Source organism: Propithecus coquereli, unplaced genomic scaffold (genome assembly GCF_000956105.1).
Source record: "Propithecus coquereli isolate 6110/MARCELLA unplaced genomic scaffold, Pcoq_1.0 Scaffold111, whole genome shotgun sequence".
In the NCBI taxonomy this organism is placed as follows: Eukaryota; Metazoa; Chordata; class Mammalia; order Primates; family Indriidae; genus Propithecus; species Propithecus coquereli.
This window is the reverse complement of record NW_012135081.1, coordinates 544999-599511: the sequence shown is the minus strand read 5'-3', so window position 1 is coordinate 599511 and position 54513 is coordinate 544999. Positions and strand designations below refer to the sequence as shown.

At 48.2% G+C, this 54513-nt stretch overlaps 3 protein-coding genes across 4 annotated transcripts; 1 reads left to right on the top strand and 2 right to left on the bottom strand.

Moving 5' to 3' along the window:
- Window positions 1–21811: 21811 nt before the first annotated feature.
- DNAJC22 (DnaJ (Hsp40) homolog, subfamily C, member 22) lies at window positions 21812–25484 on the bottom strand. 2 transcript variants are annotated; one of them, XM_012654609.1, is made up of 3 exons: window positions 25343–25484; window positions 23715–24672; window positions 21812–22418 (listed from the first exon to the last, which is right to left on the bottom strand). In XM_012654609.1, exons 2-3 carry the CDS (start codon window positions 24552–24554, stop codon window positions 22239–22241), a joined length of 1020 nt encoding a protein of 339 aa, XP_012510063.1. In that variant the 5' UTR covers window positions 24555–24672; window positions 25343–25484; the 3' UTR covers window positions 21812–22238. The 2 variants fall into 2 exon arrangements, with proteins under 2 accessions (XP_012510063.1, XP_012510073.1); XM_012654619.1 differs by lacking the exon at window positions 21812–22418 and adding an exon at window positions 23072–23096.
- Window positions 25485–36593: 11109 nt separating this feature from the next.
- Window positions 36594–39405, top strand: C1QL4 (complement component 1, q subcomponent-like 4). The gene is made up of 2 exons (XM_012650608.1): window positions 36594–37130; window positions 39226–39405. The coding sequence occupies exons 1-2, from the start codon at window positions 36594–36596 to the stop codon at window positions 39403–39405; spliced, it is 717 nt and encodes a 238-aa protein (XP_012506062.1).
- Window positions 39406–40797: 1392 nt separating this feature from the next.
- On the bottom strand, window positions 40798–47207 carry TROAP (trophinin associated protein). The gene is made up of 15 exons (XM_012650080.1): window positions 47113–47207; window positions 46709–46857; window positions 46409–46601; window positions 45727–45884; window positions 45501–45638; window positions 45227–45309; window positions 44657–44709; window positions 44110–44231; window positions 43011–43151; window positions 42819–42902; window positions 42610–42669; window positions 42232–42366; window positions 41471–42071; window positions 41011–41204; window positions 40798–40845 (listed from the first exon to the last, which is right to left on the bottom strand). The coding sequence occupies exons 2-15, from the start codon at window positions 46850–46852 to the stop codon at window positions 40798–40800; spliced, it is 2154 nt and encodes a 717-aa protein (XP_012505534.1). The 5' UTR covers window positions 46853–46857; window positions 47113–47207.
- Between the last annotated feature and the right edge of the window lie 7306 nt (window positions 47208–54513).

Sequence of the window (54513 nt, the reverse complement as noted above, 5' to 3'; positions counted from 1 at the left end):
TAAATAAATGAATAAATAAATAGATTTTGTTGCATCTCCACTCCTACTTGGAAAAGCTAGGCAAAATTTCCTTCCAATTCAGGCCATATGTAGCAAAAAATAATTATAATTATAGTATAAGCTTATATTTACTAAGTGCATACTACATGCACTAAGTATTTTATAGACATCAAAATTCAATAGCTATAATTCAATAAAAGGACAACCCAATTTAAAAATGGGCAAAGGATTTAAATAGATATTTCCCCAAAGAAGATATACAAATAGCCAACAAGCACATGAAAAGATGCTCAACATCACTAGTCATTAGGGAAATGCAAATGAAAACCACAAGATACCACTTTGCACATAGTAGGATGGCTATGATTTTTTTAAAAAGAAAAAAAATAACAAATGTTGACAAGGATGTGGAGAAATCAGAACCCTCATAAATTGCTAGTGGGAAAGTAAAATGGTGCAGTCACTACGGAAAACTGTACGGTAGGTCCTCAGAAAGTTAAATGTGGAATTACTATATGACCTAGCAATTCCACTTTAGGTATAGACAGAAAAGAACTGAAAACAGGTATTCAAACAAATACCATATATGAATGTTCATAGCAGCATTATTCACAACAGCCAAATGTAGAAATGACACAACTGACCATCAATAGATAAATGGGTAAACAAAATGTGATATATCCATACAATGGAATAGCATTCAGCCATAAAAAGGAGTGACATTGATACATGCTACCACGTGGATGAACCTCAACATTATGCTATGTGAAAGAAGCCAGACATAAAAGGTCACATATCATTCCAATTATCTGAAATATACAGAATAGGTAAATCCATAGAGACAGAAAGCAAATAGGTGGTTGCAAAGATGGGGGGAGGGGAGAATGGAGAGTAAATGCTCAATGGGTATGGGGTCTCCTTTGGTGGGGTGATGAAAAAGTTCTGGAACTTTTAGATAGAGGAAATTGTTGTACAACATAAAACGGTTCATTTTATGTTATGTGAATTTCACCTCAAAAATAAAATCCAGCAGTCATGACAAGTAGCAGGGTTTACTACTCCATCCATTTCACAGATACAGAAACACACGTTCAGAGAAATAAAATGACCTCACCAAGTCCACAGAAGGAATAAGTAGAGGAGAGAGATTCAAAGCAAGATTTGTGCACTCAATGGCTTGTGCTCTTAACTAACATGTTATATAGCTTCCCTATTTTAATAAGAAATTAAAAGAAAAACACTGGAAATAGTATACTTAGAAATATAACTATACTATCAGTATTGGCTTGATCATAACTAACACCATTCAGCAGATTCACATTTCAGGTATCAAAAACTTCAAGTGCCAAGAAGGTTAATAATTTAACTTGGGCCTATTTCACAATGAAAATAATTAGCCAGTAGAGTGTGAAAGGATCATGTGTTCTCAGCTTTACTGCCCAATCAAAAATATGATCATGTAAAAATTGAATATAATCTTATTGAAGTGTTAAGATTTCAGGTAACAACAAGTAATCAGGATGAAAGTACCAAATATCTCTCCTTTTTCAGAAGCTTTTTCTACTTCACTGGCTAGATAGCCGAACACATTTAGTAATCATTGTTGTTGAATTGTTTCCTGTGCTCCCAAATTACAGTAACATCATGTAATATCCTATAGTCTAAGTTACAGGATCATCATAACATTATGGGCTGGCAAACTAATGACAAAGGTCAAATATCAACTTTTAAAATTCCTACATAAAATACAACTTTTGAGTAGTGACAGAGATGAAAAAGACTACCCACTAACACTTGTTTAAAGCATTGTCAACTTAAAAAGAAATTAGATAACCATCTCAAGAAACCTAGCTATGTCCAAAGTATTTTCTGGATATTAAAAAAAAAAAAAAAAACCCAGAAAAAAACCTAGTGTGTACTGACTAGTAAGATGTAACACAACATCAAGTTTGGGTCTAGGCTAAATGGCTGACATAGTTCTCTGGTGGTTCCGTACCACCTATCACTCAAGTACAATAGTTTAGCTTCCTGTCATCCCATATGAGTCATAGATAAGTTTCCCTGTTTTTATCAAATGTGATGGAGCCTCTTATGATGAGATCCTTATGGGGCTCATGCAGGTAGGCTATGAAGGCAATTTACTATAAAGATGTAACAAGATAACCAAACAAGGTAAGAAGAGTTATTTCTGCCACACACTAATGCACATTTTGAATCAATGTTAACAGTAGGTTAGGAAGAGCAAGCAGTGGGCTAACCACATTGACATGCTATAATCAGAGACCAAGTGGATAATTTAAGGAAAATTACTGTTCTACTACTGAGGGTAGCCTTAAAACAGCAGCAAGTCATTTAAGATAGAAAAAGATTACAGGTCTTACAAATTGGTCTTTTCAGTCCTATCCACGTCAATAGGAAATATTATCATTGGCAGCATCTTCAAGTACAAAAGATACATTCACTTATCTATCTTGACTCATCCGCAATCATAATGGCCTCATCACAAACCTTCTTCTCCTCAGTCCCAATACCTTTAGCCAACTCTAAAGAAAATACACACACACCCACACTCTACAACTAGTAATCATGTCATCTTGTCAATTAAGTGATGTAAAAATCCTCCTTACCAGCAATCTAAAGTTGTCATTTAGGGTTTGGAGCAGTAAGAATCCCTATGTAACTCTCGGAGATTCCCAAAAACCCCCAATCAACTTGGGCCTAACCACAAATTAGTCACTGGACAACGGCAGTAGAAAAGTCACCTTTAAGCTAATATCTATATCCTCAGACCCTGCAGAATGTTTTAAGGGCCTGGAGCTACTAGAGAATCTGTGTAGAAGATGATGTATATTTCAGAAACGCACTCCTGTAGGTTGTCATGGTGGATGTGAACACGGAGAGGGAATGAATCCTGGTCTCTGGCCAATCCTTAATATCCAGCAACCTAAAGTGGTTGAGCTCAGGAGTTCAAGACCAGCCTGAGTAAGAGCGAGACCCCGTCTCTACTAAAAATAGAAAGAAATTAGCTAGACAACTAAAAATATATAGGAAAAAATTAGCCAGGCATGGTGGCGCATGCCTGTAGTCCCAGCTACTCGGGAGGCTGAGGCAGGAGGATTGCTTGAGCCCAGGAGTTTGAGGTTGCTGTGAGCTAGGCTGACGCCACGGCACTCACTCTAGCCAGGGTAAAAGAGTGAGACTCTGTCTCAAAAAAAAAAAAAAAAAGTGGAAGCAACCCAAATGTCCACTGAAGATGCATGGATAAACAAAGTATGGTGTATACATACAATGGAATAGTATTCAGCCTTAAAAAGGAAATTCTGACACAGGCTACAACATTGGAGAATCTTGAAGACATGCTAAGTGACATAGGCCAGATACAAAATAGTAAATATTATATGATTCCACTTATATACGAGGTGACTAGGGTAGTCAAATTCGTGGAGACAGAATATAGAATGGTAGTTGCCAGTGGCTGGGCAGGGAAGGAGAAATGAAGAGTTATTGTTGATTAGGTACAGAATTTCAGTCCAGGAAGATAAAAAAGTTCTCCGGATGGATGGTTGTGTTGGTTGCACAGCAATGTGAATGTACTTAATGCCACTGATCTGTATACTTAAAAATAGTTAAAATGGTTAATTTTCTGTTATATGCATTTTACAATAATAATAATAATAAAAAAAGTAACCAAGTTAGCCAGGTGCTGTAGCAAGCGCCTGTAGTCCCAGCTACTAGGGAGGCTGAGGTGTGGGGATACTTGAGCCCAGGAGTTTGAGGCCAGCCTGGGCAACCAGGTAAGACCCCATCCCTTAAAAAAACATAAAAAAAAAAAAAAAATCAAAAAAAGCAACCAAGCAAGAACAATGGTCCAACATTTGTGGCAAAAACGTAACAAGAAAAGTGGAAGAGTTTGTCACACACAGGCAGGCTTCACTGTCATGCTCCAGAGTCTAGATGATGTACCTTGAAAGTCAAGACCTCAGATTAGAAGTGACGGATGCGCTATTTTCATGTTGTTGTAGATATACACTAAGCAACCAACGAAGGTGAATTACGGTCTACAGGAGACCATTTGCTAATGTAATGAATGGACTCTCCTTCCTAACAATTAAATCAGAGAAATACAAGCATTCCTTCCAGTTTCCAATAAAAGTAACGAGACTGAAATAATCAGTTTTACTTCTAACAGAGAGGCAAGGTAGATCTGAGTGACTTTTAGTCCCCAGCTTTAATATGGTTGCCCTACGATGGGAAACTGCAAGCAGCAATTTAAAAAATAGTATATCCAAACTTCCTTCACTGCCATTATTGACTTTGTGCAAGTTACTTAATCCTCTGAGCCTCATCTGAAAAATGAGGATAATACTAACAACTATCTTATAAGGTAATACATATAAAGCACACACACATATATAGCACACAAAAATGCTCAACAAATGAAAATTCCCTCCTCTCCCGCCATTCACTAGTATCTGTAGCCTGATCAGCCTCCAGGGGCTATGCTAATGTTTTGGCCTGTAACTTGTGGCTCCTCCCCCAGGCCCCAGCTGCTTCCCTCAGTTCTAGTTGTTTCACTCCCGGTTTCTAAGAGGATCCTATCTATATTTAGAGGTAATGCTAGTACCAACCGTAGGCTCTACAGGTGCGTGGAGCACACTTGATCACTGAGCAGTTTTCAACTGTTTTCCAGAATTAATTGGTTTTAGCCTCACAACTGGCTATCTTGACTTCTACAAGAGCGCCACATATGCACAGTACTTCTGCAGCACACGCCTGAACAGAAAATTAAGTGTGCTCACAGAACAAATTCTTAGCAAGATGTTTTTAATCTCATTATCAGGATCCCAGAAGCTTTGTTAAATCACAGGAGCAGTGAACCTTCCATAAACTCTACAGATGTAGCCCAGTAACCCAATTGTCATCTAAATGACTGTTGCCCTATCAGACCCAAGTTTCAACCAGTTCATGCTGCTTTACTACAACCAAGATGGCGATGGAGCAAGAAAGAAGCATGGGGCAGTGAAGATTTAAAGAAGGTATCCAGTAGAGGTGGGTCTGAATCCAGCTTTGTTATTCACCAGATGTGTGACTTTAGTAAATTATTTAACTTCTTAATTTACAAAAGAGGAAATAATTGTGAGGATTAAGTGAGATAATACATGCAAAAAAATCTTAGCACACTGAAAGAGGTCAATAAAGAGCCACATTATCACTAATGAGGACACTGCACTCACTTATTGTTTTGTTCGGTTTTCATAACATATAAGAAAAGTGACAATTTAGGTCATTATTTGCGGACCTTTATAAAGTGGCCTAATGCTATCATCCAAGAGAAATATAAACTGATGAATGTCCCCAAATCTTAGATGAGTCAGCAAAACTTAATGCCAAAGAAATAAAAAGCTTAACATGGACTATATACGAACACAGAATAGTAACTACAATTTCAAAATCAGCAGTTTTCTATCGAGTACCATTCCAAATTTGGTCTGGAAATCCAAGTATTAAGGAAATGCAAAGATTCTAACTCCAGAAATACTTTCTCACAATATTCTCAAATCACCTTAATTCAAACCGGAAGATACGAGGCAGCCTGATAATTTGAAGTCAGCATCAAGAAATAATTTCTTGAGGCAGAACCCCAACTCTCTCCTACAAGAATAAAACCAGTAGCAGATGGTACCAGGACATTTCTCAGTGGAGAAATTACAATTCTAACAAAGTACAGATAACTTAGATTTTATAAAGGCTATGCACTACCTTTTGGTCCAACTAAAAGCAAACATACAAGCTCTTGATTCTCCCCCAAACACCCTGAACTCTGCATTATCACTGACCTAACTCAAAGCAAGATATTTTTGGTGATCTATGCTCTCGTGCTTCGTTAACCACAGGTAAATTACATAAAGCAACCTGAACAGAGGGGAAACAAATTTTACAGGCATGCTTTATCAATAAAATGGACTATGATACTCGAATTATTAAAAGAATGAGCTGTACTCCTTAGCAGAGGGACAAGATTGAGAAAGAATCACTTTTTAAAAGAACCCAATCATCTTGGATGAATGAGGAGAAAGATACCACTCTAGTCCACCCACCCTATACTCTCTGACTGGATCTATCTTTCTACTTTAATTCAAGCTCTAACCACATCTATTGTATGTCTCTGCCTTATTTTCCATACCGTTTCCAAGAATGCCCTTCTATCCCTTATTTTCAAACCCCATTATTGCCCCCAAATCCTAGGGATCTCGGGCACCCACGCAGACGACCTTACGCATCCCCACCGCATTCCCAATTCACTGTACTTCTCATCCCAAATGATCCATTCTTCATTCTTTTCCATCTCGCTTGTTTCTTAAAATCCAATACCCCACACACGCTCACACAGAGTGCCCCCACACTCCATTGTTTCCCCGGCCTATCCCTTTGGAAACTCCCAACTCGGACCCGTGTGCCTCGCCCGCCGCGCTGACTCCAAAAACCTTCCACCCTCTGGGCACTCCCGGTCCCAAAGGTCTCACGTCCCCCTCTTTTCCGTCCCCCAGCCCCCAACAATTGCCCCCACCCCTTTCCCACCCTCGAATCCGATCTCTGCACCTCTGTGCCCCTCTGGGCCCCAGCCAACCCCTCCATCCAGCACCCTCAGCCTCACCTAAAGCGGGCCGCCGCAGTCGCCGCGTCGCCCCAGTTCCGGGCTCTACGTCCCAGACGCTCCGGGGTCTGAGAAGAGGAAAGGAGATCCTCCGCCTCCTTCTCCTCTTCTAGAGGCGCCGCCGATGCCGCCGCCGCCGCCGCCGCGCTCCTCCCCCAGCTCTCTCAGAGCCGGACACCGCCCCGCCCCCACCGCCGCCTTCCCGGCTTCCCTCCCGGGCAGAGTGGCAGGCAGGGGATCACAGCCGCGGCTGGCGGCCGGAATGCTTGCCGATCCACACCGATCCTCGCCAGGGCTCGAGCTGCTCGCCCCGCCCCCGAGCCCTCTCGGGCGCGTGCGCGTCAGCCAGCCAGCGCGCAGGGCGCGTGCTCGCGCCGGCGCGAACCCGGCGCGCCGAGCTCGAGGCCGTTGTAGCCAACAGGCGCGCTAGCACGGCTCGAGCGCGAGGCAGCCCGCGCTCTAGAGACTGTCGAGTGAAGAGGCGCGGGGTGAGGGGCGGGCTCCGGTCGGTCTGGAGACCGCTCCTCTCGGGCCCCCTGGTCCCTCACGTCTCGCACTGCCCTCCGGCTCGCGCGCCTGAGTTGTGGGAGCTCGGGCGTCACCGGAGATTGGGAATTACCGAGGAAGGGAAGGGGCAGGAGGAGTGGGTGGGGGACAAACTAAACGGAAAGGGGGAAACAAATGGGACACAAGTTCGTGTCCCCGTGCAGAACAGCCCATGCCCAGAAAACCGGGCGACCAGGTGTGGTGAGGATAGCGCGTGCCGGGAGTGGAGGGCCCCAGCTGGAACTGACGGAAAAGAGCCGAAACTCTCCCGGAGGAGGCCGAAGGCGGGCGCCTTGGTGGGAACCTCGCGCGCTCGGATTTTTGCTCTATGCCTGTGCCGGGACTCTCAGGCCGCCCTCCATTGTGCAACTCACTACTCCACCTGGAGGACTTAACACCACTTTCCCCTTTTCCTCCTTTCCGACCCAAGTTTTGTTCCAAAAGGCCATTTTAGAGCCACCGGCTGCAGGAAACGTCGGAACCTCCGGACAACGAATGCGGTCGCTCAGCCTCCTGGGAGTCCATGGTGGAGGGCGAGAGGGGGTGTCGGGAGCAGGATGCGCCGCCCCGGCCTGGCCCAGGGTAACCTCGGGAGCAAATGAGGGTTCTCTGCCCAGCCGATGCCCGCCCGACGCACGGCTCAAGTCAGTTTCATCAGTCGGGTTTCTAATCTGCTCAACCGCCTACCTCCCTTTATGCGGCTGTGGTCAGTCATGCCGCCCGTCGAATGTTTCCGTTAAATACTCCTCTGGCTTCAAACACAGACTCCCAACCTCCTCGGGGCCGGAACCATTTCTAGTATCTCTTAGTACCTATGCATCTGTGGTTCCAGTGTCCTGCATGTATGAGACACTCACCTCTATGGACTGGTCAAGAGTCTGTTAAGAGGGGCTAGAGTCTGGGATTTAGACGATCAGCATTGAAAAGATTAATTTCAGAATCTGTCCTTATATTCTCTTTTGAAGCCAAGCAAAGGAGCTCTGAACAGGCACCAAGACCAAGCCCAAGAGTGCGTAAGTGTATAGCTAGACACCACAGGCACAATGTAGTTTTGGTTTCCACACGTTTGTTATTGCAATCACAGTACATGTAATTGAGTAGTATAGTAGAGCTCCGCCAAGCCATCTGATCCTTGTGGTTTTAAATTTTGCATAGGGTAGGGGGTCAAAAGTCCCCTGGAGCCCACTGATGCCAGGTTAATAATACCTGATCTACTCCAAACATATAATTTATAGACCTAAAGAAACAGAAGACTAGGTCATCCAGCTAGTTAGGGCATTAGACTGTGTGTCCCTTACTATTGAATCTTCTTTCAAAGATTCAAATAGAGCAACCATCCAAATGTCTGCTCTCTTTTCGTTCACTAAATTGACATAAATACTCAATGGGTGGTAGATACTGTTCAAGGTATTGGGTTATTTACAAAGTAGAATAAAACAAGATCATTACCCCCAAGGAGAGTATCCAGTTATAAAGGAGGATAAAAGCTATTAAATAATTAACTATAATAACGTGATAAATGCTGAAGCAGAAAAGTGCAAAGTAGTGTAGGAACACAAAGGAATGAGTGACTAATTCTTCCACAATTCCCCTTTCTTCCTATGCAGAGTAGGAACAAGATGATATGACCCTGGTTAATGGGGAACTTCATCATTAAGAGTGGGGCCTGAGCCTTGGATCCTATTCCATGATTACTGGTTTCATCCACCAAAAGTCACTCAGCTCAGGAAATGCCTTCATTTTAGGGCCTATTGCTGCTGCAAAACTAATAATAGGTTCTTTGGATGGAAAATAAAGTCCTCATTACTGATAACCTAATAGTCTTCTGGGGAAGACAAGATGCCTCTCCTAAGAGAGTCCCTGGTTTAATGGGAGAGACTTTTATATGTGGATAGCCCACTCAAAGAGAAGGGAGCTAGATTAAGGAATATCCCCAGGCCCAATCTATTAGAGCTGTTAAAACATCACTGGAGGCTGGGTGTATTAGCTCACACCTGTAATTCCAGCACTTTGGGAGGCTGAGGCAGGAGCCTCACTTGAGGCCAGGAGTTCAAGACCAGCCTGGACAGCATAGCAAGACTCTCGTCTCTACAAAAAATTCAAAACATACCCACGCATGGTGGCATGTGCTACTCAGGAGACTGAGGCAGGAGGATCATCTGAGCCCAGGAATTTGAGGTTGCAGTGAGCTATGATGACATGACTGACCTCTAGCCCAGGTGACAGAGTGAGACCCGGTCTCAAAATAAATAAATAAATAAAAATACAATAAAATAAATAAAAACACTGGAAATCTAATGAGATGGAGAATATTTTATTTTACAGATTTCCTCCAAGGCAGCATTCTGAGTGTGGTTGGGAGGAACATTTTGCTACGTCCTTGGGGTGGCAGAAGGGGTGATCTCCTCACAAAGATTTTACTCAAAAAATATCTGCCCTCCAGGTTGCATAAAGCAAATGTTGTGCTGAGTGGGGTTGGCAAAAGGGATACCGCAACTCATGGCCCACCTTCACTCTTCCTCCATGCAGCACTCAACTTCTCTAAAAGGATTTTGAACAAATGTTTCAAAAATACTTTTTTGGCCTGGGCTACAAATATTAATCTTATTGTTGTTCTTTATATTACATACATATTTTCCAATTACGAGTATGTTTTACTTCACAATAAAACAAACTGACCGTTACCTGCTTTGAAATAATTGCAAATTGTTCAAAGTCCATGTATAAATTATATTGGGGGAAAGGAAAGGCCGTAAGAAATGCAGCATACAATATTTGTGACTGGCTGGGCACAGTAGCTCACGCCCATAATCCTAGCACTCTGGGAGGTCGAGGCAGGAGGATTGCTTGAGGTCAGAAGTTCAAGATCAGCCTAAGCAAGAGCGAGACCCATCTCTACTAAGAACAGAAAAAAATTAGCCAGGCATGGTGGTATACGCCTATAGTCGCAGCTATTTGGGAAGCCGAGGCAGGAGGATTGCTTGAGCCCAGGAGCTAGGCTGACACCATGGCACTCTAGCTTGGACAACAGAATGAAACTCTGTCTCAAATATATATATATATATTTGTGACCTACTCTGAAGAAAACACAAAACAACCAAATTTCTGAAATGATTATAGTAGCTGTTAAGAATTAAAAGGAAAAAAGATCATTTTGAAATAACATCTACATGTCTCAGTTTAGCCTTTAGGGAATTAATTTACCTCAGGTTACCTAGTGATCACTCGATCTACCAGAAGTGGAACTAAAGAGAAATCATGACATAATCTTCACTTAGGCAGAGATATGATGTAGGTATTAACCTGACATAATTTGATATGTTTTCAAATAGTTCCTTGACATCAGAGCTTTAGTGTTTTTGTTTTGAGTTGATAATTAGTATCTTAAGTGATTGCCACTCCATGTTTTTATTAGGGAGACAAAGAGGCTAAAGTTAAGCTATAGTCTGAGAGGCACTGAAATTTAATTCATTATCTTAGAGACTTGATAACCAATAATTGTGATTAAGAAACAATTTTTTAAAGTCTCCATTAATTAAAGCTGCAAACCACAACAGGCATAAAAACCAGCAGAGGACATCTCCTAAGACTGTATTTTTCCTTTTGCCTACACTACCTCTAATACCTAAGAATATTCCTATTGGCAGTCCGAACTGTGAATCTCAGAAAATCAGTTTCATAGGATGCTCAGAAGATGCTATCTGAGAAAACTATGCTATGTCCAAATAAGTTTGGGAAACACTGGTTAAAATCAAGTTAAACTGGTTTCTTTACTTCTCAGAGCATTTAATATGGTAATATGTTTTGTTCATATTGAAGTAAGTAGGCTATATAATATGCAGCTTTCCCCAAGAAAACTTTTCCTCCCAACAGATTTTTTTTTGCAGTATTAATATTTCTTTGAATATCCATTCTACAAAGTTCTATTACAGGGGTTTGAGTAAGTTAGCATTTCCCATTTTTCAGATAACAAAACAGGTCCAAAGACAGGGCTAACATACCCAAATTTTCACTTGTGTATCAGGTGTTTCAAGCTGGAAAAAGCCATGAACTATCAAAGGTTGAAGGGTTAGATCACATAATCATGGGCAGAGCGAGAACCAAAACTCAGATCTGAAACATTCAGTTTAGTGTGAGTGCCTTGCGGGTTCATTAAAACTTGAATTTGATCTTTAGTGAATTCATTCGTATATGTAAGGAGATAACTAATACTGCTATACTGTAAGTTCATTCATGGAATTTTAGCACACTCTTTCATTTATACATTATGTCACCATCTTTAAAAAATTAATAATGCCTAACTTCTGTGACATGTTTTATAGTTTATAAAGCCCTCTCAACGCATTGTCTTATTTGATTGTCTCAACATCTTTGTGATGCAGGCATCATTATCCCCATGTAACAAATGAGGAAACTGAAGCTCAAAATTGTTAAATGATTTACCCAAGGTCATGCATTTAATAAATGTCCTATTGTTTGTATTGAGAGAAGACACAGTCCCTGCCCTCAAGGAGCTTTGCTATATAGTTAAAGCAGGAATACTTGCAAACATGAGAACAATTATATAGCAACGTGTAAGAAACTGCTTGATAGAACAGTACAAACTGGACAAGAATACAGAAGGAATTCAAGGATCAGAGATTATAGGGAGTGGAATTAATCAGTAAAGCCATCATTTAGGGATAAACCTTAAGCTGGGTCATAAAAGAAGTGTAAAGATTTGGATTAGCAGAAGGGGAAAAGAAACACAGGAAATAAGAGTGACATCAGCAAAGGCAGGAACCTCAACACAAGAAACACACTGATGGAGAAGAATTAGACCTTGAAGGGAGATGGGTCTGAAATGATCAGTCCTCTTAGCTGTGCAACAGAATGCAACTGCAAAGAGGCAGTGAATTCTCAAGCACTGAATATAAAATAATCTGCCACCACTTGCCTGGACTGAGCAGTTATTTGCTTTCCAACTCTACTTACACATAAAAGCAATAAACTTATACTCGGCCAGGTGTGGTGGCTCACACCTATAACCCTAGCACTCTGGGAGGCCAAAGTGGGAGGATTGCTTGAGCTTTGGAGTTTGAGACTAGCCTGAGCAAGAGTGAGGCCCCATCTCTACCAAAAAGAAAGGGAAAAAAACCCAGCTGGGTGTTGGGGCACACTCCTGTAGTCCCAGCTACCAGGGAGGCTGAGGCAGAAGGATCACTTGGGCCCAGGAATTGGAGGTTGCAGTGAGCTACAAGGGCACCACTACACTTTATCCAGGGCCACAGAGTGAGACTCTGTCTCAATAAAAACAAACAAGGCAACTGAGCACCTGTCCTCACAAACCCCTACCCCTTCAAAAAAAATAAATAAAATAAACTTACACTCTCTGCTGTGGACTCCAGGAGGGAATGGGAGAAAAAAGCAAGAGAAGCCAAGTCTAAACTGGTGGGTAGGGGTGTGGAAGGAGGGCAGGGGAATAACGGGAGCATCACTGGCCCTCAGATCTGTGAAACGGAAACATCTGAACAGAAAACATATTTCCCCCAATCCCTTCCCATTCTTTTCCTGGTACTAATTCACCTGAAAGGTGCCTGGCCTATTGATGCTAGGAAAAATGCCCTTTTAGGTGATGCTTGCAAACCCAGGCTCACATGCTAACTCAGTTACTGTCCAGCAGAAGATGTTCCAAACAACCTTTCTCAGCCCAGAAATGGGACTGAGGTCTGGCACAGAATGGGTTAAAATGATTCCCTTCCAACTTTCCCATACAAGGCCCTGCTTTAATCCGTTGAAACTTGTCAGTAAGGTTTAAAACCAGAAAGTCCAAGGTACTTGCTTAGAATTATAATAGTTTGCAAATAAGCAGATGGACTATGGCAAGGGTGAATGAGAAGTGGGGAGAAATAAGAGAATTGGGAATAAAATGAAAGAGGAAAAAGAGAAATGAATTATTGAAATGAAATCTTATTTAGCTGGAATCCTACATAAGTTTTCTACTTTTATTGTTTAAAACTTGTCTTAGCAAAAACAAAACAGTTGAACAAGTTTCAATCCCTTGCAGTGACTAAAAGAGATTTCAAGGAACATGGAGCAAACAAAACAAAACAAAAATCAGCTTCTCAGGGTGTGAACTTCAAAAGCCAAAGCAGTGGCATGAGGTGTGTGTTCAAACAAAGCTCTAACATGAAATAGACTGCCCCGAATTCCCTAGGAGATTAAATGACAATTGAAAAACATGCCTCAATTGGAGTTTGCCTTGAATAACACCCAAATCCAACTTCACAGTTGCCGGGTCATTCTCAACAAAAGGGGAGGACTACACTCTGGTAATGAACCTACTAAGAAGGTGCCACTACCAGACTCTTTTTTTGAAAAGTGAAGGGGGCAGAGGAGGGACATATTTTACCCTTGTGACAGCCTTATAGCGCCATCTGCAGTTCCTAGCAAGGACTACAAGAAACCATAGCTCCTGTGAGCTTGTTAGGACCACCCACTGTTAAAGAAAAAAGAAAACTAAGATATACAGTACTAAATACAAGTCGGAGGGATCCTCAAAAACCTCCTGGGTCCTACAGTAGATGCAAACATAGCTTTAAGACACAGTGCCTAGGAAAAGTCTAAGGGCCTCAGTTGGCTATAAGCCAATGAGTCACGCTTACATAGCAACCAAAAAAAGCTAATAAATTCTTAGGCTGCTTGATTTAAAGGATGATATATTGTTCAGACCTTGAGAACTTAATAGCCCCGCAGTACCCCGTTCTGTCTGAACACATTTCAGAATTGCACTTAGTTCTGGGCACCACAATTTAAGAGCAATATTGACAAGAGCTATAAAAAATGTTCATACCCTTTGACCCTGAAATCCCACCCACGGCAATTTATTCTAAGGAAATAATTCAAGAGAATAAATGAATTAGAGGCATGAAGATATTGATGCAGCATTCTTTACAACAACATATATATATAATGTAGATGTCTCTCAAAAAGGGAATATTATACAGCATTAAAATATAATGATGTGTTATTATAAAATAAATACAATGATAATGCATGTTGCAACATGTTTGAACCTTGAAAACATTGTGCTAAATGAAAGAAGCCAGACACACACAAAGGGCAGTATATTGTATGATTCTGTTTACATAAAATGTCCAGGATAGGCAAATCTATAGAGACAGAAAGTAGATTAGTGTTTCTAGAAGCTGGGAGGAGGGAATAGGAATGATTGCCAATGAGTATGGCATTTCTTTCTTTTTTTTTACATAGCACTAAGTTTTATTAGGGATTCCATTAAGGTTAAATTTCTAGGAATGAGGGAGTCCTAGTTAGAGGGCACAAAAGCCCACGAAGCCTCCTCAGATCTCACAGTGAACCACTGGCTCAGGTTCTCTGGTAGGGTCTGAGCCTGGTTCCAGGTACAGATCATTACAAGGATACTGCTTTGGCCCCAGAGGTTGGTAGGTACCCTCACCTAGAACATGAACCTTACAAAGGCCAGGAAGCCAAAGAGCTGCTTACACATGATATTCCAAGACATAAGTGGAGGGACATGCCTGATATACATGTGTAGGTCCCAGTGCATCGGTTATACCCCAGTTCAACCTCAGGTCTGAGTGATCCCAGTCACGCCATGGATCCTTCTGCTGTAACCTGTCAGGGATCTGCTGGCAGTTGCCATACTCCATGCCATCATGCAGGCAAGGCTCATAGTCTTCCACACACATATTATACTTCTTGGTAGCTGTGGCTCATTTTTCTAGGGTCTTAGGATAGGGCCCTGGGAGCATGTCCTTGGTAATGTGGGAGGCTATCCATGCACCCAATGGTACCATTCCAGGCTGCCATTTGCAGCCATCAGACTGTCAGCACCCCACCCTCGTTGCCACCATCTTCACCTTCTTTCGAGTAGCAGCAGTCCCCAACCTTTTTGGCACCAGGGATCATTTTCATGGAAGACAATCTTTCCATGGACCGGGGTGGGGGGTGGGGGGTGGGGAATGGTTTCAGGATGATTCAAGCGCGTTACGTTTATTGTGCACTTTTTTCTATTATTATTACATTGTAATATATAATGAAATAATTATACAACTCACCATAGGTTGGGGACCCCTGGAGTAGGGGATTTCTTTTTGGGGTGGTGAAAACGTTCTGGAATTATATAATGGTGATGACTGCATGACCTTGTGAATATACTAACGCCACAAAATTGTATACTTTACAAGGGTGAATTTTATGGTATATAAATTATATCTTAATTAAATATGTATAATGACAAAGTCTTTTATTTATTTATTTTTTAGAGACAGGCTCTCACTCTGTTGTCCAGGCTGGAGTGCAGTGGCACAATCACAGCTCACTGCAACCTTGAACTTCTGAGCTCAACCAATCCTTTCACCTCAGCCTTCTGAGTAGCTAGGACTACAGGTGCACACCACCAAGTCTGGCTAAGTTTATTTTTTTGTAGTGGCAGAGTCTCACTATGTTGCCCAGACTGGTCTCAAACTCCTGGTCTCAAGCCATCCTCCTGCCTCAGCCTCCCAAAATGCTATTATTACAGGTGGGATCATCATGCCAGGCCACAAAGTCTTCACAAGAATGTAAAAAGGTGCTTATTAAATCATAAGCATTTTTACATCTTACTATGAAGACATCATCATTATCAGTGAAGGGAAAAACAGTACAAAATTAAATCCTTATAAAATGATGTACATTCATGGGTGAGAACTAGAAGAGAACGTGAATAATTGAAAACAAACAGTGGGATGCAGGTGAATTTTGGGGGGTGGGTGATCATTATATTGTTCTTAATGCAAGTAAATATTAATATCTTATTTTCTTCCCAAAACAATGTCCACAAGAGGGCACACAGAAGATGACAAATCAAACCATTTAACCATTTTATTTATTTATGTTTTTTTGGAGACAGGGTCTCCCTATGTTGTGCGGGCTAGAGTACAGTGGCATCATCACAGCTCACTGCAACCTCGAAGTCCTGGGCTCAAAGCCATCCTCTTGCCTCAGCAAGACTACAGGTGTGTGTCACCATGCCCAGCTAATTTTTCTACTTTTTGGTAGAGAAGGGCTCTCACTCTTGCTCAGGCTGGTCTTGAACTCCTGGCCTCAAGCAATCTTCCCACCTTGGTCTCCCAAAGTGCTAGGATTACAGGTGTAAGCCACCACAGCCAGCCCCATTTAACCATTTAACATAAGCTTCAGCTGAAAAGTTAAGAACCACAGAATCCACTATTGAAGGCACTTTTGTTTTCCTAGTTTCTAAATATTTCTATTTTTTTTTCTTTTCTTTTTCTTTCTTTCGTTCCTTTTTTTTTTTTTTTTTGAGACAGGGTCTTGCTATGTTGCCTAGGCTAGACTAGAATTCCTGGACGCAAGCCATCCTCCCACCTCAACCTCCTGAGTAGTGCACACCACACACCACTGGGCTGTGAAAGCAGTCTTAAAGGTCATCTAAGTCCATCTGGGGGCAGTGGCTCACATTTATAATCCTAGCACTTTGGGAGGCCAACGCAGGAGGATTACTTGAGGCCAGGAGTTTGAGACTGCACTGGGCAACAGCAAGACCTGGTCTCTATAAAAAAATAGAAAAATTAGCTGGGGGTGATGCCATGTCTGTAGTCCCAACTACTCCGGAGGCCAGGAGTGGGAGGTTGCAGTGAACCATGATGACACCACTGCACTCTAGTCCGGGCAACAGAGTAAGACCTGTCTCAAAAAGAAAAAGAAAAAGGTAATCTAAGTCCAACTCCCTCACATCCTCACATTATAAGAAAGAAACTGAGGCTTTGGGTGGTAAAGTCTCACCCAAAGTTACCAGGCTGGTCAGTACAAGAGGGAGAAGTAGAACCCCATCTCTTCATTTCTTCATCTCTCCTCGTTCCACCAAATTACAGTGCCTCCTAAACAAAGTGATGTTTAATGTGGAAAAGGAAAGATTTAGACAGATATGAGATGAAGGGCAGGTTCTCATCAAGAAAGGGTTTTTTGTTTTTGTTCTTTGTAGCAAGAGATAGCAGGTCTAGAAAGAAATTACAGGGAAACAAATTTTAGGCTATAAAATAACTTTCTGGCAATTAAAGATGTTCAAAAGAAGGGACAGGTAGGAGATTTCTAATTCAAACAAAAGCTAAAATGGTCATCTCTAAAGTAACCTATTTCAGCCTTCTCAGTTCCCTTCCAACTCTTTAAAGGGTCTCTGAATTTTTGATCTGTGGAAGTGGGAGACTATGAAATCATCGGATTTCATTAAATCAACTAAAGTAGAGAATAAGGAAGACTCACTTGTTAATGTCTTAGATTTTTATTTTTTATTAAATTTCTTTTCCTTTTTTAAAGAATACACTTTGTTTTTTACTTTTTATTTATTTGTTTTCTTTAGAGACAGAGTCTCACTATGTTGCCAGGCTGGAGTGTGGTGGCTATTCACAGGCATGATCATGTCTCACTGCAGCCTCAAACTCCTGGGCTCAAGTGATCCCCCTGCCTCAGCCTCCTGAGTAGCTGGGACTACAGGTGTGTACCACCACACCCAGCTATTTTACTAAATTTCTACTTTCAGCTGATTTTCACTATATTAGGTCCTTTGGGAAACACATCCCCAGAAAATTCTCTCAGGGATTGTAATGTCCCAGGGCTGGTGGTGAAGAGGAATTCCCTCACAGAAGGTCTCAATTCATGTGATTTTGTGCCACTTTCTTCCTTTCAAAAATTGCCTGAGCTCCACCACTGGCTATGATGTATAGGAACGACACCCTCTCAGGGTGGGTGGACAGTCTACTCCTGGTAAGGACTCAAATTTCAGTACCTGCTCACAGGACAAGAAGGAAGAGGGAAAAAAAAAAAAAAATCCAAGCATGACTTAATCAAAAAGTCTTTCCTATTAGGAGGTAAACATTCTTCAACCTCTTTTTCACTTCTCACCTAGTACCCCAGCGCATACCCACAAAACTCTCTTCTGTGGAAAACTTAGCACCAATCCACACTAAAGTGACCAATGATTACAGAGCCATGTCACCTTACAAATTATAAATACCTCAGCTTTCTACATAGAAGGATTGAGACTCCAGATGTCAGGAATAGCCTCCCTAATTGAAATGAATCTTCCAGAGGATGTACAGAGAGTTCTGCAAGAAGAATCTACAGGTGAAAAGGGTCACCAAGGAGAATCTGCAGGTGAAAAGAGTCACCTTATAAGCAGTTTTCCATTTCCTCCCCATGAAATTCATCTTACCCTTGAAATTGTATCATTTTGAGGTCTTTTACTATCACAACTGACTCAGATCTCTGCTCAGTTTTAAAACTATAGCTCCAGAATTGGCTGGGCATGGTGGCTCACACCTGTAATCCCAGTGCTTTAGGAGGCTTAGCCGGGAGGATCCCTTGAGGCCAGGAGTTCAAGACCATCTTGGGCAACATATTGAGACCCCATCTCTACAAAAAAAATTTTTAAAAATTAGCTGAGTGTGGTGGCACACACCTGTAGTCCCAGCTACTAGGGAGGTTCAGGCAGGCTGATCACTTGAACCCAGGAGTTTGAGGTTACAGTGAGCTATGATTGCACCACTGCACTCTAGCCTGGGAGCAGAGTGAAACCCTGTCTCTAGGAAACAAAAAAAACCCACTGTAACCCAATAATGGCCAAATCCAAATCACTTCCCTGGTTCCCTATAAATAGCTAAGCAAGGCTAGAATGTACTTTTCTTATTTATAAAATGAGAGAGAGAGAGAGAGTAGAAAATGCGGATTGGGCCACTTGTAACCCCACCACTACAACACTACACATAATTCTTATTTACTTCTTTCTAATCATTCTTTGTAAGCATTCATACAGTAATTTATAGGAAAACAAGAGGTAATTTTTTACAAATACAAAATACACTAATACACTCCAGGAAAACTCAGCCTTACAGGTAGAACCTTCATTCTATACCAGCTAACCTCACTAGGCATTTAAGCCCTATTTCCTTACGTAGGCTGAAAGAGAAAGGAAACTACTAATTATTAATACCCTTGCTCATTCCACATATGCTGTCTTCTTTATCACAGCAACCCTTTAAAAGTAGATACTATTATCTCAATTTTAGAGGAAACTAAAGCTCCAAGAGGCCAAAGAAATCCAAGATCAAACAGCTAGAAAATCATGGAATCAGATTCAAATCCTAGTGCTAGTCCCTTTGACTCTAAAACCCACACTTAATGTCAAAAGACAAGTCATAGACTGGGGAAAGATATCCACAACACATATTATAAACAGTTAAGGTTTCTAACAAGCAAGGATATCAACAAAATAGATTTGATAGAGACAAAAAGGAACACAATTTAAAAACAGGTAGAAAGTACTATCAAGCAATTCACTGAAGAAGAAATGCAAATGTCCAATAAACATTTGAAAAGATGCTGAACTTCACTAGGAGTCAGGAAAATGCAAATTAAAGTGATTAGATATTATTGCTCACCCATCATCTTGACAAAAATTTTTACAAAGAAAAGGCCACTTTCTTATATGCTGGTGGAAGTGTAAATTGTTACCACCTTTTCTGGAAGTAACCTGATACAATATCCATCAAAATTTAAAACATGTCTTCTGTTTGACCCTACATTATCACTTATTGGAATCTAGCTTCAAAAAACCAAAAAGCATCAGTATATATATTCAAAGATATTTATTATAGCCTTGCTCATGTTGGGAAAACAGATGTGGCCCATCAGTAGTTCCCATTCAAATAAATTAAAATATATCCATATTTTGTAACAAAAACCCATTATAAAATTTAAGAACAGTAAAATAATTTTCCAAATCTAGTAGAGCCCCTAATCACTCCTTGGTTTCTTTTTCTTTTCTTCTTCTTCTTCTATTTTTTTTTTTTTTAGACTTTCTAACTTAAATTTATTCCAGTTGTTGAGAAGGCATTCTAGTGGGGAGTAGGGAGTCCTTTGGGATGCTTGTTGTCATCCCCATCCTGAACAGACTTTCTTTTAGATCAAACAGCTAGAAAATCATGGAATCAGATTCAAATCCTAGTGCTAGTCCCTTTGACTCTAAAACCCACACTTAATGTCAAAAGACAAGTCATAGACTGGGGAAAGATATCCACAACACATATTATAAACAGTTAAGGTTTCTAACAAGCAAGGATATCAACAAAATAGATTTGAAATCTACACTTGAAATCCAAGTGGGTCCTTGGCAGAAAAGGATGGCTTACAAAAGAGGTGGACACAGGTTACCCCATGGTTGTAGAGTTTGTCCTGCCAACTCCACTCCTGAGATGCAGATGGCCTAAAGCTTGCTGGAAAATGCCTCTTTTTTCTTATAGACTATTTTTGATATATTTACATTGTGCAGATATAGTGCTATATATTATGTTAATAAATTACTAATTAATAGCCTATGAAAATGCCCCATTAAAACTCCATGTAATAATCTGACAAACTGTGTTTTTCAAAGGAAACATATATCAATTTTTGGCAACTTTAAAAGGTACGAAAGTTAATTCGGTCTTGAAATCATGGTACATAAGTGAATTCAATGGCAAATTTTTAAAAGTTTTTGTATATATTAATGCAAAGAAAAAACATCTATGAATTTCATTCCTCTCAATTGATCAGACCATTTTCTTAATCTTTAGAGAATATTAGCTGACATAATTCTACTTTAAAATCTATATTTTTTATATATATGCTACTCAGAGTTAACATCCAGAAAAAAGAAAAAAAGTGTAGAGATTGTACACACATATAAAAGAGCTGCAGTCAAGATAAATAATTTTGACATCATTCTCCTGGTCGCCAGTCTTCCTTGGAAAACTGAGACATCCTGGGCTCTTTCTTTCATACCTGGCTAGTTACCTAGAATTAAATAAGGCCTCCTTGAGATGCTCAAGCTGCTGGTTCCCTAGGGTTTCCCCAAAGTTCCCCAGGGATATACAAGATATAAAATCACGAATCTTTCCAGGAGCCCCATAAAACAATGTTATCTATCCCTCCTCCAATATCCCAATATATTATTTACAGCTCTTACGACACTTAGTTCAAAACACTGAACGAGGACTTTGATATCTGTGTACCTTCGGTATCTGCGATGGGGTGTTATACCCCAGCAGATTGTATGCTCCTAGGGAGCAGGGTGTGTAGCTCAGAATCAGACCTCAAGTACTGGGCAGACTTGAGAATTCAGCCAGTCAAACCACCTATGTAAAGTTTGAGAACTCTCCAAAAATACTCCTCCAAGCAGAGGAGTCTGTGATGCGAGACTACCCCCTACTCCACAGCAGCTTGTTCCTTCTTGGGAAAAGGATAGCTGCTAGAAAGCTCTCCTATAAACAGAATTAAAATTCTTTTGAAATTTTGAAATTTAACCCCAGTCTTACCCCTTAGTAATCTACAGAATAAATCAAATTCTTCTTGTCATAGGACAGCTTGTAAAATATTAGACACTTTATATTTTTCCTTCAATCTCCTAACCTGGTGCTTTACACGTTAAAGAAAAGAAGTTAAATTACCTTCCTCCACACATCAATGTACCAGGAGTGGGACAAGGTGGTATATTCACTAAGATAGATAGATAGATAGATTTTCTAATTTTTTAAATTAATATATAATATTTGCACATATTCTAAAATGTGGTCCCCAACCCCCAGGCCATGCCTGTTAGGGACCGGCCTGCAGAGCTCCACCGAAGTCACCCCCACCCCTATCTGTGGAAAAATTGTCTTCCATGAAACCGGTTCCTGGTGCCAAAAAGGTTGGGGACCGCTGCTCTAAAAGATATGTTATTGGTTTTAGAATATGCCTTTCACTCTCTGGTTTTAAGAAAAATAGTCAAGACTATAACAGCCAAGAATTTAGAAATTCACAACATAAATACATTCTTCTACCATAATCTTTCTTACCCCTTTAAGATTTTCTCATCTCCACTATAAGCAGATAATTTCTTTAATGCTGCTGGAATGCCCCTCGTGGGCACAGCTAGACTTGAGACAAGCTGCCCAGCTCTGCTGGGAAGACTCCATCCTTAGGGAGAAGTTTCTTCTCACTTTCAGGGTCCCTTGGGCTTCCTGGGCTGACTCAGGACTTCATATGCAGCCTGGATTTCCAGGAAGTGCCTCTGTGCCACCTCTGTCTGGTGCAGGTTATGGTCAGGGTGCCAGACCTTCACCAGCTCCCGGTAACTCCGATGTATTTCTTCATTTGTTGCCCCTTCTGAGAGGCCCAAAACCTTATGGAAACAGAAGGTGAAAATTAGAATCTCACAAGAATCTCACAACATTGTCAGGGCATCTGGGCCTCTTCCTGCACCTTCGATAATCAGGCTATGATATCTCTGGAATGGGCTTCTACTTACCCAGGGGAAAAGAACAGCACCTCAAGCTAGAATTCCAGCCTTCTGAAACATGGACAAGCTCTAGATCTCATGGCAAAAGCCAGGATTTGCCTTTAATCACAACTGCCCATGTTCCAACCTGGAACTTCACAAGATCTCTGACAAGATCTCCTCCCAACAAGAGAAATAAGTGTATATATGTCTCCACCAAAGACATGTATAAGGATATTTATAGTAGCTTTATTTATAATAGCCCCAAAGTGGAAACAACCCAAATGTTCATTAACACAGTGGATAAATAAATTGTAATATAATCATACAATGGGATACTATACAGCAATGAAAACAAATAATTTACAATTGCACGCAACAGTATTAATAAATCTCATAAACATAATGTTGAATGAAAGATGCTAGATACAAAAGAATACCTGCTGTATGATTCCATTTATTTGAGGTTCAGGAATGGCCAAAACTGCCTGTAATCCTAGTTCTCTGGGAGGCCGAGGCGGGCGGATTGTTTGAGCTCAGGAGTTCAAAACCAGCCTGAGCAAGAGCGAGACCCCGTCTCTACTAAAAATTAGAAAGAAATTAATTGGACAACTAGAAATATATAGAAAAAATTAGCCGGGCATGGTGGCGCGTGCCTGTAGTCCCAGCTACTCGGGAGGCTGAGGCAGTAGGATCGCTTGAGCCCAGGAGTTTGAGGTTGCTGTGAGCTAGGATGATGCCACGGCACTCACTCTAGCCAGGGCAACAGAGTGAGACTCTGTCTCAAAAAAAAAAAAAAAAAGAATGGCCAAAACTAATCTATGGTGATAGAAGTCGGAATAGAGGTTACCTCTGAAAGTGGGAGTATAGACTGGAAAGGGGCGGGCACAAAGGAACCTTCTCAATGCTGGAAATGTTCCATACCCTGATCTGAGTGATGTGTATCTAAAATCAGTGCACTTTATATGTTATACCTCAATAAAAAGTAAATAATAGACATATATTTTTCCCACTCACTATTAAAGCCTCTGTAACCTTTGCCCATTACACACAGATGCCAAAAGAATATAAAACAGTCTTCCTGGGCCTGGCCAGCAGAAATGAGAAAAGTACTTCCACATAATGGATGCCAGCTCCAACAAAGCTTAGCCTAACACCCAGAGCCATCCTAGACAGGAATGAGAGGGAAGAAAGCCTTACCTGGTAAGCCAGCTGACGCTTCTCATCCTGAAAACTGTCAACAAACTCATAGAGCTTCTTCCACTCCTGGAAGTATCTGCTGTTGAAGCCAGGATCCCCCACCAGTAGCCTCCAGATCCGGTAAGGCAGAAGGAGGACAGACTCCATGAGGCGGCCAAGAAGGGGGAAGAAGCTGAACCAATTCAAAAAGGAGCCAAGGGTTTCTGCCACATAGCTGAGGGTGGCAGCTGTGTTGCAGAGGGTGCTGTATGCCAGTGGGCCTGTGAAAGCAAGGTAAGCCAAGCCCAGCCGATAGAGCCGCACACTGAGTGTCTCTGACTTCACTGAAGGTTTGTAGCGGCGACGCTTCTGGGCTGTGATGCTGGCAGCCAAGCTGATGGGTAGGATGGCTATGGGGCGGCCATAGAAGATAGGGGAAGTAAGGAATGCCACCCCTAGAGTGTTCTTAAAGTCTGAGGTCTGGTTGCCAACAGTAGCCACCAGCAACACCCCTAAGCCAACTGCCAGTGGGAGGGCCACAGTGTAGAAGTTGGCCATGGAAGAAAGGCTAATCAGAGCCACAAGGCCAAAATAGATGCCAACTATCATCTGGGCAGCGAAGCGAATGGGACTCAAAGGGGGTGTCACCCCTCCTGGGCTCTGTCTCTGGCCCTGGGCTCTGTTGGCCTGAGCTACAAAGCTTGGGAGCTTCCAGAACTCCCAGAGCCAGCCCAGCCCACCCCCACCCAGGGTAAGCATCCAGAGCAGGGCATGGCTGTCCCTTCCCAGGTACAGGTGGTGGAGCCCAGCAGGGCCCCCTACAGCCCAGAGGGCATAGGTCACCAGGAGCCCCTTGGCCATCCTCTAGGGCAAGGGTCTCAGAACAAGTTCAGTGGCACCTGACATTGCTCAAGTGCAGAAATCTCAGGGTTCTCTGTGAGAATCATGACCATAATGGCCCCAGAGTTATCCTTAGACCCTAAAAGATGGAAAAGAGCAGAGTCATACGATTATATCCAGGCCCAACACAGTAACCATTTCTCCTTCTAATTAAAGCCAAGTCCAGAACTACCTGAGTCCCTGGAATGCTAGTTATCCCATGTCCTCTGTTCCAGCACCTCAGTCTTGTTCTCTACAAACACAGAACTCCAAATTTAGGGGAGAAGACTGTTTAAATTCAGACCTCCCCTCAGACCACTGACCTCGGAATGACTCACTGAAGGAGCATGAAGAGGAAGGACTGAATAGGACGCCTTTCCAAAGTTCCCATGCATTTTGAAAGCCCCTTCCCTGGCCCCTGCTCCTTGACTCCGACTATGGCTGCCCTCGGACACCTGGCCCAGGCTTTAGCGCCTCTCCAGCCTTCCCATCTCTCCAAGCCAGGAGATATTCCCACGAGGCAAACTTGAAAGGGGTCCTGAATTCCCTCCACTTAAACATCTTGGAAAATTACATTTTGACCTACACCTTGGCACCCCCCAACTCAACCATCTCCTTCGGAGGCAGACTTGGAAAGCCTCTCCAAAGCTGGACAAATGCTCAGATTATCAAACCAGATGCCAAAGCGTGCCTGCCAGTCGCCCCTCTACGTGGAGCGGGCCTCACGACCACCAGCCAGTACCCACTAGTCCCAGGTTGAGCGGCCGTACCTGGGTGCCCCGCTCCCAGACCGCGAGAGACCAGTCATTTCCTGTCACCAGAGTCAAAATGGCCCCTCTCACTGAGCTCCCACTTCCATCCAAATGGACTTTGTCTTTCTGTGTCTGCTTCGTCACCGAAGTCAGGCCGCCCTGGGCGGGCCCCTCCACCAGGCCCTCCCTAGTCCTCTCGGGATCACCCTCCCGCCCGACTCCTCTCGCCCGCCCTCTCGGGAAAACTCGGTTTGAAGACTTTCCAGACGCATCCTGCTTTAACGGGCTGGTGCAGCGCCCCACCCCAGGTCGAGCGCGCCTCCTGCACCGCGGCACCACGGCCGCCAAGTGGCGCTGCGGCTTATGGAAGGGCGGGTCCGGGCGGGTCCCCAGACTCGCCTTCTCCAGATGCCCAGGCTTAGCAGCCCAGGGCGGCCTCTCCCGAGGGACTGCCTGGCAGGAGCATGGAGACGGTCCCACCTGTGGCGCTGAAAAGAAAAGACGGGCATAAATGCAAGAGTATGCCCTTGATTGCTCCTTCCCCCGGCATATGAGAGAGTGACTCCTCCCTCACCTCTGGCTGCACGCTCCTCTCTCCACACTCCATTGCCCTTCAACACGGCCGTGCATGGTTCCACTTCCAATTCGGACAGGCTGCAGAGAGGGACAGCCCCATCCCGAGTTTGCCTCATTGCCCTCTCCGAGTTCGCCTCAAACTCCTCCTCCCCAAGTTTGCTTCACTGCTCTGCCTCCAGGCCTTCCAGTTAGAAGACTCCACATCTAGACAGCGGCCTGAGACCTGAGGAGCCTCCTGATCCAGTGGGAGCCCCGAGGCTTCTTTTTGCCTCCGGCTATGGGCGAGAGGGGAAAAACAGGAGCAAAAAGGGATAGAGGGCTGGGAGCGTCCCGCCAGGAGAGCGAGGCGGCAGCCCAAGACTCAGAGAACAGAGTAATCAGCCTTTCTGCCGCCTTCGCGCTGGGATGGAGCTGGGATGCAAGATGCCTTCATTTCGGTGTCCCGGCCTCCAATCCTGGAGTCTACGCCGCAATTGTCCGCTCTGTAAAGGAGGGGCTTGGATCTCCAAGGTCCCCACGTCTTAACTTGAGGATGAGGTGGGCCGGGTGCGCCTCACCGTTATCATCGCCCTGCCGTAGGCAGAGTGTTTCTGTCCCCTCAGTCCTTATCCCTGCCAGGGGAGGAAATATGGCTCCCCACATAACCCCTAAGGGATCACTGAGGGGCCTGGGCTGGGAGGGGCCCCGAGGCGACTCCCTGACCCGCTGTGGGCGGGGGCGGACAGGGGCACTGAATAATGAATGAGACTTAATTGGGCCGGCCCTGCGCCGCGGCGCGCTAAGCTTGGCAAACAGCGCGAGCGGCGGCGGCGGCCACCGGACAAACAAACTAGCTCCCGGCACCCGCAGCAGGGTGGGGGCGGCAGCCGCAGGAGAGGGAGGGAAGGGGCAGGCCGCCAGAGCCCCCTGGGCCGCAGCCTGCTGCTAGCTCTGCTGCTGGAGGAACCCAGGAGTGCCGGGCTGCCCTGGCCTCCCAGGGAGTGGGGGTCCGGAAGGGGGCTCAGGACTCGACGTCAGGGAGCGACGACTGGGAAGGGAGAGAAGCGGATTGTGCCGGGAGAGCGGGGGCCCAAGGGCAATGTAAGCGCCAGGAAAAGACGAAGAAACGAGTGGAGGGAGGAGGAGAGAGGGAGAAGGGAGCGAGGAAAAAGCGCACCCGGGGAGGGGCGGCGAGGGGGTGGGGAGCGGGAGAGGAGCTGTTACCCGCAGGAAAGGGAAGAGCGATGGAGGAACAAGCGAAGGGAGGCGCGAGGAGCCGGGAGAAGAGGAATTGGAGAAGTCAAGGAGAGGGATGGGAGGTGACCAGAATGAGAACTAGGGGCTGCAGGGAGGGCGGGAGGCGCCCCGGCCTCCGCCTAGCCCCACAGCGCTCCCGCCCTAGCGCTCTCTCCAGCCACACGCACTCACTTTGTCACAATTACGGGGCCGTCACTCGGCCCGGATTGTTTTCCCCAAATTGTTGTTCTATAAACTGGCGCGGGGTGGGAGGTGGGGGGATCTGACAAGCTGAAGCGGGAAGGAAGGGTCTGAGCTGCGGAGAGAGGCGTGGTGGTGTATTTACCCGCCAGCAGACCCAGGGTGAGCGGGTGAATCCACAGACCGACGCAGGAATCCTGGCTGCTGCCCCAGCCTTGTCGTTGACCCCGCTTTTAACCTTCTTGGTCCTTCTCAGCCTCAGCGGCCTCGGTTTCCCCAGCACAGCGCTGCAAGGACTGGAGGCCAGGGGCAGAGGAGGAGGTTGCAGGTGGGGCCCAAACTCCCCTGTCCACCCCATTCTCTCTTGTTCTTTATTACCCGGGTCTCCCCCGCGGGGGTTGGGGGTGTCTAGCCCCCAGCCCAGGGATCCCCAGAGCGCCCTTGAGTGCCTGCTCACCCCACGAGTGAGGCTCCGGCCCTTGCCTGGTTTGGGCTGCCTCCTCCCCAGCCCCCGCCCTCACACCCCTTGCCCCACGCCGCTCTGTGTCCCAGGCCACCTTGCAGTCCCTCAATTCGGCAAACATCTGTTGCGCGCCCACTGAGTACTTGAGCTGCGCCAGCCTCCCCCCCACGCCGCCTCTCCCCCGCCACCCGTCACCCGCCCCTTCCCGGCTAGCCCGGCCTGTCGGTTCCGTGACAGCCGCCGCCGAAGCCCCGGCCCCGCGGGAGCGGCCGGAGAGGACCCGCCGCATGGCTGGCTCCGACACCGGCCTCCCCGGCGGCTCCAGGGGCAACGGAGGGTGGCAGCCGCTGAAGCGAGACTGGAGCCGGCCGGGGGAGTTGGCAGGGCTGGGCAGAGGAGGGGGGAGGCTCTGGGCGGGCTTCTCTCTGGTTCTCTAAGGTCTGTTGTTCTCCTCATTCTGTCGCCCTAGGGTCCCGCCCGGACCTCGACCCTGCCAGGCTCAGCGCGCCTGGAACGCGGTAGGCTCCCCGCGCCCCCTCCCCCAGGCCGGGGTGATTTACACGCGGGCTCCGCGCAGCTGCCGCTTCCCAATCAGGAATATCGACCCCGGACGGGGCCCCCGGGCCGCATCGATCCCTCTAAGGCTCGGGATTTAAAAATGTCAAATTTGCCTTTTCCAGGCGGGAGGAGGGGGCGGGGGCCAGGAGGAGGACTGTTTGGAGGGGGGACGGACAGCGGGGCATCGACCAGGCGCCTGTGCCCGGAATGAGAAGTGACCTGGGCATGCCCAGGCCCTGACAGGGCATGACCATCATTGGGTTAGCGATTGCCTCTGGATGAAGGCAGGAAGGAAACCCTGCTCTCTCTACCCCAATCCCCGTGGGCCTCACTGCTGGGCTGGGGTATTCTTAGAGAAACAAAGAGAGCCCCCCAAAATGTAGAGAGACAAATTTGGAAGAAATCCCTAAAGGTGGAAACATGCAGACACAAAGAATGGTACAGAGATAAAGACATAGAAGCTCCAGGAAGTACTCTAGCGAGGCAAAGGGAAGGCGTCTTAAAGAATCACTGAATAAAACAGGGGGCCAGAGACCAGAGTCACCCCAACTGTCTGCTCTATAGACCCAGGAGACTCAGGGCTGGGGAGGAGGCCAGGCTCAACGTCTAGGTGTTTTTTAGAATGGAGGAGGAGTGTGGAGACAAAGCCAGGTAAAGAAAGAGAGTTATTAGGGAGAGGAATTAGAGTACAGTTAGCTTTATCCTCCCAAAGGTGTCAATTGGTAACGAACTGGACCTGACATCCAGAAGGTCAGGGTCTCAGAGGCCGCTATTCCAGGCCCCAAAAAGATGAGTTCTCTCACAGGTCTGAAGGTCTGCCCCTTCACTTCCTGAGCATCACCCCGTGTCTGCTCAGCATCTACCTCCTCGTCTCTGACCACCGCCAGCCTGGGGAGGCCAGCTGGGTTGGAGATCACATCTTATATTGGAGACTGTGCGTATGTGTATGGGGGCTGGGGTATGGGCTGTAGAGAACTCTGATGGTAATCACTTGCTTCCCCAAGACTCAGCAACTAGGTCTCCAGACTTTGGAAAAAAAAAAATCCACTATTTGCAAGGTGCTTGGGGAAAGGGTGATGTTTGTGGTGAAGGTGGTAGAAGGGAGCAGCTGTCCTGATCAGCACTCTCACAGTTAACATCCATCACCACCTGTCCCCCAGCAGCACACCTCAGCTGTCACTGTGCGCACTGCCATTTCCTCCAGAACTGGAGACAGAGCTGACAGCAAACTGGGGGGGGGGGGAGGGTAAGGGGACATACACGCAGGGAGAGGTGGTGGCTCATCCTCAGACACGCGAATCTCATACCTCCACTGACAAAATCAGGCTAACACATCCCTAGCTCCGACATACATCATCACTGATCCCCACGCGAGATTCACACCCATCAATCCCTGTCACACACACCATCTCTGAGTGCGTAATCACGCACAATTCCTCAGAGGTCAGGCCCAAGCGCCTAGTCCTAAGGCTTGTCTACACCCTTTCTTGACATCTCAGACCTTAAATCGCCCAACCCAAGGAGAGGGGCTTAGGTCCCCGCCCCTGCTTCCCAAATTTTCCAACAACTAGAAGGCCAAGCTCAAGAAAGTACCAGGGTTGAGGCGAAGAACTGGGAGCAGGGGGAGAGGTGGGACTGTTAAACGTTTCCCTCACTCCCCCTCCTGCCCCTGGCCTCTTTTTCCCTGCACGTCCACTCACAGCCTGCCTAGTCTGCCTGGCCCGCCTGTCAGTCGAGTAATGAATGCGCGCTCGGGGGGCCTGGCCCCCCCTGGAGTCGTTCATCACTGCCAGAACCGGCCCACCTCTTTGCTTCCGGCTGGGAGGACTAAGCCGGGGGCGGGCTGTGAGAGCCCCTCTCCCCCTACCTCGACCACTAATTGTCAGATTGAGATGTTGATTTGTCAGCTGGGAGCTAGCGCCAAAGAATCCACGGTAAAACCCAGACTCCTTGAACAACTTCTCTGCTCTACTCGGGTTCCTCAGGACTTGGAGCTTTTCTTGATTTGATGTGGATGCGTTGTATTTCACTAAAGAGATCGAGGGAATAGACGCGCAGTGTCATTCTATTCCGATAGGAGACGCACCAGGCTAGAGTTTCTCTAAGAGGGGTCGCCCTGGGCGCAGTTGCCCTGGCATCGACCCTGAGGCTTAGTCCCCAAGCCTCCCAGCAGGGAGCGCCCTGGAACACTGTCATCCGGGATCGCAGCTATTGTCTCCCGCAGCTATTGTCCCAGGCTTTCTCACAGGGAGGCCGCAGGCCACTGGCCCCCAGGTCCCCTTCAGGGAACGCCCATGGCCATAATTCCACCCCAACTCCCTTTTCCAGGCGCCTGGGGCTGCAGGTCTTCCGCTCTCTGGCAAGAGGCGCCCCTGCTTCAGGTCCGCCCTGGCCCTGCCCTAGGCACCTAGGCTGCAGTCGCGCCCCCGCCCTCTCCCGGGCCAGGCCCGGGAGCTCCCCGGGCGGCCGGTTGAATGACTGGCGGCCGGTGATTATGCGGAAGGGGGAGCGGGGTGCGCCGCGGGCGGCAGAGCTGACCCTTCACATTTCCGATCCGCCGGGACCCTCATCCATCCGAAGCTGCTCTTTGTCTGGCCGCCTAATTGCCGGCGGACAGGATGGATGGCGGGACCGACAGCCGCGGAATCCCTAATAAAGGCCGCAGCCGCCGGGGAGGGAGTGCAGTAGGGAGGGGGAGCAATAGGGAAGGGATGGAAGGAGACGGGAGGAAGCACCGGGCCTGGGCCGCCGGCTCGGCGGCGCTGTGCACGGCGCGTACTGATTCCGGGTCCACCCGGGGTGCGGGACCAGGAGTCCAGGATCCACCTGGGTCTGGGTACAGTGGTTGTGGGGCTCGTTAAGTCTCCTGCTCGTTGGAGAAGTGGAAAGAGCTAGAGGCCCCAGGCAGAAAGAGTATCCTAGGGCCTACCTCGCTTAGCAGAGCCTTGGAGAGTTGGAGTTTAGCGCTACCTCCTGAGCTCCGGGCTCTCACCAGCCCGCGCCCCTCCCTTGGCTCCGGGCTCCCTCCTCCCACCTGTCTGTCTTCCAGAGCGGGATCCAATATCCTAGCAGAGAAATGAGGGGTCTGCAAGCGATCTGTGCAGCCGATCCCCACATTTCATTAACTGGAGCCTGGGGCAGGAGAGAAGTGAGGGCGAGGAGGGGGCGCAAAGGGAGGTGGAGAAAGGAGGAGGAAGTTAGGAGTCGCACCTGGCCAGGGGTCTGGGGCTGTGGAAGTAAATCAGCTTCTCGCTCTGGCCTGACACCTTGGAAGCAGTCTCTACCCTCTCTCTGTGGAGCCAAGAGCTTGTCCTTAGCCCTGTGGGCCCTGACGCCATTCTTTGAACTCAAGATTGCACCGAGGGGCCAGGGACACTGGCGGATAAGTGGCAACCTTGGACCTGGCGGCGAGGCATGTCGGTAGTCTTTGCAAGGAGGCAAAGTGTGCGCAGGTCTTGAGCCACGACTGTTTTCCCACCCGAGGTAGAAGGAGGAGAACACGCTTCAGTCCTCCTTTTCGCCCCTTAAGCAAATTTTCCTCCGGCTCGCTTCGTGTTCCTTTCCCTCCCTTTTCTCTGCCTTCTCTTCCTCCACCTGGACAGTTCTCCGCAACCAACTTTGGACACCCGTTAGCCGACAGTGGAGTGCCTGTTGGGTGTCAGGATTGACAGAGCTGGGCTGGAGGTTGGGGAACACCTGAAGCCAAGACCCTACCCTGTTGGCCTCACACAAATAGGTTTCCCCAAGACCCATTCAAATCTTGCTGCTCATTCCTGTCCTGTCCTGTCTCACCCTTCCACCGCTCCAGGTGCCTTTTGTCTCCTCCAGGGCAGTGAGAAAGAAGCTAAGAGATCATAACTCCAATTCTAGCACTGTCCCTTTACAGGCTGACACTAGACAAGCCATTTCCCCTTTCCTTATGTGTAAAGTGGGGACAATATACCCACCTCTCAGGGGTACGTGAGGATGCAATGAGTACTTGCATGTTAAAAGCCCTAAAATACAATAAGCACTCAATTGCGTTATTTCCCTTTCCATGCTATCCCCTGTCCTCTCAGGTAAGCAAAATTCCCTTCTCTTCAACCAGGGGTCTGGTACTGGGCAATTCAGGCTGCTTCTGGCTCTGTGTGATTTTCCATGTGGAATGGAAAGCCAGAGTGTGGGAGGGGTGGGGAGAACCACACCATGACTGGTCTGAAGGAGAGGAAGGAGAGAGTGCAAGGGGGAAAAGTCCTCCCTAAGATCTTAATGGCCCATCAGTCAGAGAGGAGGTTCCTCTCTTCTTACACATGAGGAAACTGAGGCTTACACACGCAAGTGATGGAGGCATGCCAGTACCATCGTCTTCCTTCCCATGAGCCCTCTTACTCACCCCCTTTCTTCCCTTGAGGGGGTCAGGGTCAGTGACAAGAAGTGTGAGAGAAGGAACAAAAAGACAGAACCTTCAAGGAGCCAGGACCTTTTTGCTAGACTTCATAAAATTTTAACATGCAAACTTCCGCAGAGTAGAAGGCACATATCACATGCAAATCATATGCTAATCACATGCTAATCTAAAGTCTGGCCCTCAGAACACTGACATGCACATAGCTATAGCCCTAGGGTGAAATTCTGGGGAGACCCCTGGGTTCCAGGACAGCTGGGGATGGGTTCCATCTAGGGTCAGGTTATGTGGAGTTGAAATTTATTTTAGGATGGAAGAGGAGTCAAATGTATAAAATAGGATTAGAGTCAGGGTTAGTGCAGAGTCAAAGGTAGGGGTTAATGCAGGATCCAGACTGGGCCACGCTTTTAAATGAGGGAGGCTAGAAGACTGTTAAAGACTGCCTGCCACCTCCCTGACCCTTTGTCCTGCAGCACACCCTTCTCTATCTACTTCCCAACCACACCACTTCCCTGGGGCCTCCCAGTTTGGCTGCCAGAAGAGCGCTGTGTAAACTTTCTGGACCCCAGCCTGGGCTCTAGCATTCCCTCAAGCCCAGACACTTGGCTTCTGGCCCCAGGAGCACCGGCTGGCCTCGGTCCTACCCAGATCCCTCCTCAGCCGAATGTGACAGCTGCAGGGAAAGCAGTAAGGACCTGGTGAGCTAGCAGCTTCATTCCAGAGCGTGGGGAAAGAGCAACAGAACATGAATAAATTCATGGAGCTGGCCCCTCAGCTCCCTATGAGCCAAGCCTGCTCCCCCCCACCACACACACCCGCTGCAGCCTGCAGCCCTGCTGGTCACGCAGCTCACAGCCCGGGCTGGGGATGGGAGGAGAGGGGAAGCTCTAGAGAGAAGAGGACTGGGACTTGAAAGGGCCCAAGGTGAGGGACTCAAACAGGGGCCCTTGGTGAGTAGAACGAGTGGGGTGGGGAGCGGCCGGGCAGAGAGGGCTTCTGGTGAGTGGAGGGAGGGCAGGGGGAAGGAGAGGGGTGGCAGGCCCTGGGGTGGATGGGGCCTGAGGATTGGGCAGAGGAGGCTGGTGTGAGCCCAGGCCTGTTCTCTCCTCTCTGATCCATCCATCATCCAGCCTAGGGGAGCAGATCTGGAATTAGACATGCACGGGGCTGACATGGCCCTCAGCCCCCTGAGGAAGACAAACGGCGACGAAGACCTTGAATAAAATTTGTATTTATGGTTGGAGGAGGATGCCCCTCCCCCACTGACTGCCAATCCTTTCTCTCCCAATCCTTTCGGGCATATAGGGGCCTCCCCCTGCCCTGACACAGGCCCAGCCTCAGCAACCTCTCTCTTCCTGCATCATTAGGAGGTGGAGGGAGTGTGTGTGGGTGTGTGCAGAGAAGGAGTACAGGAAAAGAGAGATGAGGAAATCACCCTCCACCCAATCATCATGCCCTGGTGTGCCCTGTGCCCTCCATTTCACAAAATGTACTTCCAAACATTATGGTCCTGGCTTATCCTGGTCTCTAAGAGGCCTTTGCAGCTGTGCACCTCCAGGGTCTCCAAACATTCCAACTCTCACCAGAGCCTCTTCTCCTCAACTGGGGCCCTGGGGTTCCTGTGAGCAAGAAATTTCCCCCAGAGGGCTCAGGCAGGGAAGGATGCAGCCAAGAGCTTTTTCTCTGGACTCTGATCTATCAAAGCCTGAAGCCCGCATTCCCTCTTGGTCATTCTGAAAGATAGACACAGTCATTTCTTACAGGACAGTGCCTAGCCCCTAATCTGCATTTTAATGGTTAATTTGCATAACCAACTTCAATCCCCACCCCAAACACCCATTATATGGGATCCAACTTTTCTGGGTTTCATCTAACAACAAATCCTTGAGGAAGACGCAGAGACCCCTGGGGCTGGACAGGTCTAGGACTAGGGTGGGGGTGGGGGTGGGCTGGCCTGGGCAAGTAGGACTAGAGCTGTCTTCTGACTCTTTCTTTCTCCCCAGTAGACTCCCTGCTCTTCGGTCCTGAGGTAGGAAAAATGGCATTTGTGGGGTCCGAAATTTAGGGACTAACAATTTGTAAGACAAATACAAATGTCCCCTTTCAAACAGCCCTCACACATACATACACAAAGACAACGCACAATCCGAAACCCCACTCACCCAGGAACACACAAGGCCAGGATCCCATGGCCACCTTCACACTTTCCAGCACACTGTCACAATGCAAAGGCCCAGAGCCTACCACTCTGCTGGCAGGACCGCCCTGCCCCCGCATCTTCCCACAGTTGATATGTCACATTGGAGTCCAAACACGGACCTGGGTGTCTCTCTGCAGCGCACCATTTACATTTCTCTCTCGATCTGTCAACCTGTCTCGGCTCCCATCTCTCTCTCTCCGTCTCTGTCTCTCCCTCTTCCCCCCTGGGGCTGTCAGTTAGTCTCTTTTCCAAGCTTTGTCTCTGTCTCTGCGTCTCTATCTGGCTTTCTATCTCTTTGATTCCTCTGTCGCTCCTTCTGTGCTTTCCTGTCTGTTTCCTGCTCGCTCCCCCAGGTCTTCTCTTCCCTCTCTCTCTCTCTCTCTCTCTCTCTCTCTCTCTCTCTCTCTCTCCCACACACACACACACACACACACACACACACACACACGCTCTGCGCCCCCGACACTGACGCGTGGGGATGGCTGGAGATTTGCCTTTTCCAGTTCAGGCCAACAAGTATGCGTTGAACCCTTTACCGTGTCATTCGGTCACGGGCATTGCGGGGCGTGGGGTGGCGAATTTCTATCTTTTCTATCCCTTCTTGTTTTGTTTCTTGTTTGTGAGGTCCCCCCCCCCACTTTATTTTAGCTCAGAAATCTATCTCTTTCTCTGTTTGTATCTCGACTCCTCCCTCTTTATCCCACCGCTGTTTTTGGTTTCCTCTGGGCTCTGAGAATGCCAAACTCAGCGTAAAGGGTAAAAGTAAGCATAGGGTGGGGGGCCACGAAACCGTGCAGAAGCAGCTCAGAGCCGGGAAGGAACCCAGAGGCCGAGGGGGACGTGGGTGGGGGCCGCTGCCTGCCCCGCCCCCGCGCTTCCCGCTCCAGGCGCCAGGGGTCGCTCCGCCTCCAGCCGCTTATAGTGACTCCCGCCGCGCGGCGACTCACATCACCCGCACTGACGCCCCGGGAGGGAAGGGAGGAAGGTTAGGGACGCAGAGAGGGAGAGCTCTCGCTGGAGACACCTGGCCAGGGCTCCAGCAGGGGCCGGGGCCGCCGCTGGGGTAGGAAGGTGAGTCAGTGCTCGCCAAGAGCCCAGAGCGCCAAACCTATGAGGAGGTCGCGTCCGGTGGGCTCCACCCGCAGCTGAGAGCCCGGGACGTCCGGAGCGCTGGGAGTAATCCTTGCTCCAGCCTCGCGCCAGCCGGGGAGTGATCGGTCTGGATAGCCTGGGACCCAGGCACCGCCATCCGTGATAAAGAAGCTGTCTGGAGAGCAGTCATCCCAGATCTGTAAGAAACCAGCCGTCCGAGAAGCCGCGGATCTCAGGTGCCCAGGATCGTTAGGACTGAACAGGAGGGTAATACAGGACCAGAGGCTCTGAACCGTCGGGAGCTGCCCCTGACGTAACCCACAGGGCACCTCCGTCCGCCTTGACGGACGGTTTGGGGAACTACACCGCTGCGGCGGGTGCGCGTACGGGCGGGGGGCCGGGTGCAACCGTCGGGGGAAATCCAGATCCAGGCTCAAGCCGGGCCACCAACTCCTGGGCCCGCGGAGAGCCCCAGGCCTCCGCCGCCATTGCGCCCAAGAGCGAGGAAGATTTGCTGGCCCTGGCCGCGTCCCGGCTGAGCCGCCGCAAGCGGGTGGCCGGCGCGGCCGTCGGGGTAGCCATGGTGCTACTGCTGCTGGTGGCCATCCCGCTGCTGGTGCACAGCTCCCGCGGGCCCGCGCATTACGAGATGCTGGGTCGCTGCCGCATGGTGTGCGACCCGCATGGGGCCCGAAGCCCGGGCCCCGACGGCGCACCAGCTTCCGTGCCCCCCTTCCCGCCGGGCACCAAGGGAGAGGTGGGCCGGCGCGGGAAGGCAGGCCTGCGGGGGCCCCCGGGACCGCCAGGCCCCAGAGGGCCCCCAGGAGAGCCAGGCAGGCCAGGTCCCCCTGGCCCTCCTGGCCCAGGCCCAGGAGGCGTGGCTCCTGCTGCTGGTTACGTGCCTCGAATTGCCTTCTACGCGGGCCTGCGGCGGCCTCATGAGGGTTACGAGGTACTGCGCTTCGACGACGTGGTGACTAACGTGGGCAACGCGTATGAGGCAGCCAGCGGCAAGTTCACTTGCCCGATGCCTGGTGTCTACTTCTTCGCTTACCACGTGCTCATGCGCGGCGGCGACGGCACCAGCATGTGGGCAGACCTGATGAAGAACGGACAGGTGAGATGCCCCTCCCCCACCGAGCCCAGAGCCGACTGGTAGCTTTCCAAACCTCCCCGCACTCATTCCACAACTGGGCTCCTTCCCTGAGACGGAGTCATCGAATCCAGGAACTGGAGGTTGCCAAAAACTTATAAATCGCTTCATTTACTGAAAAAGGAATTGGGGACCAGAGAAAGAAAACCATCTATCCAGGGTCTCACGGAGTATTAGAAATGGTATCAGAATTAGAACTCAGGACTCAAAGCTTAAAGTCTCTGTAGCTGTGACCTCACACTCCAACTGTGGGCAACCACACAAAATGTCTTTAGTGTCTAGGCCTGCCAATTAGCCTCTTTTCTTGTCCTGTCTTCGGATACCTTCTCTTCTGAGGCAGTCCTCCTGGCCTTTGGGTTTCCCAGCCTTGCACTCGAACTACCCCAAGCCTGGGCTCCTTCCAATTAGAGTAGAATCCATGTCTCAGGCAGTGGGCAGTCAGCAGCTGTTCCCATGCGGGGTACATTCAGCTTGGATTTTTTGAGGAACAGGTAAAAAAGAAAGAAAACACTCAACCAAGCTAGAATGGGTCTTGCTCTCAGCTAATACTGAGTCCAAAGGCAGAGGTGGGAAGTGGTCTGGCAGCTCAGGGGCCAGCCAGGCAGCTGCAAGGAACGGATTTGGAGGAGGAAGGAGGAAAGGGACAGGTAGAAATGAAGCCTTGGACCCTAGCCTGGTCCTCTAGGCCCCAAATCCTCCCGAGGGACCTCTCAGTCTCCAGGTTACACCACTCCCTGTCCCTGTGGGCAGAGTGGGAGTCACTGCTACCTTGATTTGGGGGAATAACCCCAAGGACTCAGCTTGAGGACCAGGACCACAAATAGCAGGACCCAGAGGCCACAGGTGTGGGGTAGGGTGGTGTGGGGGAAGGTGCCTGGGACCCCCCCCGCAGGCCTCAGGGTGAGGTTGGGGCTGAGCAGTGACCTCCCCGAAAGCCCTCTTTTCCCCCTGCGATGGAGGTGGTGGTGACCCAGGAGCACCAGGCCTGCTCCTCCCTGATAGAGCCTAGAGCCCTGCTACCACTGCAGAGCCTGCCTGTCCGCAGACCTACTTTGGGGTCTCCTTCCAGCAGGATCACCCAGGAACCTGGAGAAAGGGAGTGAGTGTGTGCATCTGTATAGGGGTGAGGTAGTGCATGTGTGTAAGGGAGTGTGAAAGTGTGTATGCTTAATGTGAGTGTGTGAGTGCAAAGGTGTGAGAATAGAGGTGGGTGTGCTTGTTCTATGCAGGGTATCCGGGAGGAGGCGGAGGGGGCGAGTGTGTAACTAGTGCGTGTCGGTTTCGGAGGAGGAGGGGGGCCCGCGGCTCCCACTCTGTATTCTGCTGCGCGGGCGCTGCGGCCCTGGGGACGGTAAATAGTGATTAGAATAATGATGAATAATTAATGAGTTAATAACCAGCCCCTGTGGGACGGGAAGAGTGGGGCTGGCCGCCAAGGAGGCTGAGGAGACAGCTGTGAATCAGAGGGGAGGACCGGGCTCCCTGTTCAGCCGAAGGCGACCCCGGTCCAGGCACCAGCGGGAAATCCGCTCCCCAAAGGCGAGAGCACAAGTGTACCTTCCCATGGCCCGCGCCCTGCGGCACACGCACAGACACACCTATGCCCCATCACCTGGGGAATCGAACCCAAGTGTAGGACTAACAGGAAGCCTGAGGAGGTATGGAATGTTAGAAATTATCCTACAGGCTAATGTTATTTTGAAAATGAAAATAACGATTTGAGAATGGAAACCACTGTTTTGAACTGTTTTCACATATAGTAACTCATTTAATCCCAACAACCTTATGAGGTAGTCTCTATTATTATCCCTCACTTTATAGCTTGAATTGAGGCCCAGAGAAGGTGTGAAATTTGCTCCAAGTCATACAGCTAGCGAATGGCAAAGCCTGATTAGCTCAGCGGTCTCCTACCCTCTCCCTGTCCTCCCCAGCGCTGCAGCCAGCTGCCCTCGCGCTGCCTGCTATCTCTGCACGCCCAGCTGCCACAGGGGCCGACCCTCTCTTTACCCATGCTCAGCACAGGGCATGAGCAAGTTGTCTTGTTCTCTTCCCTCGCTAGGTCCGGGCCAGCGCCATTGCTCAGGACGCGGACCAGAACTATGACTACGCCAGCAACAGCGTCATTCTACACCTGGATGTGGGAGACGAGGTCTTCATCAAGTTGGACGGCGGGAAGGTGCACGGCGGCAACACCAACAAGTACAGCACCTTCTCCGGCTTCATCATCTACCCAGACTGAGCTGCCCAGCCCCCGACCCCGTCCGCCCTGCTCGCTCCTTCATTCCCTTCCCAATCTATCTCCAGTTGGCCCTGCCCAAGGAGCCACCCCATGCTTTGAGAACCTGGCGGTGGGGTGGACCCTCTTGCTCCCAGAGGTGGCCTACATGGGCGGACTTTGGACGCTCAAGGGTAGAAGTGGCTGGGGAGGGGAGGAGGCGGGGCTGGAAGAGGAGCAGAAAGGCATCCTGAGGGACCACCAGCATCCACTTGTGCCCTTGTGAAAGTCGGGTAGAGAGAGGGGTGGAGGTCGTGGCTTTCTCTTTTGTCTGGAGATGGGCAGCTGTTTTACTAGCCAGGGCTCAGAAAGCTGAAGGGAAGTCCTGGGAGTTTGGGAGGGAAAGAACAGAAACAGAAGGAGCCCATCTAGGCGAGAGGAGACATTAAGACAGTGTAGGGCTGGTTCTCTGTCATGACAGCTTTCTCTTGCCATGCCCTCTTCCCCTCATCTCCACTTTCAAGCTCCAGGCTCCAGCCTTGGCAGCTTTTCTGTGAACTGGAGGAACCAGTGAATTCTTTCCTGGCATTTAAAACTCATTCTGTACAGTCCCCATTCCACCCCTATCCAGGCTAGGCTTGGGGGCTACAGCTGCTGTTGCCTCTTCCAATAAAGTGAGGTTGGGAGATTGTGTGTGGTTGTTTAACTTGGTGCGGAGTGGGAGCAAAATGGCTGATCCTTTGCCTCACGCCCCCTAAAAGCAAAGGTTTAGTTAATCCTGGCAAGGCCTGCCTCTGAGGGGAAAGGGAGCAGGCGGCCCAGGGCTTCTACTCTGATAGGGAAAGAAGGGGGATGGTATGAGCTTCAGGAGAGCTTCCGGGCCTCACAGGGTAGGTGGAGGGAGATACCAACCAGAATGATACTAGCAAGGGAGGAGTCCAGAGGTCTAGGTCTGGTGCTTCTGCTCTTCTGCCTAATGCATGAAGAGCGTTCTAGAAAAGGGGATGTAGGTGAGGAGGGAGTAGCTGATAGGCTCCTGGAAGAGGGACTGATGCCAAGGAACAAGGAAAGCAGGTCCTACAACTGGCCCCCTACATACTCAGAGCTTGCTGAGGGGGTGGCCTGGGCAGAAGTGGGATGACTTCTCCCTTCAGGACAGCTTCTAGATGAGGGTGCCTGGGGGATCCTGAAAGCCCAGGGCTGGATCTAAGCTGGGCAACACTGCCACCATGTGGGCCATTGGAGAGCAACAACAATCTCTGACCTATTGGACACTTAAAACTTACTAGCTGGACAATCGGACACTTTAGAAACTTTATTAAAGGACAAAAGGGTGTCAGCTCCCAGGACCATGGAGCGGATGAACAATAAATAAGGGCTAAAAGTAAAAAGCAAGGCAGGGCAGGAGTGGTTGCCTCATGATGGAGAGCCCCGAGAGGCAGCAGAACCGACTGGAACAAAACACTGCAGAGAGAAAACAGAACTTGTCACAGCCCAGACATCCTTGAACTGTAGCCAACCCTTCCCACTGACCTCTCCATAAAGAAGCCCAGCTTGGCCCCTGCCCCCTCCCTCCGCAAGGCTGGCTGTGCAGACACAGCCGGGCGGTGGGTTGGGTTGGAGTCTCACCAGGGCATCCTGCCATTCAAGTAACGTGGCCACAGGGTTGGTGCAGACCCGGGTGGGGCCTGAGGCGGGGGCTCGGCTGGTGTAAAAGGCGCACTCATCATCCAGACGAGCCTCGTGGAAGCAGTGGATGGCGGTTAGACATGATTTGAGGCGCTGCCTCAGGGCCAGGGTTCGAGGGGCCAGACTGCTGGGGCCTGAGGGCCATGGAGAGTGTAGAGACTCTGGAGTCCTATACTACTCCCCCCGCCCCACTACCCTTCCCCTCCCTCTCCCAGGGTCCAGCCAGTTAGGAGCACAGGGCTAGAGGTGCAGCTCCCTCCCCTTTCCTGAAGGAGAGCCCAGAGCAGGGTAGCAGGCAGAGGAAAGGAAGCAGGGGCTACCTGGTGCAGGGCAGGGGCCCAGCTTGCACTGAGAGATGAGGACTTCCTTTGTTCACACCCCTTCCCAACCAATTTCTTACCTGCCTGGCCTGTTGGGGGCCTCAGAGACTGGAGTGAGCGGATAGGGGGGCTGGCACAAAGTGGGTGTTGGGAAGAGAAGATCAGGCTGGTGGTCGCCGGAGCCCCCTGACTGCAGCAGGATGGTGGGCTGGACTCCGGACGTCTAGGACCCAGGAAGCAGGCCTCTGATGTCCCAGGCTCTATCCCAGGGCAGGGCTCTGAGGGTCCAGCCTGCCCCTGGGGGCTGGGCTGGAGGGGTCCAGGCTCTGCGAGAGGGCAGGGCCCTGATACTTCAAGCTGTTCCTGGGCAGAGGGCTCTGGGATCTCAGGCTCAGTCCTACAGTAGGACTCTAGGGGCCCTAGCTGTGCTGGAGAGCAGGGCTGTGGTTCCCCACACTCTTCTGGAAGGCAGGGCTTTGGCTGCCCAGGGTGTTGTAACAGTCCAGGAAGGTGGGAAGTCCCAGAATTACATTCTGGGGCATTCACAGTTCTAGATATCTCCATCAGCAGGGACTGAAGTTCCACCATATCCAGAGGGGTATCTCCATTAAGGAGGGCACATTGGCCCCCTGCCAGCCCCTCCACCTCTTGTCTCAACAGCTGCTGCAGGATACCGATGCGCTGTTGTGGGAGAGAATACCCCAGTGTGACATTAAGATGTAGGTTTAAGTAGTTTACCACCACTGTCCCCTTCCCATACCCCAACCTCCTCTCCGTTCTCCCTTCCCCAGCCCTGAATACTGCCCATCAGACATGAAAGCTGCTGCCCCCACATATCCACCTGCATCTTCAGCTCCTGGAGGCTGGGAGTTCTACCGGGGTGGGGTCCAGAAGGGGGGGCCACAGGTGGCTTTGCAGGTCCCTCCAGCGACTTTATACAACTCTCCTGGTCAAACAACCGCACTGCAATCTGCTCCTGTCATAGAGGAGGAAGGAGGCATATGAGGAAGCAGCACAAAGACTAGCTTCAGTCTCACCCTCATGAGGAAGGGATCGAAGCCCCGACTGAGAGGCCCTAGACTTTGATTAGGGCAGAGAAGCAGGGAGTGCTGGAGAGGTAGGTAGCTTTTCCAGAGAGCACATTTGCCTCAACTGCTGGGCCTCCAGGCCAAGAGGACAGAGCAATGGATTTCAGCCCGGGAAGGCTTCTCATACTTACCCAGGGCAGAGCAGGCTCTTCAGGGCAGGACTGAGGGGAGAGGCCACTCAACCATCGGGCCTGGGACAAAAGTTAGATGTCAGCAAGGCCTAGCACCCACAGATGGGACCCAACCTCCCCTTGCCTCTGTCTGAACTCTCCCTGTACCCATCCATCCCCTCCCTCCTCCAGCCCTGGCCTATACCAGTACCTACCGTGCCCTCTCTTACCTGATGAACTCTTGGGGCTGATAGCATGGGTGTGAACCGGGTTTTGGGCCGAACAGCAAGACGCCGCAACACTGAATATGAGTTCTGAGGAGAGATGTGGGTGGCTGAGCAGGGACAAAACCTAGACCTAGCAGGGATCTCCAGCCAGAACGTTCTGCCCTTGCCCAGCTGCCATGAGTTGCTGATACAAACCAGAGCTGAGAAGCCAGGGGAGGTTACACGCTGAGCCCGTCCAAAGGGTGATGGACGGGTAACAGAAGGTGGCACTTCATGACCAGGCATGGGCTGGGCCACAGGGGAAAGGGAAGGCATCAGATGGGAGTCACAGATGTCCTGTGGAGAGGAAAAAGGTGGGAAGAGTGACCCCGTTCCCCTTTGCCTCCCTATGTCTTGTTCTCACTACAGCAGCCAGCATGATTCTTTTAAGGCCCAAGTCAAATCACGTCACTCCCTTGTTCATCCCTTGTCCCCATGGCTTTCCACTCGTTCCAAGAAAAAGCTAAGGACTTATGCTGATGTGCAAGTCCTTATGCAGTCTGATCCTGTCATCACTGTAACCTCATTTCCCACTGTCCTCCAATCTGGCCTTTGCTTTTTGCTGACCCTCAAACACACTAGGCACATTCCCTCCTCAGGACCTTTCCCTCCCCAGTTCTCCTGGCCTGGAATGTTCTTCCCTCAGTTATCTACATGGCTCACTCCTTCAACTCCTGCTCTTCACTTAAACATCATCTTCTCAATAAGTCTCCTGACCAATCTATTTTAAAGGGCAATACCAGCTCCCCTACTCCCAATTCCCATCAGTGCCTTGTCACTATCACTATCATTTTTTTTTTAAACAGAGAACTTATCACCATTTGACATAATATATATTTCACAAGTGTTTATTTTTTGTCTCTCCCTTCTAGAATATGAACTTGCTTACGGCATATGTCCAGATCCTAGAACAATGCCTGGCACTCAGTGGCTGGTGCTACTCAATAAATATTTGCAGAGTGAAAGGATGAACGCTTTTGGCGTACAAGTGCCAGATCTGTCTCACCCTCAGCACTGATCTGATACATACCAGTCTGTGACCTCTCACCCCAGGCCCCAGACACCTGGTAAAGAGAGGTCAGTCCCACACTGGAGAGGGCTTGGGCCCATCTGGGGCAAACCCAGACCCAATAGCATCCCAAGGCCCAGGACTGGCTGGTTCTACCCACTATCTTTAGTATTGGCTGCTACTGTGAAATTCCCCCAATCATTTCCTGTGCCTCCCACCTCCTATCCCAGGCGGGGCCCAGCTCACCTTGGTGTGTGTTATCTTTCGGGTTTCTCTTAATGGTACTCGCTGGGCCAGACCAAGGGAGGCCACTCTTCCTTCATCTGAGTGAGTGACAACCTCATGTTCTCCTTTAGGGAAAGAGGAAGCTGGGAAGAAATAGGAAATTTTCTGTAGTGTCTAGAACACCCACCAAAGTCTGGCACAGGGCTTTGCGATCTCTGAAGAGGGTATACCATTTTAACAGCCCTCACTGCACCATTGGGGGCAGGGACTCATCCAGCAGCCCCTCAAAGCCCAACACTATCTCAGGAAACACTTATTAATCTGAATACCCTGAGTGGGCTGGGGGTGTGGTGATGGCCCTTAGGGGCTGGGGATAGAACAGTGAGTGAGGGTAAATATTGCAGAAAGCGGCAGGGAGAGGGCAGAAATGGGGACCATCTCCTTTCCACTCCTCCCCACTTCCTCACCCGCCCCACTCCCTGCAGTCTGCTGAGCTTTCTCTTGTCTTGTCCCCTGCTGTGGGCAGCCCGCCTGCTCCTGTTCTCTCCCCAAAGCCAGAGACACTCACCAGGCTGGACTGGGGTCTTCGGGAGCAATCCTGAGGCTTCACTCACTGAAGTCCTGATGATAATAAGGACAGCAGCTAGCAGTCACTGAGTACCAAGTGAGCTGGGCATGTGCTAAGTGCTTTACAAACATCATCTCATTTCATTCTCACAGCAACTTCTAATGATGGTACAAACATTATCCTCACTGACAGTTAAAGAAACCAAAGCTCAGGGAGGTTAAGGCAAGTCTGCACAACTACTAAGTGATAAGAGTCAGGAATTAAACCCAAATCCCATGTATTGCCATAGTCTATGCTCTAGACACTAAACAAAAGAGATAGCATATTTCTGTCCTCCTCATCCCCCCCATTTCCTTGCTAAGGAAACTGATGTCATACTAAGGCCTGGTTATGAAGGCCTGAACGCTATTCCAAGGGCTCACCCAGGGTAGTCACAGATTTCCCCTTTTCGCTCCTGGGTTGGCAGGGAGTTCTAAAGCTACTGGAAGGTGCTAGATCTGGGGGACTCCTGTATCAGACATTGGTTCATTCTTTTCCAAATGATCTTCTCCCATACCCTCTCCTTCTCACCGGCTGTTGCCACCTCTCTCTCTTCTTAGCTCCTGGAAAGTGGGGCGAGTGGAGGGGTGAAAGGAAGATCCTGAAGGTGAAATCTGATCCATAGGAACAAGAGATAAAAACAGACTCAGAGGTCAGCCCCAAGCCTTCAGGCCTCACCACCAATGCCATCTCCCCACATAGAATCCCTTAGCTCACTCTGCGGTACCTTCTCTCCCAGGGCCCAGCTCTGTCCCTGGAAGGAGCTCCCAGAAGCACTGAGTATCAGCCCCTCAAGGGCACTCACCAGAGCCTCTAGCCTCTGGGGGCACAAAGTCCGGCCTCGAGGTCCTGGTCCCTCCAGCCTTGAGAAGCAAGAAGCCCTGGCAGGGTCCAGTTGGTGGGTGGGGGTTCTGGCGGCCAAATATGCAGAGGCCCGAGCACCCTGGGACCCCAACAGAGGCTGTCAGCACAGGCTCAAGGTTCCCTCCTCAGTCCACCCCAGCTGATCTCCTCAAATCCTGTCTCATTACCTGGCCCCTCCGGATGGCGCCTCCCTGACTCCCTCGAACCAGTACTCTCTGAGCCAGACTGGGCCGGCACCTCAGTTGACAGCTCTTCACCCCTTCACCTGACAGGATGGTGGCCAGAGCTGCAGGGTCAGCCACAAAGTCTATGGCCCCGGGAGCCTCTACAAGGAAAGAGTAGAAGGGAAGGTGAGAAGGAACAGGAAGGGGGAAGATGAGGGGCTAGGGACCCTAGTGTTGTCACCTTGAGGTGGAAGAATGAGCAAAAAAGACTCATTGAATTGCACTCAGCTCCCCAAATGCTCACAGAACTTTACTTAAGACATTATTTTAAGCATCAGGGCCCAAAGATGAATAAGACAAAACTCCCATCCTCAAGAAGCTATCGACGAACTATAGAGAGGTAAAAGACTCAAGTCAAAGTATGGACATGTTATAAAAGAAATACTGCAAAGTATTAGGACACAGAGTAATTGATTGGGGGTGGGGGGAGTGTTTAAAAAGGCTTGAAACATTTTGTTGAAGTAAATGAAGTCTCCTAAGAACAAAGAGCTTTCCAGGAGCAGGGACCGGGGGTCTTACGGTAAGCAGAAGATCAGGGGGAGTGCAAAGCCCCCAAACCCCACCGTGCCCTCCCCAGTCCATCACTTAGCCATGGAGGGTGTGTTCCCAGGCCTCCAACAGGTACCTGTCTGGGGAGGGGGCCCAGGCCCCACATTATGATCCCCAGGGTTAGGCCTGAGCTCCTCCAGGGGGTTCCGGAGCTGAGTGATCCCCTCCAATCTTTGTGATGTCTCTGTTTGGTGTGTGCCTTTCGGCCTGGGGCCTGCTGAGTCAACGAGGGGCCGTTGAATACTGAGCGTTGGCTTCTGCACCCATCTCTGGGGGAGAGAAAAAGGACAGAAAGTTGGAGTTCATCGTTGGGGTGCATTGCTGGTGTATGCTGTCTCCTTGTAGCTACTGTCTTCACCCACCAGGCCCCACTTACCTTTGGATCTTGGTTCTCCTGGTCCAGGGCACACGGTCTGACTGTGGGGAAAAGCGGGCGTCTCCGAGAGCGTACCGGAATCTTGCTAGGGGTGGGAGACACTCCCTGGAGGAGGGGATCCTTCATGGCTTGGAGGGTGGTCATGACGGCTACAATTGAGATAGGGAAGAAGGCAGGCAGGATCAGGGATCAAAGGTCAACCAGTTCTCGGGTAACCGGTCGTGACACCCCTCATACCTCCACCCAAATCTATGCGCCCACAAGCCCCCAGCGCCTGCAAGGCCGCTCTTCTAGGTGCCACCTCCAGATACCCTGAACCTACTCTTTCACTCCCGGACCCCAAACTACTCTCCTCCCTAAAAGCCTCCGCAGCCCTCATCCCCTCCAAGATTCGCATGCAGCACCTTCCCGGAACCCCTCACGGTCGTCCCCGCTTTCTTCGCTTTTCCCCTGATTTTCTCAGCTTCTGCTGCAGCTACTTCCCCAGTTTGTAAAATACACGAAGCTCCTGATTGGCTCGTCCGTGAGCCCGCGGAGGGGCGTGACATCTGACGCAGCCGTCCAATCCGAAGGCTTCAGAGGCGGGGCCAAAGGAAGGACTCGTGGTCGAACCGCTTTCTGGCCAGGAAAAAACTGATCCGGCTCAATCAGCCAATCCGAGAGCGGAGAGCTGGTGGAAGGCGGGGAAAGAGAAAGTAGAAGGCCGTTCTGGGGCCAGGGAAGGCGTGGCGCTCCGAGGCTCGGAGACAACGGGAGCTGTTGTACTCTCGCGAGTTCTCGGGACTGGCGAGGGTTGGACCAGTAGCAAGAAGGGCCCGGGTATTGTGGAAAGGTTTGGCTGGTCGAGATGATTGCAGCTGGCAGTGTTGGAGGCTGGCCACAGCCGCTGACCCGACTCTGACCATAGTGAGGCGCCACGATTTGGGGCGCCATTGCAGACGCTTATAGAAAACATATGCAAGTTATTCCCGGCATGGGGAGCTGCCTCCAAACGGGCAGAGAGGACTGGAGGGACTTGAACTGGTCTAACAAGAACATTTGCTCACTGGAGCCTCACAACCCAGTGAGATGTGGTCTCCATTTCACAGATAAGAAACAAGATTGGTTGTTGCTGAGCTCAATCAATACAACACCAGAATGGAATAGCTACTCACAGCTGGGGGCTTCCTCACCTTTGGGTTGCCTTTTGCAGGCCTAGAGGACTGGGTAGAGGGAGCTTCCCGGCTGGTTATTGGCAGGTAAGGATGTGAGGCTGTGAGATCCTATCCTGCTTAGAATGGAAGGGGTAATCCCTAATGGAGGACGGGAAATGGACGATGGTTTCAAGTTTACAGGATTTGGATAGATTTCCCCTCTGACCACATCTGTTCTTATTACACAAGCCGGGAACCTGGGAGTTATTCCTGAGCTGCCCCCACCCCTTTCCATATCCCATCTCTTGTCCACTCTTATAAATTTTACTTTTTGTTTAAGAGAGAATCTTGCTGTGTTGCCCAGGCTAGAGTACAGCAGCACCATTATAGGTAACTGTAACCTCAAACTCTTGGGCTCAAGCAGTCCTCCCACCTCAGCTTCCCAAGTTGATGGGCCTACAGGTACAGGCCACCATGTGGTCTCGAACTCCTGGCCTGCCAAAGTGTTGGGATTACAGGGATGAGCCACTGCGCTCAGTGTAATTTTACTTTAATGCATCTACTTTCTTCATTTTAATTACCACCACCCTAATTCACACTAATCTCACATAGAGGATTGCAAGTCTTTTAGTCTCCATTCTCTCTTTCCTTCCACAGTCATCCATTCTCCATATAGCAGCTAGAATAATCTTTACAAAATGCAAATCTGATCACATGACCACTGTCACTTGACCTCTCCCCACTAAAACATTCCATTTGGTACCACTCTTCCCCTCTGCCTTCCAACTCCATGGCCTGTTTCAACTCCTCAAATTTGTCATACTCCCTGTAGTCCCTCTGTCTGGAATGCCTTTTTTGCTTCCACTTTGCCTATTTATGCCTCCGAATTGACATCCATTGTTACTTCCTTGAAGTAACAAGGCTTTCCTTGAATCCCTCTGCCCAAAACCCACCCCAAGGGCCGGGCGCGGTGGCTCACGCCTGTAATCCTAGCTCTCTGGGAGGCCGAGGCGGGTGATTGTTTGAGCTCAGGAGTTCGAAACCAGCCTGAGCAAGAGCGAGACCCCGTCTCTACTAAAAATAGAAAGAAATTAATTGGACAACTAAAAATACATAGAAAAAATTAGCCGGGCATGGTGGCGCATGCCTGTAGTCCCAGCTACTCAGGAGGCTGAGGCAGAAGGATCGCTTGAGCCCAGGAGTTTGAGGTTGCTGTGAGCTAGGCTGACGCCACGGCACTCACTCTAGCCCGGGCAAAAGAGTGAGACTCTGTCTCAAAAAAAAAAGAGAGAAAACATTCTAGTCACTAAGAATAATACTTGTCAAGGCAAGGAAACATGAAAGAATATGGAGTGTTCAGAGAGGTGAGCCCTTGGGGATAGATGGAATGTAGGGAACGGTAGGAAATAAAACTAGAGAGATGGTCTGAGTTGAGGGAAAGGGAGAGTCACCTCATTCCACTAACAGGTATTGTGAACGTGCCAAACTGTAATCACTAGATCAGCAGGGACGGCTACTACCAAGTATGGTGCAACTACTATGTGTAAGGCTCTTTGCTAGTCATTGGGGTTACAGGGAGGAATATGGCTGAAATTCGAAGGATAGGCAGGCCCTAGGATGGAGATTGGCTGCATAGTGGCTTCATGTGATTTTTAAGGTAGTCTACACAGTTCAGGTCTTGTCTTCAGCTTCATGGACTTGGAAGCTTGAGTTTGCCAGGCTACCCAGAGTAGATCATGGGACTGACTCACACTAGTCAAATTCATAGAAGAAGTTGAGTTATTTACCAATGACCAAAATATTTATGCCTGCTCTTGAGAGTACCACCTTCACAAAAATCAAAATATAAGAGAGACTGATTTTATATTAGAAAAGTCTTTAAAAGAGCCAGTGCTTAGAATACCTGCCAAACCTATCAGAGCATCCAATCTGTTTTCTACACAGCAGCCAGGGTGACCTTCTTGTTTGTCTTTGCTGGACCTTACATGCAGGGATTTGAGTTACTCCTCATAGTACCTTCATTGACATGCAAACCATCCCTCTTGTTTTATTCTATCATACCCCCCCTTCATTCCCTATCTGCTCTCCTATTCCCCTCTCCCATAGACATTCATTCTACATATTTGATAGATGTTTTTAACTATGCATGCATGCTTATAAAATATGTACAGTTGCGTATTCATTGCCTGTTGCTACTGTAACAAATTACCACAATTTAGTTCTTTAAAGCAACGCAGATTTATTCACTTATGGTTCTGGAGTTCAGACGTCTGAAATCAAGGTGTTTGTTGGCAGTGCTCTATTCCTTCCAGAGTCTTCAAGGGAGAGTCTGTTTCCTTGCCCTTTTTTCCTTACATCAATGTACAGAAGTTCCAATGTTGTATTAACAGTAGCAGCGCCAGGGGCAAACTTGACTTATGGGGAAGCATCTAAAGTTTCTCTCAAGAGTAACTTTTTTTTTCATGTTTCTGTGAAACAATCTCAAACTTACAGAAAATGTGCATGAATACACATAACATTTTTCCTCAACCATTTGAGAGTAAATTGAAAATATAGTGCCTCATCTCCCCCAAATACTTTATTGTGTATTTCCTGCAAACAAGGACATTATCCTAACATAGCCACAATACAACCATCAAAATCAGGAAAATAACACTGATACATTCCTACCCTCTAACCCTCAGACCCTCCAATGGTTAATTTTAGGTGTCCACTTGGAGTGAATTGAGGGATGCCTAGATGGCTGGTGAAGCATTGCTTCTGGGTGTGCCTGTGAGAGTGTTTGGGGAGGTGGAGATTGGCTGTGAATCTGTGGACTAAGAGGAAGAGCCACCCTCAACGTGGGCGGGCACCATCCAATCTGAGGGCACCATCCAATCAGCTGGGGGCCCTGGTTAGAACAAACACACAGAAGAGGGGGATTCTTCCTCTCTCCTCTTTCTCTCTCTCCCTCCCTCCCCAGTGAGATGCTTGTCTCTTCCTGCCCTTGGACATCAGACTTCAGGTTCTTTGGCTTTTGGACTCTGAGACTTGTACCAGCGACCTCCTGGTTTTTGAGGCTTCCGTGGTTCTGAGCCTTCTTGACTTGGACTGAGCCACGCTACCAGCTTCAGAGGTTCTCCAGCCTTCAGAGGGCCTACTGTCAACTTCTCTGCCTGTTATCATCATGTGGCCAATTCTCTCATAAAACCCCTCTCCTATATCCAATCCAGTCTGTCTCGAACCCTGACTAATGCAGACCCATTCAAGTTTCACCAGTTTCCCAGTGATGTTCCTTATAGAAGGATCCAGTCCAGAATCACATGTTGCATTTAGTTGTCACGTCCCTTTAGTCTCTTTCAATCTGCAACAGTTCATTTCTGACTTTTATAACCTTCACACTTTCGAGGATTGCAGGCCAGTTATTTTGTAGAATTTCCCTCAGTTTGGGTTTGTATGATATTTTCTTATGAGCAGACTCAGATTAGTCTCTACGGTGGGACTGTTACAGAGTGATGCTGTTTTCTTCCTAGTGCATTCTAGCAGGTGGCTACTGTTTCAAATTGTCCTAGTACTTTGATTACTTAGTTAAAGTAGTATCTGCCAAGTTTCTTCACTGTAAATTACTCTTCACCTTTGTAAGTAAGAAGTATTTTGTGTCAGCAGGGGGTACTTTGAGATTATGTAAATATTTCTTCAAAGTTTTGCTATTTTTGAAATTATATCAGTATTAACTCATAAATTCCTATTGAGTGGATTACTATGCAATTACTAATATTGTTTATTTTGATACACATTTTCTTGGATTTGGTCAGTGGGGAGCCCTTTCAAGTTGTCTTCTGTACCCTTTTAGCATGACCTCATCACTGTTTAGCATTGTTTGTTTCTGGCATAGCAACATGTTTCAGGACCAATTTATACTTTCTTTGCATCAGCTCTGGAATCAGCCATTTCTCCAAGGAGCTCTGGTTCCTTTTAGTGCAGATGTTGAGAAACCAAAATCTGGACACTAGTTGTGCTCATTGCTGTTAGGATCTTGTTGCTCCCAGGCCCTCTCAGTGGACAGAGCTAGGGGATATATTCCACACACACACACACACACACTCACACACACACACACGCACACAAACACGCACCACATTTACATCTATGTTATTCTATATCCAAATATATTGAAAACCATGAGTTCTAGACTGACCTTTAAAAAAACCTCATTTGCCTGCTTTAAAATACTTCAAAAGCTTACTATTGTCCTCAGAATATATTTACTCTTACCAAATATTTTAGGACCTTGCAAAGATAAGGGTAGGCTCTCTTCTCTTTGCCAGCCCCCAATTAACGAATTAATATTTTAAAATTTCACAATAAAGAAACAGATCAGGGAACAGTGGCTTTGCCTGTAATCTCAGCACTTTGGGAGGCCAAGGCAGGAGGATTGCAGGAGGATTGCTTGAGGCCAGGAGTTTGAGACTAGCCTGGGCAATACAGCAAGACCCTGTCTCTACAAAAAATTTAAAAATTAGCCAGGTGTGGCGGCATGCACCTGCACTCCCAGTGACTCAGAAGGATTGCTTGAGCCCAGGAATTTGAGGTTACAGTGAACTATGATTCTGCCACTGCATTCCAGCTTGGGTGACACAGAGTGAGACCCCTCCTCTAAAATAAAAAAGAAAAGACAGAGAGTGATGAGTTAAAAAAGGGATTTTTTAAAGTTTCTTTATTTTAAACTCAATATACCCAAATGTGAAATTATAATCAGATATAACATAGAGTGGTTTCTCAGCCCTTTGTTGGTAAGGTTTATTCTTTCTTTTCAAATAGTTGAGACTCCTATGTCTTAAAAGGGAAAGCAAATAGGCCGGGTGCAGTGGTTCGCACCTATAATCAGCCTGGCCAAGAGTGTCTCTACAAAAATAGAAAACTTAGCCGGGCATGGTGGTGCACCCAGTTACTGGGGAGGCTAAGGCAGGAGAATTGGTTGAGCCCAGGAGTTTGAGGTTATAATGACCTATGATCACACCACTGCACCCTAGCCTGGGTGACAGCGCAGGACCCTGTCTCAAGACCCCTGTCTCAAATAGACATTCATTTATGGTCAAATTCTATGGACTTTGGTAACTGTTTTCTAGAAGAAAGGAGTCAGCATTGCCTTTTTATTAGTGCAGAAATAGCTGACAATGATGATACAATTGCAACTTTTTCTCTTTCATTTGAGGTATTAAGAAGGGAACATTTTCTATTCTCTGCTTGAAACCTGTAAGAGTAGCAAGCATACTAGTCTGAGCAAAGAGATATAAGAATTTTGTTGTATGATGCTATTGTAAATGAGATTGTTTTCTTGATTTCTTTTTAAGATATGTCACTATTAGTGTATAGAAACACTACTAATTTTTGTATGTTGATTTTGTATCCTGCAACTTTGCTTGTGTTAGTTCTAACAGTTTTTTCATGGAGTCTTTAGAGTTTTCTGCACATAAAATCATGTCATCTGAAAACAGAGAAATTTTACTTCCTCCTTTCCCTTTCCTTTGTATTTCTGTGGTATCAATTGTGATGTCTTCTCTTTCATTTATAATTATATTTATTTGAGTCATTTCTCTCTTTCTTAGTCTAGGTAAATGTTTGTCAGTTTTGTTTATCCTTTCAAAAAACGAACTCTTGGCCAAGCACAGTGGCCCATGCCTATAATCCCAGTACTTGGGAGACCAAGGCAAGAATGCTTGAGGCTGAGTTTGAGACAAGCCTGGGCAACATAGTGAGACCCCATCTCTAAAAAATTTTTTTTAAATTAGCCAGGCAAAGTGACACATGCCTGTAGTCCTGGCTACTTGGAGTCTGAGGTGAGAGGATTGCTTGAACTGAGACACTGTTTCAAAATAATAGAAAAAAAAAGGGCAAAAGACCCAAGTAGACATTTCTCAAAGGAAGACATAAAAATGGCCAACAGGTATATGAAAGAATGTTTAACATCACTAATCATCAGAGAATGCAAATCAAAACTACAGTGAGAAATCACCTCACATCTCTGAGAATGACTATCATCAAAAAGACAAAAGATGAATGTTGGCAAAAGGGAACGCTTGTACACTATTGGTGGGAATGTAAATTGGTATAGCTGTTATGGAAAACAGTGTGGAGGTTCCTCAAAGAATGAAAATAGAACTACCATATGATCCAGCAGTCTCACTACTGGGTACATATCTAAGGGAAATAAAATCAGGATCTCAAAGACACATCTGCATTCCTGTTTTCTTTGCAGCGGTGTTCACAGTAGCCGGTCCATTGGTGGATGAATGGATAAAGAAAACGTGATACACATACACACTGGACTATTACTCAGCCTTAAAAAAGAAGGGAATCCTGGATGGGCATGATGGCTCACTCCTGTAATCCCAGCATTTTGGGAGGATGAGGTGGGAGGATTGCTTGAGGCCAGGAGTTTAAGACCAGCATGAGAACATAGTGAGACCTTGCCTATACAAAATATATAAAAAAAAATCAGCCTGGCATGGAGGCACGCACCTGTAGTCCCAGCTACTTGGGAGGCTGAGGCACGAGGATCTCCTGAGCCCAGACACATTTGAGGTTGCTGTGAGCCATGATGGTGCCACTGCATTCCAGCCTGGGCGACAAGACTCCATCTCTAAAAAAAAAAGAAAAAAAAAATTTTTTTTAAAGGTAAAGAAAAAGAAG

Bases quoted from the DNA above. Each gene is read 5' to 3' on its own strand.
- C1QL4 (XM_012650608.1), top strand. From the start codon at position 36,594: ATGGTGCTACTGCTGCTGGTGGCCATCCCGCTGCTGGTGCACAGCTCC. The intron at 37,131-39,225 runs GTGAGATGCCCC...TTCCCTCGCTAG, and splicing joins ACCTGATGAAGAACGGACAG to GTCCGGGCCAGCGCCATTGC.
- TROAP (XM_012650080.1), bottom strand. From the start codon at position 46,852: ATGACCACCCTCCAAGCCATGAAGGATCCCCTCCTCCAGGGAGTGTCT. The intron at 46,602-46,708 runs GTAAGTGGGGCC...TCTCTCCCCCAG, and splicing joins AGGAGAACCAAGATCCAAAG to AGATGGGTGCAGAAGCCAAC. The intron at 45,639-45,726 runs GTAATGAGACAG...TTGGGGTCCCAG, and splicing joins GCGCCATCCGGAGGGGCCAG to GGTGCTCGGGCCTCTGCATA.
- DNAJC22 (XM_012654609.1), bottom strand. From the start codon at position 24,554: ATGGCCAAGGGGCTCCTGGTGACCTATGCCCTCTGGGCTGTAGGGGGC. The intron at 22,419-23,714 runs GTAAGGCTTTCT...TGTTTCCATAAG, and splicing joins AGCGTCAGCTGGCTTACCAG to GTTTTGGGCCTCTCAGAAGG.